Genomic DNA, 72,089 nt, shown 5'->3' with positions numbered 1-72,089 from the left:
TCTGTGTGTCTGTGTGTGTCTCTCTGTGTGTGTCTGTATGTATGTACCTGATAAATAAAACACAAATCAGCTTGTGGAGTGACATAATCCCAAAGGCAGACCCCCCCCCTTTATATTGCATGCTTCTGTGACCTGTGTGTGTGTGATAGGATGCTCTCAGGCCTTTTCTTTCCTGCTATATAAAAAAGGAACAAACCCAAACTGATAACCAGAGGATAGAAAAAAATTGAAGTCAGAAACTAATGAAATGTATAAATCAGATTAGCTCTTCAAAAAGATAAGCAAGATTTGCAAATCCTTAGTCAAATAACCAAAAAAGAGAGAATTTACAAACTGAATAAGGTAGGTACAAACACACACACACACACACACACACACATACACACACACACAGACACACACACTCAAATGAGACATTACAACAGCTCCCAACAAAATTTAGAAGATCATTAGGGCATACTTTTAATACATATGGTTCAGTGAATTGGAAAATCCAAAGAGAAAGATATATGCATATATACATAAGAACTATCAAAATTCAAGGCAGAGCATATAAACAACCTAAACACATTTGTAACAAGCAGTGAAATGGAAAAGGCAATTTTAAAACCTTCCCAAACAAATAAGCAGACAAACACAGGACTAGATGGACTTTATTGTTAATTTCTACCAGAACGTTAAAGAAGAACTAACATGACTTTCCTCAAATTATTTCATAAATATAAAGGGGTGGATTTCACCAGTTTGCCTTATGAAACCAGTATTGTGCAAAATAAAACTATACAAAGATTAATCAACAACAAAATAAGAGTGTAGGCTAATCTTTCTGATGAACAATGAAGCAAAAATACTCATAAAACACCTGCAATATAAATTTAAAAAACACATAAAAATTCATTCATGACCTGTCACCCCTTCCAGGCCCCTCCTATGCTGCATTCACTTCTTTACCCACTATATTTCCCACCTCCTTCTCCCAGTTCTAGATTTTAGAGTCTTCCTCATCTCCCCATCCACACTTCCTCCCAATCAACTGTATCTAACCTGGGTCTCATACCAAATATCCCTACATAGACTAACCTCTCCTGACTGTGCCACAAATGATCTCTCAATTTCTGCCAGGATGCTACCTACCTACCATTCAACCACAGACTTCTCCCATGCTATATACAACCTTTCCCTCACATCCAGGTTTGGATCACCAATCCACTTTGGACCAGGAAGCACATCCTGTACATCAGGCAAGCTCCTTCTGTCTACTTGACTTCATTACACTCAAAGCATTTTCAACCTCCATGGGCAGTTATATATTTTAAAAAATGCTTTTAAATAGTAGAAGATTATTAGCCTCAACTTTAAGCCCAGAACTAAGATAATCATTTATCCTATACTGTGTCGAGTATACATATAGACATTATAGGACTGCAAGTTACAGATAAACGGAACACCAGTGAGGATGCAGGCTACAGAGATGTTGGGAAATGGCAAAAATACTTCAAGACTGAACATGAGCAGTAGAAGGGTTGTGAATATCAAGTATCTTCTAGCATCTTAATAAGTTCTCAGCGTATCACCAAAGATAACACTAAGTAGCACTTGATATTTGCATTGGTAGTCTCAAAATAGATTTTGCTAAGAAGTCTTTGAACCAATAAGAATATTATGCATTTTAGACTTTTTAAAATTTAATACAGTAAATATCTTTTTCAATGCTAAGGATGACTCCCAGAGCATTGTATAAGTTAGACAAGTGTTTCTTTCCTTCTAAGCTCAAAGCCCAGCTCTTGTCTTTATGGGGCATGATCTCTGCTTTTGTAGCCCACTGGTTTGAACTGTTGATCTTCCTGCCTCTACTTCCTGAAGACTGGGATTACAAGTGTGACCACACCTGGTGTTGCATACAGTTTTAATGTTAAAAATACATTTGCCTATCCAGAGGGCCTTCGGAGTGGTGAGTTGATTCGGGTCCCCGCGGGCCCAGCGAGGGGGAGCTAGGACTCTCCCCGACCCCATAGACTCCCAGGTCAGCCTGCTCTGCTGGCTCCACCCTGCTAGCTTCCCCGCCAGCCATCCCAGCTTCTATCCAGAGGGCCTTCGGAGTGGTGAGTTGATTCGGGTCCCCGCGGGGCCAGCGAGGGGGAGCTAGGACTCTCCCTGACCCCATAGACTCCCAGGTCAGCCTGTTTGCTGGCTCCACCCTGCTAGCTTCCCCGCCAGCCATCCCAGCTTCCATCCAGAGGGCCTTCGGAGTGGTGAGTTGATTCGGGTCCCCGTGGGCCCAGCGAGGGGGAGCTAGGACTCTCCCCAACCCCCATAGACTCCCAGGTCAGCCTGCTCTGCTGGCTCCACCCTGCTAGCTTCCCCGCCAGCCATCCCAGCTTCTATCCAGAGGGCCTTCGGAGTGGTGAGTTGATTCGGGTCCCCGCGGGCCCAGCGAGGGGGAGCTAGGACTCTCCCCGACCCCATAGACTCCCAGGTCAGCCTGCTCTGCTGGCTCCACCCTGCTAGCTTCCCCGCCAGCCATCCCAGCTTCCATCCAGAGGGCCTTCGGAGTGGTGAGTTGATTCGGGCCCACGACAGGGGCCCAGCGAGGGGGAGCTAGGACTCTCCCCGACCCCATAGACTCCCAGGTCAGCCTGCAGTGCTGTTTCCACCCTGCTAGGCTCTCCCACTTGCCATCCCAGCTTCCATCCAGGTACAAATTTCTATATTTCTCCCCTCCCACTGAGCCCATAAAATTTCCCCAGCTCAGCTGCCTTGCACACTGGGCCTGCTCTATAGGGGCATCCCGGACAGAGGCAGTGCCTGTGGTTCAATACCCTGCTTGGGGAAAGGTAGGCATTCTATCAGTGAACTCCCTGCCCAACAAGGGAACCTGACCCGATACCAGAAGTTCCAATAGAGAGCATTTGATCGAAGAGATGGGCAGACGCCAAGGCAAGACCTCCTCCAACAATCTGAAAAACAACATGAAAATATCGGATCCCAATGACCCTACAACAGAAGGATTTGAACACTCTAACCCAGATGAAGTGGAAAAAAGTGCCATTATGAAAGCAATAGAGTCCCTTAAACAGGATATGAATAACTCCCTTAAGGAACTGGTCGAGAAGTATAACAAAAAGTTTGAAGAAATGAGTATAGAAATGGATGAGAAATATAACAAAAAGTTTGAAGAAATAAGTAAATCCGTGAGTGATACCCTGAGAAACCAAGAAAAAACAATCAAACAAGTAAAGGAAACAGTCCAAGAATTGAAAACTGAAATGGAGGCAATGAAGAAAACACAAAACGAGAACCGGCTGGATATGGAAAACCTAGGTAAACGAGCGGAGACTACAGAATCAAGCATAACCAATAGAATACAAGAGATAGAAGAACGAATCTCAGATTCTGAAGATACCATAGAGAAAATAAATGCTCTGGTCAGAGAAAACGGCAAATCCAACAAATTCTCTTCACAAAACATTCAGGAAATCTGGGACACAATAAAAAAACCAAATCTAAGAATAATAGGGATTGAAGAAGGAGAAGAACTGCAGATCAAAGGCCCAGAAAATATATTCAACAAAATTATAGAAGAAAACTTTCCCAATCTAAAGACCGATATTCCTATGAAGGTTCAAGAAGCATACAGAACACCGAATAGATTGGATCAGAAAAAAACATCCCCGCGCCATATAATAATCAAAACACAAAACATAAATATTAAAGAAAAAATTTTAAGAGCTGCAAAGGAAAAAGGTCAAGTAACTTATAAAGGTAAACCTATCAGGCTTACACCGGATTTCTCTATGGAAACCATGAAAGCCAGAAGATCCTGGATAGAGGTACTGCAGAAACTAAGAGACCATGGATGCAAACCCAGACTACTATACCCAGCCAAGCTATTGTGCACTATCAACGGAGAAAACAAAATATTCCAGGATAAAAACAAATTTAAACAATACGTAGCTACTAATCCAGCCTTACAGAGAATATTAGAAGGAAAATCACTACCGAAGGAATCCAACATTCCCAACACGATCTACAATAACTCGAACATCTAGCGACCATTCACAAGCACAAATCAAAGAAGAAAAACACATACACTCTACTACTTAAAAAAAAAAAAAATGACCGGAGTCAACAACCACTGGTCATTAATATCACTTAATATCAATGGACTCAATTCACCTATAAAGAGGCACAGACTTAGAGATTGGATACGAAAACAGGATCCAACATTCTGCTGTTTACAATAAACACACCTCAACCACAAAGACAGACACTTACTCAGAGTAAAGGGTTGGGAAAAGGTTTTCCAAGCAAATGGGCCTAAGAAACAAGCGGGCGTGGCCATTCTAATATCTAACAAAATCGACTTCAAACTAAAATCAATCAGAAGAAATGGAGATGGACATTTCATACTCATAACTGGAACAATTCATCAGGAGGAAGTCTCAATCCTGAATATCTATGCTCCTAATATAAAGGCACCCACATATGTAAAAGAAACTCTTCTAGAACTCAAGGCGGTCATCAAACCACACACACTAATAGTAGGAGACTTCAACACTCCTCTCTCACCAATGGACAGGTCAATCAGACAGAAACCAAACAGAGAATTGAGAGACCTATTGGAGGTATTGAATCAAATGGACTTAACAGACATCTATAGAACACTCCACCCAAATAGGAAAGAATATACCTTTTTCTCTGCAGCTCATGGAACCTTCTCGAAAATTGACCACATACTCGGTAACAAAGTAAACTTCCACAGATACAAAAAAATATTAGTAACTACCTGTGTCTTGTCAGATCACCATGGACTAAAATTAGAATTCAACAACAATGCTCCCCCCAGGAAGCCAACAAACTCATGGAAACTGAACAGTCAACTACTAAATCACCCCTGGGTCAAGGAAGAAATAAAGAAAGAAATTAATCTCTTCCTTGAATTTAATGAAAACAAAGACACAACATACTCAAACCTATGGGACACTATGAAAGCAGTGCTAAGAGGAAAGTTCATAGCACTAAGTGCCCAATTAAAGAAAACGGAGAAAGCACACATTGGAGACTTAACAGCACACTTGAAAGATCTAGAAAAAAAAGAAGCTGATTCACCCAGGAGGTCTAGAAGACTGGAAATAATCAAACTGAGGGCTGAAACCAACAAAATAGAAACAGAGAAAACAATCCAAAGAATCAATGAATCAAAAAGCTGGTTCTTGGAGAAAATCAACAAGATTGACAAACCCCTATCCAAGTTAATCAAACGACAGAGAGAGAACATGCAAATTAATAAGATCAGAAATGAAAAGGGGGACATAACCACAGACACAGAGGAAATTCAGAGAATCATTAGATCTTACTATGAACGTTTATATGCCACAAAGTTGGAAAATGTAAAAGAAATGGACATTTTTTTAGATAAATACCATATACCAAAGTTGAACCAAGAACAGGTGAACAATCTAAATAGACCTGTTAGTCGCGAAGAGTTAGAAGCTGTTATCAAAAATCTCCCTACCAAAAAAAGCCCAGGACCAGATGGTTTCAATGCAGAATTCTACCAGAACTTCCAGGAAGAGCTAATACCTATACTCCTTAACGTATTCCACAATATAGAAACAGAAGAGTCACTGCCTAACTCCTTTTATGAAGCTACAGTTACCCTAATACCAAAACCACACAAAGACACAACCAAGAAAGAGAATTACAGGCCAATCTCACTCATGAACATCGACGCGAAAATTCTCAATAAAATACTGGCAAACCGAATCCAAGAGCACATTAGAAAAATTATCCATTATGATCAAGTCGGCTTCATTCCAGAGATGCAGGGCTGGTTCAACATACGCAAATCTATCAATGTAATCCATCATATAAATAAACTGAAAGAAAAAAACCATATGATCATCTCACTAGATGCTGAAAAAGCATTTGACAAAATTCAACATCCATTTATGATAAAGGTGTTGGAGAGTCTGGGGATACAAGGATCATACCTAAATATAATAAAAGCAATATACACCAAGCCGACAGCTAACATCAAACTGAATGGAGAGAAACTCAAAGCCTTTCCACTAAAATCAGGAACGCGACAAGGCTGTCCACTCTCTCCATACCTCTTCAATATAGTGCTTGAAGTTCTAGCAATAGCAATAAGACAACATAAGGGGATCACGGGGATTCGAATTGGAAAGGATGAAGTTAAACTTTCGTTATTTGCTGACGATATGATAGTGTACATAAGCGACCCCAAAAACTCTACCAAAGAACTCCTACAGCTGATAAACACCTTTAGTAACGTGGCAGGATACAAGATCAACTCCCAAAAATCAGTGGCCCTCCTATACACAAAGGATAAAGAAGCAGAGAGGGAAATCAGAGAAGCATCACCTTTCATGATAGCCACAAATAGCATAAAATATCTTGGGGTTACTCTAACCAAGGAAGTGAAAGACCTATTTGACAAGAACTTTAAGTCTTTGAAGAAAGAAATTGAGGAGGATACCAGAAAGTGGAAAGACCTCCCCTGCTCTTGGATTGGGAGAATCAACATAGTAAAAATGGCAATTCTACCAAAAGCAATCTATAGATTCAATGCAATCCCCATCAAAATCCCATCAAACTTCTTCACAGACCTTGAGAGAACAATAATCAAGTTTATATGGCAAAACAAAAAACCCAGGATAGCCAAAACAATCTTATACAATAAAAGAACTTCTGGAGGCATTACCATCCCTGACTTCAAACTCTATTATAGAGCTACAGTATTGAAAACAGCTTGGTATTGGCATAAGAACAGAGAAGTCGACCTATGGAATCGAATAGAAGACCCAGATATTAACCCACAATCTTATGAACACCTAATTTTCGACAAGGGAGCTAAAGGTATACAATGGAAGAAGGAAAGCATCTTTAACAAATGGTGCTGGCATAAGTGGATGTCAATCTGTAAAAAAATGAAAGTAGATCCATATCTATCACCATGCACAAAACTCAAGTCCAAATGGATTAAAGACATCAACATTAATCCGTCCACTTTGAACCTGATAGAAGAGAAAGTGGGAAGTAGTCTACAAGATTTAGGCACAGGAGGCCTCTTCCTAAGTAGGACCCCAGCAGCACAGACAATTAAAGAAACAATGAATAAATGGGATCTACTGAAACTGGGAAGCTTCTGTAAAGCAAAGGACACTGTCAGTAGGACAAAAAGGCTGCCTTCTGACTGGGAGAAGATCTTCACCAACCCCTCATCAGACAAAGGTCTGATCTCCAAAATATACAAAGAACTCAAGAAACTAGGCACTAAAACTCTAATTAACCCAATTAAAAAATGGGGTACTGAACTTAACAGAGAATTCACAACAGATGAACTTCGAATGGCCAGAAGACACTTAAGGTCATGCTCAACCTCCTTAGCGATCAGGGAAATGCAAATTAAAACCACTTTGAGATACCATCTTACACCTGTCAGAATAGCTAAAGTCAAAAACACCAACGATAGCCTATGCTGGAGAGGATGTGGGGTGAGGGGAACACTCATCCATTGTTGGTGGGAATGCAAACTCGTGCAGCCACTGTGGAAATCAGTGTGGCGGTTTCTCAGGAAACTGGGAGTCAACCTCCCTCAGGACCCAGCAATACCACTCTTGGGAATATACCCTAAAGATTCCCTAACATACTACAAAAGCATTTGTTCAACTATGTTCATAGCTGCACTATTTGTAATAGCCAGAACATGGAAACAACCTAGGTGCCCCTCAATAGAAGAATGGTTAAAAAAGGTGTGGAACATATATACATTAGAGTTTTACTCGGCAGTTAAAAACAATGACATCTTGAATTTTGCATGCAAATGGATGGAAATAGAAAACGCTTTACTGAGTGAGGTAAGCCAGACCCAAAAAGAGGAACACGGAATGTATTCACTCATAAGTGGATTCTAACCATAATTAAAGGTCTTTGAGCCTATTATTTGTGATCCTAGAGAAGCTAAATAAGAAGATGAACCTGATGAAGATTATTTAGCTATCCTCCAGGAGGTAGGAAATAGACAAGAGTCCCAGGTAACCTCGGGTGCATGGGGGGGTGGGAGGGTCGATGGAGGGGGAGAGGGCTAGAGAGAAGGGAGTAGGGGAGGAACGGGGAAAGCTTGGTGGCCGGGGATGGGGGGGAGGGAGGTAGGATGAATATGGGATCAGGGAACAATATATTTCAACTAAGGGAGCCATTTTAGGGTTTACAGGAGACTTGATTATATATGGGATCCCAGGTCCAAAGAGAAATCCCCCAGATTGTTCTCTGGACAGAGGAGAGGGTGCCTGAATCGGCCGTGGCCCATGACCATACTGATGTATATTTTGCTTATCACCATAGATCCTTCGTCTGGCGAAGGACAGCTATGCAGTCGGAGGCCCACATTGGAGCAACGGATTGAGCCCCCCGAGGTCCGGAGGGGGAGCGGAAGGAGGAGGAACATGAAAGACGAAATCAGTACTGCGAGGGATGCTATCACCCACTGATACAAGGGAACGGATCTGATGAGAATTTACCAGGGCCAGTCGGACTGGGACTGAACGAGGACGTGATCTAGCCAGATTCTCGGAATTTGGCCGGATTCTCTGACTGTGGCTGGCCTGGGGTCTTTCTGAAATGCCATTGACTATGACACTGGGACCTGTTTCCTCTGCATATGCTGGATTTTGGGGATCCAGTCTGTTTGGACGCTCGCCTTCCTGGACCTGGAGGGATGGGGAGGGAGCTGCAGCTTCCCACAGGGCAGGAAACCCTGACTGCCCTGGGGGACAGAGGAGAAGGAGGGGGGGAGTGGGGGGAGTGGGAGGGTGTTGGGAGGGGGGGGCGGAAATGGAAACTTTTATAATTTAATAAAATTTACTAAAAAAAAAATTAAAAAAAAATAAAAATACATTTGCATCATCTAGAGAATGTACTCATGTGCAGGTATTAAACAATCTTTGTAGCAAGGCATGAGTTGGGCTGATGGTGCCTGGTCACCAAACCACTCACTGTAACTGTGTGGGCTCTGTGGGAATGACATGAAAAAGCCAGATCAGCTGTGTACTAGCAGCAGCAGTGGTACAGCAGAGTCTCAGTTTATATAGCAAGTGATTAAATGTGCCAAGTCCCACTGTGTCTCCTGGCACACCTCTAACCTGTGTGTCTCTGTTCTATTTTGCTCTGACAGCTTACCTGCAGCTCCCTGCAAGGATTGCCATCAGGCTGCTGAATCCCAGAGGTTCAGAGCCCACATCATCAGGAGTGGCCAGTAGCCCTGCCAGAGGGTACAGAAGTAGGAAGGCACTCCTCTGATGGGGATTGCCTGAGGCCTGAGGATGCTGACAAACGCCTTAACTATCAGACTGTTGCTGTAAGGCTGCCCAATGTCACCAGACTCTGTTCTTCTGTTCGTACATCCTCCTTTCTCATCACCTCTTCCGACATTCTCATGGGACTTTTCTGAAATCAATGACTTGTGGGCAGAGGCAGTATCCACTTTAGGTCCTCCCAAGGAACCTGACCTCAAACTAAAGGGAAACAGAATTCACAGCCAGAGAATAATTCACATTCATAATCAAAAGTTACCACTAAAGATAGCTTCTGCTCTGTTTTAGCTAATCCCAACTCTTTAGGGATGTGTCCAGTGTCCTATCCTTTCCTGGGAATCAAACAAGAGGTTAGGGAAGACCTCTGATGGAGATGACTGGGCGCGTAGCATTGTGGGCCACTGTGTCTTGAGCTCAGATGAACAGAAGCAGACTCCCATAAAGTCCTGACCACAGAATCTGCACTTCTGATCTGCAACTTGAGAGTTCTAGTATTTTTGACCTTTGTGGTCATTAGTCCTGAGGATAAAAGTTATAAATATGCTCATACATGTTTATGTGTCTTATGAACATGCATAACTTCAGTAGTGGCTTATCTATATCTCAACAAATCCAGAGTTAGGCAAAGAAGACTGTATGAGGACATTTAAACATTTGATTTCCCAACACTACAAAACCTTTTTGCAATGATAACATTTTAGTGGTAGAAATAAAGAGCAAATGATCTTTAGAAATTTGAAAGCTGTCTTTTTAATATTTTGCAATATGTAAATTTGATAGCATATTTTACATTGATGTTTTTGAAGTTTCAGTGGCTTACATGAGAAACAAGACTCATAGGTAAAGAATGTTATTTGCAAAACAGTACTGATGACGAATATTAATTGTATAATTTTTGTACCAACTTTTCATCTATACAAAGATCATTATTATTTGAAAAATTTAACCTTCCATTTAATAAACTGATTTATTTTTTTATTTGTAGCTGTGATTTTGTCTGCATGTATATTTGTGTACCACTTCTGGCCTGCAGAGGCCAGAAGAGGGTATTGGATCTCTCAGAACTGGAGTTACAGAGGCTTGTGAGCCTCCATGTAGGTGCTGGAGATTAATACTAGACCTCTGGAAGAAGCAGCCAGTTCTCTTAACCATTGAGCAGTCTCTGTAGTCCCTTCCAAGTTGTTTCTAGTGAATGATTTTTAGAGCTCACAGACTCTTTTGAAATATTTTTTTTCTAATTTGAAATGTGCACACGTGACAGCAACATTTATATGACAAAGATCCATCATTCTCACAATGGAGTTGCATGATAAAAATTCAAATATTCCTTTTCATACTGTTTTCTAAGTTATCTGTTTTCTCTATCACTGTCTCAGCACCAAATCAACCTAGAGCAAAGCTCTAGAGAACATGCTGGCTGACTGTTTCGTAAGTGTGCCTCCTCCATCGCACTTTCTGTTTTTTGGCAATCTCAGTTTAATTCACTTTTAACAGTAGTGCGAATTGAATGTAAGTCCCCTATATGTTCTAAACACTGAGTTACATCTTCAGCTATTTTTCAATTATTATTTAGTTTTTGTTATTGAGAAAGGGTATTGCTAAGTTAACTAGACTGACTATGGATTTCCATGAGCTTAAATTCTTCCTTCCTCAGCCTTTGTAGTAGCTGTACTTACAGTCCTGCACCATCAGGCATCAAAATATTTTTCTTTTTCTTGATAATCAAAGTCAATCAGTGCTAGAGAACTTACAGGAAAGCAGACTCCATTGTTCCTCTGGATACCTACGAGTCACTGACGCCCCTGTTCCTGTTCACATTTCAATAGAAACGCCATAGAGCACCAAGGGCCATTTACTGGGCGTGCTTCACTCCATACTACATCCTTTCCCTCCCTCTGTTTCTCAAGGCAGAAAGACGGAAAAGTTTACAATGCATAAGAGACTGAAATTTAACTGAAACAGGGTAAATTTCATTAAATTTAATTTTAAAAAAATGACCTTTTGATTCTGGAATAATATCAGAAAGTAACAAGAAAACTGAACAATTTTTGAACTTTAATCAAAGAAGAAGAAATAGGACCTTGTGCTGGAACTATGTGTGCATGAAATATATTAGACAGAAATAGAGTAATCACCTCTTAAGAACATATAAAAACCCCTTGTTAAATGCTGTTTTCCCTCTCAGTCATCATATCTTTATATGACAAATATTTTCAAAAACAGTATGTCTGAATTAAATACCTACAGTTTTGTTTGCTTTGTTTTACTCTTTTTTGAACTTCATTTTTTCTCTTTCTTTTTTTTTATTCTTCTCTCATACAATACATATTAACCACAGCCTCCCTTCCCACCACTCCTCCCAGTCCTACCCCACCTCTCTCCCAGATCCACTGTTCCTCCATTTCCCTTCAGAAAAAGCAGATTTCCCAGGGATATGGATGAAACATGGCATAAGAAGATGCAATAAGACTAGGCACAAACCCTTATATCAAGTTTGGACAGAAAAACCCAGAAGAGGAAAAGGGTCCCAGGAGCAGGCAAAGGAGTTAGAGACTTTCTGTTGTTGCTATTTCCCAAGAATATGCTTTACTATATGATATACTATGAGCTATGAGTCCACTAAGTGGACTCAGTAGATTGTGTGCAACACACACACACAACACACACACATAACAATAATGATTAAAGAAGTGATTAATTTGAGAGGAAATAAAAAGAGACATGGGAAGAGTTGTTGGGGAAAAAGGGGGATGAAATTTTTTACTTATGTTGCTCATATATGAACGTCTGAAAAAAGTTAAATAACAAAAAATGGCAAAATAAAGTATGCTAGCATGTGTATACAGATTATGTTCAGATGCTCCACTCTCTACACAGTGGCTTGAGTATATGGTCTGTGGTCAGTGGGGGAGAGGGTGGGAGCAGAAGTGGTTTTGTATCTATCTTTTGTGCAAGTCAAGAGATATCTGTATTCTGTTCACAATAGAGAACATTGTTGATTTTTCCTTCCACACCTGGGGGCTGAGTGCTTAATCTTTCCCTCACAACAGTCCTTTAATGCAAAACTATCATGGTTCTGAACATTGAATTCTGACAGCTACTGTTCTGGGTAGTCAGGGATAGCCTTAGTCCTGTGGCAGATTCTAGCTATTGCTCATATTATATCATCATATAGCCTAACTTATCGTATCCTCATATTAGTCAGCTGACAGAGCCTACAGCTGTCTTTTGCCCTTTGTTTCACAGGCTATTCTCTGGTACCCAAACTCCTAAGATTCTTCTTCCTTTGAGTTCACCTGGCATCTTATATCCAAGTTCTTAAAACTTGGCTTGTAAAGAATACAGTAGAGAGAGCAGTCGTGCAAGTCAGTCCACGATCTGCTTCAGTCCAATGCTGGCCTCTGGATTCGTGCCCCTCTACAGATGAACAAATTGATGAAGTGCTCATGACTTTTCTCCCAGTTATTAACTTCACATTGCAACTGGCACTTGGTTTATTCTATTTCTAACTTGGCCTGAAGATTTTATATTTTATTTGGGGACAGATTTCCAAGCAGTAAAAACATTTATGCAAAACACATCTCTCTCTCTCTCTCTCTCTGGGGTACAATGGATATAGGAGTGGATTGAGAAATAAGAGAACACAACATCTAGCAACAATTACTGCAAGTAGGTACCAGAGACCAGATATACACCTCATTCTAGGACTCTGGAACACCTGGGAGAGAAGACATTGATGTCCTACAACAATGCAGAGTTTATTCTGGGGGAAAGTGTTAAATCCATTAGTTCTTCTACTCCTAACTTCAAACACGCTCTAAAGTTACTTTAACTTTGCATGCTTGAACTAATGGTAGTTCATCAGCCAACTTCCCTCTTGCCTCCATTCTCCCCTCTAATGGTCACATGTCATTTTTCTTTTCTTTTCTTTTCTTTTATCTTTTTTTGGGGGGGGGGGACGGTTTCTCTGTGCAACAACTCTAGCTGTCCTGCAACTTGTTTTATAGACCAGGTTATCCTCGAATTCACAGAGATCCATTTGCCTCCCCAGGTGCTAGGATTACAGTTGTGGCCACTGCTACCCAGCTCATCACATGTCATTTAGTTTTTCCAGTGAGATTAGGAAGTTGACCCTAAGGAGCCAGATACAGGCATATAGCCCAAGATAGTTGAGAAAATGAGGCAAGAGGAGGATTTAAGACCTTGTGTTCATGGACAAACTAGGCAGTATAATAGGACCATATCCAAAAAGGAGGAGATGGAGGAGGGGAGAGAGGAGGAAAGAAAGATTAGAGGAAGAAATTCCCTCCTGTGTGTGACTATTTACTAACCACAGCAGATCTTTCTCCAGTTCTGAAGATCCTCAAAATTTATTTTTGTCACCTTCAATGACATTTCGATGACATTTAATGTGTCATTGTCACAGTTCTTTTAGCACCATCAACCAGCTATCTGCGTAAATAATTGTAGCAATCATACTACAAACTCTTTTAAATCGAAAGGTGAATCTTATCTCTGTGCCTTCTTGAATGACTTTTTAGCATGGGTCAGTGTGGAGGGCACTTCAGAAGCTCAATAACACTGGTCAAGGGAGATATTTAATCTCTCTTGGGAGAATAGAAAACAATTCTGTTGATAAGCATCTCCTTACATAGTGTCAAAGATATCTCTGGCACCAACCTCTCCTGATACAAAGAGCAGGAGACAGGTGCCTCCATGATTTAGCAATCTGTGTCTATCTCTAGGCTGAGCAGGTGTAGCCTTGAATTTATTCCTTCTTCACAATGCCTTTGACGGCTTTTACATGAGACTGTGAAGACTTAATCTTGCCCACTGTCATCTAGCAAACAAAGATAAATGTCCCAACTATAGCTACAAGACCCCAATGTCTTTGCCTTCAATCCTCTTTATAGTGTACGGCAGTTTTAAATGATCTGGCATCTTTGCTTCCCATTCTTTTATTCTGTGCCTGGAAATGGGTAGCTGATGCCTTACTTAAACACACATGTTATCTGAGTAACGATATATCCACACAATCACCATGTTCATCACCCGTTAAGGTATGGCTCATGGGTGTCCTGTGGAGTCATGTCAAGCCTCAGAAACATTGTGCTAAGGACTAGAAAAGTATCTTATGTGGCACAAACTGGGCATCATTCCTTGTTGAAGATTTTCTTGATGTGCAACTCATTCTTAAACCTCTGGTAGTTGCTGATCTCATCCACATAAACCAAATGGCTTCCAGTTACCCTCACATGTAACTGTCTATATAACAGCAGGCAATAGGCAATGGCCAGTAGAGGCAGAAAGGGGCAGAATGTCAAGAATCCATCACTCAGTGACCAACAGGGATGCTAAGTGAAGATGCTGCTTGCTTGTTAGTTTTCTTGTTTTCCCCCAGCTCTTGGGATAGGGATGATGTTTATTCAATCACCCTTTGAATGAGATGTGCTGTGGTTACTTGGTAGTGAATCCAAGGAGAAAAGATATGAAGCATCTCAGGTCAGACTGAAGATTATTGCCTGCACTTCCTGTGGTTTTGCCTCACACTCAATGAGCACATGAGCCTAATTGTTTGGGGGCCAGAGTGGGTCACCTCAACTACAATTGCAGGGGAATTGGAGCCTTCCTCTGGCCTCCAAAGGCACTATGTATGCATGTGATACACAGACATACATGGAGGCAAAACACTCATACACATAAAAAAATTTAAAGATTTTTTAAAATATTTTTTTAAAACCCTGAGGCAGTTTCCAGGGTGCCAGTGCTAGGTGCTCTCTGACTTGGAAATGAGCTTAAGGTGAGTTTATGGCCATGAAGTTCAGTGGGCCTCTGAAGATGTTACCACTCCAATGGGCAAATGGCTGTGTATAAAGCCTTGAGCAACAAGGAAGCCATGTTTGGTTATGTCAGCATCTCGTCATCACTCTGTAAAGAGAGACGCTGCACAAAGACAGCAGATGACGGAGTAGTGGCCATTTCTGAAGAACCAAACTCAGTAGTGAGATCTGGAGGGGGAAATGTGGTCAGGATGTATTGTATGAGAGAAGCATCCATTTTCAATAATATTTTTTTAAAGATCAAGTTCGCAGACTCTACCCTTCCCAGTCTGTCTTACAACGTTTTGCCATAAGCTCAGAAGGGAATAATAGCATTTTTGATACCCATGTAGAAGTATGTTGATGCCACTAAGCAAGTCTGAGGTAAAATATATTGAAATTCACTAGACTTGGTAACTTATATGGATGTTTTATAGATTTTAAAGTATTCACCTAAAATCTCAAGTTACGAGGATCTCAATTTCTGGCCTTGGAAGATGCTTGTATTCACAGGTCCACTGGATGGCAGTCTCCTCACGCTTATCAAAAACTGAAGCTTGAGGTCCAGGTAGGTTCTTAGTGTACTGCTTGCTGGATGATGTCCTTGTTCAGTGAGGAGCTGATGGTGACAACTACTCCCATTTTATAAGTTTTTCTTTAAAGTCACATGGCAAAGCCTTATTTTATTGAACTCGTTCATTTCTCCAAAAGTTCAGTGCAAAGCAGTGTTGACCTAACACAGCTTTGCTTTTGTGCCCTCTTTCTAGTGATCTGAGGTGAAGTGGGTTTGTTGATATAATAAAAAATAAGTTAGCTGGGAGGCAGATTAGGAATGAAAATTAAGATAAATCAAACCTCAAGGTTAACGCACAAAATATAAGTTAAGTTCAGTCATCTATCTATCTGTGGGGAATTGGAAGATTTAAAAGGCAAACATGCTCAGGTGGATAATCTGGAGATCTTACACTCCCTTAAGTCATAGAGAACAAGACTATTGAACAAGACTATTAAACATGATGATTCATAACATCACTAAAGAAAAGTAAAAGAAATAAAGAATGTAACCTTAACCCAAGGAGGTGACTTGAGTAAATCAGGAGAATTTGAGATGACCTCCTAGCTGTTCAATCCTGTGAGCGTGTGTGTCTTCACACACTCAACAGGGCTTCTTTAACACAAAAATGACAAAAACGTAAAGTTCTTTCATTTTTTAATGACATTCAAAATTCCAAAGAAATAACATACTGTTAACCATGACTAAAGATTATCACATGCACCGGAGGCATAGGACTTCCAGAAGGCCTCTACTCTCTTGGTATCTTCATAGTTACGCCCAAACAGGTAGGTACAGACACAGCAAAGGCCAGGCACTCACTCTTGTGTCTGGACAACATCAGCCCACATATCCCTGTTCCGTTACCATGACATCACATGGATGTACTGAAGGAATCTGCCGCATGTGATGGAGTTTCAATCTAAAATGTTCCTCTGAGGGTTTGCACTTTGTCTGGATCTTCATTGGGAGGTGGATCAGGAAAGAACTGCAGGTTTGACTTCTTTGGCTCTATTAAATGGCAGGATTGAAAGTTTCACTTACAAGGGACAAGAAGAAAGCTCCTCAGAAGCCGCTGGCTTTCAGTCCATCTGTAGAGACTCAGTTACTATGGATTGTGCTTTCGCAGAGCAAAGTTACAGGTCCCACCTTTGATTGAGGGAAGGGATAAAGGATCTCTGAGGTCATGTTTCCTGCATAAGGCCATGTAGATTCATTCAGCAAACCAGACAGAAACCCTGCAGAAGCAACATCTCCTGTGGGTTTTTGAAGAAATGCACTTCTCTGCCTTGAGTTTCCCTCACTTCCTTAGCAAACATTGGGTCTTATTCTATGTACTAAAACTTAGAACTCAGACTCCCTTCACAATACCCTACTTCATGGGGACTTGAGATGAGCAATGCCTAACTTAGAAAATCTAAGTGTCATGGAACATGTAACTCTAAATGGTATCAACTCATTATAATCAATAAATTGGCAGATACAGAGAAAACGTTTTTACTCAGACTAAGTTACATAGTGTATAATGTGCTTACCTTAACTTTAGTATAAATCAAGTGGGAATAGTAAGTCTTCTCTCTGTCCACACTGCTACAATGAGTGTCTACAACTGACTCGCAGTAGTGACAGCAGGGAGCTACCACTCCCACCCATATCCCATCTTTGAGCAGCCAGAATCTTACCTGCAGGGCATCTTTGGTGCTCTTAGAATCTGCCACATGCCTCTACATGGACCAGCAGGATAAGCTCTACTTGACATAGTCTACTCTTTTTCCCAGGGCTACTTTGTTTCATATATGCATGGGTCTGCCTCCTACACATCACACACTTGACCCTTCATCCACATGTGCAGCACCAAATGGGACTCCAAGCATCAGGCTTTTTGTGGGTTAGAAGATGAAACCCATCATACCTGCACCTCTCTTCATTTTGTGTAAAGCAGACCCTAAACTCCTGAGCAGAGTTATACACACAGGTAGAGCCTGGAGCTCCATTAATCAAGCTGGAAATTATTACCTTTAAGATCTGGCATCTTCTTCAAAATAAAGAACAAACATGGATATTAATCAAAGACATTGAGCATATCTGAAATAGTTCTCACCTTGGGATGGTTTGAAGCATGTGTTCTAGCCCTTCTATGGATCTTCCCCTAAATCAATATTGAAAAACACTACTAGCAGTCTTGTTTGAAGTGGGGTTATTTCTGGTGGGATGTTAGTAGGAAATGGTTATAAAATACATTCAAAAGTAACTAAAGAAATTGTTTTTCTCTAGCATTATTGATTATACAGTAAATTTTAAATGCAACATTTCAAAATCATTGATTTTAGTTTTAACATGATTGATCTGAGCTCATTCTCTTCGACAATATTAGACAGAGAGATGAAAATCTGGTTAATATCACTCTTTATGACAATAAATCTTAAGACTTCAGGAAAGACACTTATTTGGTTTCTACTGAAGAAAATACACAATCATGGAATTTACTAGGAGTCTCAGTTTTGAAAGATCAGATAACATATATGATACGTGCATATGATATATATGATACATGTTTTACATACACACACACACACACACACACACACACACACACACATGACAAGACCTCTCTTTTATGCCACTAAACTTTTTAGTCAAATAAAGTTGGGGAGAGCTCCCACTGACTATGACCTCAAAGACTGCTGCTCTTAGCTACAGATTTTTCTGGAAACATAATGCCTGGACACTTTTACTTCTCAGGCTTATTCACAATTGGTGCCTAACCACCATGACTTGGAAAGGGACCAAACCTGACACAATCGCCCATTAGATGAGGTCATTTCCTCTTCAGGATAGTTATCAAGTGCAGCAGAGGTCCACATTTGAAATCTATGTCTAAACATGTTTCCTCCCTGAGGAAACTATCTGCTTTAACCTGGTATCTAAGGGAGTGGTGTGAGGCTCGGTAGGCCAGTATGAGAAGTACTTAGTCCTGGGAGTCTAGCATATGAAGTAAGAAGGTTGTAGGTGTTGGGATGTAAAAATCATATATGGAGTTCATCCGGATAAAAGAATGTACATGAGGTAAATAAATATAGATAGCATGCTAAACATGAGACCTACCTGTCAGAGAATGCTCAAAATGAGGCAGAGCAGGAATATGCTGGGTGCCCTGGCATTTTACATAATTTTTCTTTAACTTTTCAAATTTAAGTAGTACTATAAAAGACAACTCATTTGCATCTTAGCAAGATGATCTTGGACTGCATAATGCCTCAGCCAGTTGCTCTGGGAACATGGAAACATGAAAAGGAAGCCTGCTGGTACAATTTGAATATAAACTCTGTGTCTACTGGCCTCTCAGTAGAGTCGTGCAAAATCCCATGTGCAGTGTTTCCAGCTCTATTCAAATTATGATCTGGAAGACAAGATTACTTCTCAAATTTAGTCACTTTTTATGGCATCTGGAACAAACTCCTGCTACCTTGACTTTCCCCAAGATTACTTAACTCCATTCTAGACCATCACAAGTGCCCCATTACACTCCACTAGGAACACCAAGATTCTCAGAGCCAGTGTCTTCCTGCCTGTGGAAGGTGACAATCCTGATTTTAAGTTCAAGTATGTCCCTTTTGTAACTGTCTGAGGACTGTGACAACAGCAAGCTTACATTGACACTCTGGGGCCTTGGATAGAATGTGGCTCCCAGGAAAAATGGCCCACAGTATTGGTCCAGTATGGAGACTGTGGAAACATCCTCAGGCTGTAAGGGTCAGTAAGAAGATGGTTGGTATATTGTAACATCTGCCATAAAATAAGAAAGTCTACCCTTTAACCTCTTCCTCATGTTCTCCAACTTAAAAATGTACCTATTCTCCTGGGACTTAAAAAGTTATTTACCAAGTGAATGAGCCAGTGAATAAACAGAATGTGTTCTGGGAACTGTACTTGCTGCAGTTAATAGAACTAAAGTGTAACCTCCAGCCATACACCTCCTTCCTCCAGAGGGGTCACCTTTGATTGGTCTGCACTAGTAGCTGGATGGGTGTTTAAAGCTCCAAGTAACCCTTCTTCAAGGCCAATACTATATCATAATGTGTAATTTCCCCAAAGGCAGTGCTAGGCAATAAAACCAAATCATGCATCTATGGAGAAATACAGAGGGATACATCACTTTCTGCAAGGTGATAGGACCTAACATGAAAGTGTTAAAATATGGCCCTCTCTGTTACTAAGAAAAAAAGTGTACTGGAACTAAGTTTCCATGGGGTTTCTTAACATTTTTCTAAAACATTACAGCACCATTTTTATTAGTGTATTTGTATGTGTAGTACTTGCTGGGAGAATGGGAGTGAGAGGAAGACTCATCTACTCTACAGTTGGTGGAAATGTGATGAAGGTAGTGGTGGCTGCAGTTTTTAAAAGTTGGAAAGGAAACCTTACTCAGAAATTCCACTCCTGTGAGTCCATACCTTAGAAATGACACTATCAGATAAGAGAACTATTGTGTCTTAAGGATGGGGTTTTATTGCAAGTTTTATTACTTAGTGGTAAAATATCCCAATGGAAACTAGGCATGGTGGCACACGCCTATAATCCTGTCACTCAGAAGGCAATGCTGTGGAATAATCTTTTTTGATGGAGGAGGGTCTTCTGTCTATGTGTTACTTTCATTGTTTAATAAAGAGACTGCCTTGGCCTTTTTGATAGGCCAGTCCTTAGGTGGGTGGAGTAGACAGGATAGAAGACTGGGAGGAAGAAGGCAGTGAGTCAGTCGCCATGACTCTCCTCTCCGAGACAGATGCAGGTTAGAATCCTCCTGGTGAGCCACCACCTTGTGGTGCTACACAGATTATTAGAAATGGGTTAGATCAATATGTAAGAGTTAGCCAATAAGAGGCTACAGATAATGGGCCAGGCAGTGTTTAAAAGAATACAGTTTCCATGTAATTACTTCGGGTAAAGCTAGCTGGGCGGGTGGCGGGAAGCGGCCCGCCATTCCTTTTACACTTTTTGTACACTGTGAAGATGTGTCTTTGCTAAGGCACCTTCCAATTGCTTTAGTAAAAAGCAGAGTGGTCAATAGCTAGACAGGATAGGTGGGACTTCTGGGCAGAGGGAGGAACTCTGGGAAGGAATCAGAGATGTGACGATTTGACAGTGAGACATGAAGACATTTGATGTATGGTACTGAAGAGAGCTACAAAACCACATGGCAGAATATAAATTAATATAAATGTGTTAATTTAAGTTTTAAGAGCTAGTTGTGAGCAAGCCTATGTGAAGGCCAAGATTTTACACTTAATGAAGTTTCTGTGTCATTATTTGGGAACTGGCAGGCCAAAGAAAGGCCCACAATCTTTGTCATCTATGTAGAGGCACATGAGCACGTGTGTGTGTGTGTGTGTGTGTGTGTGTGTGTGTGTGTGTGTACCCAAGCATACGGGCTTTAAGCAGCTAACATAGTACCTGGAGGAAGACTAGATAGAAACACCTGCTGTAACACAGACTCAACAATTTCCCAAAGCTGAGGCAAGTAAGCATGGATGGCATGAGACTTGCCATTCATGTACCTGAGGTTGGGTAGGGCCAGCAATAGTACCATGTGCTAAACAGAGATGTAGAAGGATTCTGAAGATGCACAGAAGGACTATGCAACATTTTTCTGGAGCCACTGTGTGCAGTTGCTGCGGTTTTTCTGGCAAGCTTGTAAATGCTCACTTTATGTATGACCACCCCTTCCTATCAGAACAGTCATATTAGGTAGCCCAGCTCTTTAAGGCTTGGGTCCTATTGTCAGGGAGTCATGCAAAATGTCAGTTCCAGACTGAGAAAACCTCTGACCAGTTACAGTATGCTTGAAAATGTGCTTAGATGCAGGAAAAAAATATATATATACACAGTCATATAAAATGGTTTAAAAATAATAAAATCTTTAGAGAGACTAAATAATATAAAAAGAATAAGCCACATGAGGATGAGAAATATTATAAAACATGGTGTTTGGAACCTATATAATACTTTATTAACTTTAAATTTTTAAAATGCTAATGAACAAAAAATAACAACTACTGAGAGACATTGGATTGTGGGAAAACTGCTAAATTAAATCATCCTATGTATCTTAAGGATGTCTTAGTTTTAGAATGAAATTCAGGAAATATGTTGTATCGAGGAAGAGATATCATGTATATTGTAGCACTGGTGTGTGGGTTCACATAAGTCCATGAAGAGAAGACTTAGAGACACTTTGAAAATGAATTTAGCCTTTTGGCCACAGGGGGCTCAACCTCTGGGGACTCAAGTGCTTTTCCTTTGCCTCTTGGTAATTTTATTTTTTCCCATGTTTACACTTTAGATAGTAGATTTCCATATCTCAAAACAAAGTGAATGAAGCTTCCAAAAATACAATGCGAAGTGCAAATATCTGATTCATGAGGTACCACAATTTTCTGGGTTTCCTTTTACCAGGTTTTGCATATACTTTGTATCCATGGGAAACTCCCAGACAAGATTCTCATAGGACAACAAAAGGTATCTGTAACACAAAGAATGGATTAGTGACTGAGTGTTAATTCCAGAGTTAAGCCAGGTATGGCCCAGTGGGGGTTTATGACTGGCAGGGATTGCTTACTATCCTTCTGGTGCCAGACCAGCAGGAATTTCTACTACAGAAGAGATCATGGTTTTGTTTCCACAGGGGTAGAATAGCTATGGATACTGTCAAGATGGAAAATAGATAAGATTTGAACAGGAGAGACCTCCTGAATGAGGGAAATCAATAGTTCATCAAATATCTTTGTCATCCAACCCAAACTAACTTATCAAGCCAACCAATGCATTTTATTTGATCACATATGGAAATAAAAGGAAATCCCCAAAGTTAGGGTTGGGACAGGGCTTCATTTTTTATCTTTTCTGGAGAATAAAAGCATCCAACTAAAGGAATACAGAGACTACTCTACAAATGAGACATCCAAAGAAGGGCAAATCACCAAGAAAATAAAAGTCCCAAGAAAAGGAGTAAATTAGCCTAACACACCTTCAAAAAAGTAAAATTTCATAAATCTTCCTAAATGTTTGTTTTTGCTTCAGCAAATGTCACTCTGGTACCATCACACCATAATCTATCTGTATCAGATTGCTTACAGGTACCCACATTCAATCAGTTTAGAGTAAAAAGGGCATGATTTAAGACACTAAGTAGTGACTGAGGATATAATTCTTCCATTTTTTATCTTTTGAAGTTGTGTTTTCAAGAAGCTTTACAATTCTTTGTCCTTGAGGATTATAAAGACTATCTGGTTTATGTTCAATATTCCATTAGGAACAAAATAGCTGAAATGCTTTACTAACATATCTGGACCTATCATCATCTCTATAACTTTTGGGATTATCATTTTTAAAAAACACTTTAAGTACTGCGCTATCATATGCTTATTGGCTTCTCCAGTCTGTGCAGAGGCCGTTAAGAAGCCTGAATATGTATCCATTGTCACATGCACATATCTTAATTTGCCAAATTCTGCAGTATGAGTAGCATCCACTTGCCATGAATGATTAGAAAGCAAGCCTCGAGGATTTATTCCCTAATGAGATACAGGTAAATATTGTGGGCATATATCACATTCCTTAACAATCTGATGAGCAATTTCTCTTGTTAACCCAATTGTTAATCCAAATTGTTTTCTTAAACTTTTACTATTTTGATGATGTAAAGCATGTGATCACTGAGCAAGCTCAAGTTGGGATAAAGCGATCAATTGAGTAAATTTATCAGCAAAAGCATTACCTTTAGCCAATGAACCAGAAAGACTGGAACGTGCTCTAACATAACCCACATAGTATGGCAATTTTCTTTCTTGAACTTGACAGAACAGCATTTTAACTTGTTCACCATTGACCAATAATCATTATTTTGAAACAACCAATCAATCTGTTGCTTAAGAACATAGATCACATTAAGTTCCCCACCAAAAATATCACCGAGATCCCATCTGACTGTTTTATAACTTTTGGAAAACAACGTTTGTAAGCAGTCTCTCTAATACAAGTTCAAAGTCTCATTAGCTGACAGGGAGTAATTTGCTAATTTGCCTTTTAATGAGGAGGGGAGGGGCAGAGCCAGAGCTCTGCCATTCTGCTGGGAGGCCCCTGGGACAGGGTGCAGGCACATCTTTTGCACTCAGGGGTCCCACCAGAGGCCAGCATTGGTAGCAGCTGACAAGCTTCGCTGCCGCTCAGGTTCCCAGGATCCAGCCATTACAGTGGCCCCGAGACCATCCGCAAGCTTGGCTGCCTGGAAACTTAGGCAGGCACAGCCACGCTGTCTTCATTACTCCTGGTTTCCTATCCTAAATCTTGTAATCACAAAATTAGGACAATTTCTGCATCCTCTCTTCTGCTAAAAAGCTATTGATCTACTCCTATAGGCTTTGTGGCTCATGGGTCATGTAACTTCTAGTCAGACTATGTTACAAATGCTAGCTTTATTAAAGTACAGCCTCTAGGAGACTTTTTTCTACTCTTTAGCCTAGATTCCCTCATATTTTCTTGGGATCAGCTCTGGGCATTGGCTGCAGGAGGCATAGCCCTGCAAACTTTCCTGTCTCCTGTGTTTCCCAGCTCTGTGGTGCTACATAGGCCAGACCAAAACAATGAGTCGTGTAGAAGGCATAGATGCCCAAGGAGGCAAGGTGGCTACCATCTTGGTGTTATCAGCCTACAATCATTGCTGGGATACGTGTCCCATACTCCCTTCACTCCTCTGCCCCCTCAGCAGCACCAGCGGCTGCAGTTCAGAGACCATAGCCCCAGGAGCTTGCTGGGAGTAAAGGTGGGGCAGCACTTTGGCTTCTCCAAGTCCTGGAGTGGCAGCAACTGAGCCTCTACTGTGGGTGAGGGAGGGGAATATTTACACTATCTATGAGCACTAAAAATTTCTGCATTTGTTTCTGCTCCACTCCAGCTAGCTCATCTGGCTAACAAAATATATCCAAACAAATGCATAGACAATTGTCTATTCTTTTCTTGTCCCATATCTAAAATTGCTATTTACAAATCTTTTCCTCCCAATATTTTCTCACTGCCTTTCCACATTAATTATCTATTCAAGTGCTCACCTTTTATTTTTACAAGTGCAGTGTCTCACTCATTTGCAGTATCCATCATGTAACCTCTTGTATACTGCTCACATGTCCGGGTGCCATCTGTCAGGGTTTATCTGTCATAAGCCCCACCTTGTGGTGCCATCTATCATGCTGAAAAAATGGGGTTGGGGTAAAAAGAAAGAAAATGGAGAATAGAGGAATGATAGGATAAAAGAGTAGATTATTGAAGCTACTAAAAAACAACTACTAGTCTCAAATATTTTACCTTGGTATGGATTTTTATATATTGATTCAAATTTAATGTTATTTTTTCTATAATATAATGTACATATGTTTCTACTTCTGTTGAAGGTATGTATACCTATGCAGCTCATTTTAAAATATAATATAAAATTCTACTCCTTGAAAACTGCTATTATAAACTGTTTAGGATAATTAAAAATTATAAGTTAGTAATTAGTCATCTATAACAATATAACTTAAACTCAACTTAGGTATGTTTTTAATGTATAACAGAGATATCTTTTAGACAGAAAGGCTGTTTTCAAGCATTTTGGAGATCTGAAGAATATGGCATTTATGATGCTTTAATAACATAGTAATTTTCATGACAGTGAACTATATCTGCTCCTTGCAGCACCAATCTACTTCAGTGATGATGATGTACATCAAAGAATCTCCATATGGAGTTCACTTTAAATGTGGCAAAGCTAGCCACTGGACAAGAAACTGCCTTTGCCTTAATTGCTGGCAGTATGCCATCCAAACTAGATAAGCAGGACACGAAGGAAGTGAACTTCTGAATTCTGCCAAGACAATGTGGGTCAGTCTTTCAAAATTTCTGCTTCATCGAAACGTCTTTGAGATATTCTAGTCCTGTAAGCCAAAGATGGATTCTTGCAGAGGAGCCTTGGATGACTGTCATGGAAGTCAACTCTCTCTGTCATTTCTATACTTTTGAAAGTCACTTTCTCTGCAATTCCTTTTTACTCAGGTAATACTTTATCCTTCTCAGATCTTGATGGGGTTGGAGACTAGAGAATAATAGTTTTATTGTTTTCCTTGTTGCCAAATTCAGAGAAGAGACTTATTAAAGAGATGTGAAGTTTTAAAAGCTTAAGAAACATAAAAGTTTAAATTGTTTATCTAAGAAGATTTTGCAGTCTAAAAAGATATTTTTAGGTTGCTAATATAAGATATGATAGAAAGTGATTAGTTACAGAACTTTGGACTCATCAGTAAAAGATAAATAATAGAGTACTTTCTCCAAATTTGCCAAATACAAATGTACTAGACATTGTGAATATAACTCGTACCTGATAATTGTTCTTATTGTATATAATGTTACATGTTAGAGTTCAAACCTTTCCTTTTTATTTAGACAAAAAGGGGGAAATGTTGTGGGTTAATAATTTTGTATACTGTGAAGATGTTTCTTTGCAACACACCCTCTGATTGGTTTAATAAAGAGCTAAACAACTAACTGCTAGGCAGGAGAGGATAGGCATAACTTCCAGGCAGAGATAAGAACTTTGGGAAGGAATCAGAGAGGTAGATATTCACCAATGAGACTCAGAGCATATCACATGCATAGTACTGAGGAGAGGTAATGAGCCATGTGGCAGAATATAGATTAATATAAATGGATTAATGTAAGTTTTAAGAGCAATTTGGGGAAAAGTCTATGCTAAGGCCAAGCTTTTACGTTTAATAAGAAGTCTCCAAATCATTGTTTGGGAGCCAACAGTTCAAAGAAAAATCTGCTACAAGGCAGAGGTAGGAGGATCTCAAGTTTGAGGTCAGCTGGGGCTGGATAGTGAGCTCCTGTTTCCCTTGATCTCAAATCAAGGACTTGAGATGCAGTTCAGTAGTTGAGTGCATGGAAGCTGTGAACAATCTCCAGCACCCATAATACACACACACTTTGTAAACAAAATACTATAGCAATCGTACTGATGTCAAGGATAAGTTTGTGAATAAATCATGAATTGCCCATACCACAAAACTTTAGAGTCACTTAGATGAAACAACAAGCACAAAGTTATTTCATGCACATAAAACAGTCACAAAAGATGGCTGTCTATGGGAGACACAGTATCAAGAAACTGTCTATACGGGGGTAGCTTCACTGTGGTTAGGCAGAGGCAAGCCAAGATCATACTCCTTAGCAGCTAACTATATGTGGAGGATTTATGACATTTTATAAGTAGGATAAAATTTCTCACACCCTTGGAGAAATCAACAAGAGCCATGTGGGACTGAGAAATGAAAAGAGGAAATATGAGGGAATCTAGGCTAAACAGTAAGGAAAAAAAAAGGTCCCTTAAAGGATGTGCTTTAATAAAGCTAGCATTTGTAGCATAATCTGTTTCTATAGATTCACTTGTATGTAGATATATTACCACAGCCACTTAGGGAAACTTTAAATTTGTTCTTCTTTATGAAGGTTTGATCATTTTAATCCATAAGATAACATGACAATGTACAGATAACAGGAAAAAACATACAGATTTTATGATGTGTGTTAGCTTGGGGACTGGGACACTTATAGAACATGAGGCCTGAACAGATGAAAAGCTGATCATTGTACAGGGTTTAACATAGGGTGAAAAAGACTTGGGTGTCTAGAGAAGGGATATGTCCTATGCTGTGAAAAGCTAAAAAGGTTACATAGCAAGCATAGGTGATATGTATACAGATGATGTCCCCTTAGTAATAGTCATTATTATGCCCAAATCCGCGAAGTCCCCACAAAAGCCAACAAGGAGACCGAGTCCCATATGTAAAAACAAAGAACCTTTATTTTAATCAAGTTTGCAAACTCGGTTTCTCAACATGTCCAACATATTGAAATAAACGGAGAGCCCCAACCTCGGTTAGAATTGGGTTTTTATAGTAGTAAAGGTGGGGGTGAGGGGTTTCTGAGATTTAGGACCCTTTATTGGCTGACATTTGTCTAGGGATGTGCTGGTGAGTGTGTACTGGCAGGGCGTTCTATCTACAGCAGTTGGAATGCCAGGCATTTCCTTTACATCATGGTCTGTTTTTGGGTGGTGCTAGGAAATCTCAGTTTGTGGGTCTTTGTGCATCCAGGTATTGCCTAAGGGTAAACTACTAAGACTCAGGCCTCTTATTAAATTTATCAATGGCCAAGTTCTACTCTGGCAGGTGATAATGGTTGGAAGTAAAGATCTTCCTTTGGGTGACCTGCCCACACTTAGCTTATTATGGCTGGCCCCCACAGACATATATTGTCATCAGATGAGAAGGTCTGTTTCTTCATCTACTGTTTACTAATAAAGATACATACATAAAAGATATTGATTAAGAGGTTGTTTTCAGGGCCATTTCTGGGTGTACAGAGATCTTCCATGTCATGGTTCTTTAGAAAACTAAGCATGGAACTATTTATGGTCTAGTAATATTACTTTTGAGTATGTATAGAAAGGATTTGAGTGCAGAGGCAGATATTCATGTACCATTCCCTACAAGCATCATTCAGAACATATGGAATTGTCTCCAGTGTTCCCTAATGGATGAATGGATTGATAAAATGTACATCCATCACTCTGAGCTGCAAAAGAATGGGATTCTTCTGTTACATGCTTCAGTGTGAAGAAATCTTGAAGTTAAGATGAGATAAGTCACATAAGAAGACACAAATAACATAGAAGTAGTGATTATGGCTAGAACTAAGAAATTATTTATTTGACCAGAATTTCTAAATTCTAAAATTTTAATGGAAAATTATAACTTGGAAGGAATCACATTTATGATCGTGTTATTACAGACAAGTTCCTGTCATTATAATAACTACACAAGATTTATCACAATTTTCTTATGGGATGATGCTATTTTTATTTCATACGAATTTTAAGGACCTGCCTATGTTTTGCACCATGATCTCTTATGCTTATACCTCCATGCACAAATATTGGCTGATATAAAATATTGATATTTTAATCAAAATGTTGATAGCTATGAATTGAGCAAGAAAAGTTTAAGGCTGTGCCTTGTATGATGTTAAAAGGGAGAGAATAATAAGCAAAATCCAGAAATTTTCTTAGGGTTACTGGCAGTGTATGCCCTTCACACCCCAGTTGCACATCTTCTCTGGGGCCCAACAGGGTCCAGATAGAGAACCACACACATATAATACAATAAGAGGAGTTCCTGGTATCTGGTAGCTGGTAGCTGGTAGAGAGAGCACTGCCTGAGGTAAGGAGTGAAAGTACCCTCTGACAAAAGGACTTGGAATGTTCTGAGGGGTTCATTAATGTGATTGAGGTTTATTGTAAATTTGAGATGAACCCTGAGATGAATTCACTTGACTGTGAATTATCCAGAAATGATGAACACCCGTCACATCCACAGATGAGTCCTCCTAACTGTTCACTCACGTATGACTTATGATGATCACCCTTCACATTCACAGAAACAGGCAGGTAGAGTCTACCAGTTAAATTGGCTATTGCTTTTTTTTTTTCATTTCTGCGTGTGGCATGGAGGCCAGATGCTTCTAATTTAGTATTTACTGTAGGCTTTATAGTTTCTGAGACTTTTTCTATTTTTGCAAGAGTTTAAAATTATTTTTCTGTTTTACAGTTTTTCTCATTTTGATCTAAACGTTCAAAAATATTACAACAATAAGAGGAAGTTCTATTGTCTGTCTCACCAAGGCTCACCAGCTCTTTACGTTGTTCCACTCACTTCACCGCCCTCTCAGAAGACAAGCAGACACGTATTTTAGATTTACATATCTTGTGAAAGATGGATTTACTTTTATGTATGAGATGTAAATATTTACATATTCATGCATACACACATAGGAGACGTGAATTTGTATTTATATCTCTGGAAGATGCAGATAAACATGACAAATACATGTTTTCTTGTATATCTGTACCTATCACATTTTATCATATATATATATTCACATTTATGTTATATGCATATAAAAATACGTCTGTTCTTATGTGTTTTCCCCCGGAATCATTTGGACCATGAGGTAGAGACGACTTAGTGCCCATTTCCCTGTGCCGACTTCTGAGTCGACTTCATTCTACAAATGAAGGTTTTCCCTTTAAGTACGGTACAGTCATCAAAACTGTAAAATCTAATATTGGTGCAACGCTCTCATCCAGAGCTCTTGTGTATATCTTGCCAGCTGCCATTAGCAGCTGCAATAGTTTCCTGGTGTCAGTTGTACTGTTTAAAGCAGCATAAACTTAGCTTGCAATGGGGGTGCCTAGTCCCAGGTTTCTCTGGCTGTCAGAACCAGATTCTTCATCCAGGCTCAGGAGAATCTTGTCAGCTCCAGGCATTTCCATGTATCCTAGTTTCTGTCCTAGGCCTCAGAACACAGAAGCCTCTGTTCTCCTGATCCCAGCCCCTATCTCTCACCTTCAGCCCCAATCCTCCTTTTGACAAGGATTCCCATCATTACAGCTATAGTTCTCCTAAACAGCCACACAGAATACCCCATCTCATGAGCATTCACTTAATCATATCTGCAAAACCCCCTTGCCTTTGAAAATGCCATATCCACATATTCTTGGAAGAGGATGTAATGTTTATAAGGCCATTATTCAGATAGTCACAATATCCTCTTTGACGCCCCCCCCCATTTTGCAGTGTTGACTGTCACACCCAGGATCTCTAGATGTAAGACAAGTTAAAAGAATTTTCCCTTATCAGTCCAGATCACAGGCTAGGATCCTGCACTGCGTGGAGTCAGTATTTCTCTTTGGTCTGTGTTAATCTTGAACTGTATCTTCTCTTAGTTTTTCTGTCTTCCAATCTTAAAATTTATTGCAGGAAATTTCACTTTTAGGATACATGAACCAGATCAAAGTGCCCTGACACTGCAGGGTGAAAAAAATGTCCCAGGATAACAGAATATAATCTGTTAGGGAACTGCTGACAGAAGTGTACTACTAAGTGGAAGGAAGATCAGCTGAACTGCCACAATCTGGACCATAAAGAATGATCTTATGGTTTAAATATGCAATGTCCTCCACAGACTCGTGTGTTTTTTAATATTTGGTCACTATTTTGGGAAGTTGTGAAAATTTAAGAGGTCCTTGAACCTAGTTAGAAGGAGATCACAAGGTGAGCCTTGGGGATTATGACCCAAGCCCACTTCTGACTACTTCCTGATCTCTAAAGATGGGAGAAGAAGCAGTTGCAAGCTCCTAATGTTATGGGCAAACCCACTGCATGCATCATACTCTTCTTGTCGTGATGAGCAGTACCCTCTGCACTATAAGTGAGAATGAATATTTGCTCCCTTCAGTTATTTCTTTCAGGTATTCCATCATAGCAACAAAGAGACCATATCTATGATGTAGAAGAAAAGTATTTTCACCTTGGCTGGAATTAACTTGGGTTTGCATTTATAGCAGGCCCTGACTCATCCCAGGATCCTAGATCTAGCTATGTAAAGCTCTTCTTGGGTTTTTTGTTTCCATGGCTCATTAGGAAAACGGTAAGATCATTCTGGGGCCATCAAGGCTATTAGAATGAAAAGTGGCTGCCATTGTATCAAGGTAATGCATATGTGTTTGAAGAGTTCGGAGCAGCAATTTTATACATTTCCTATTTTATACATCTGAATTTGAGGAGAAAGTCTGCTAATGTATGTGTTCATCTTAAGGTTGCCTAACCTCCAAAGATGAAATCCATTAGGATAGAGAATAGATAGATCCGTTTACTCTTGTGCAATGATTATTTTATTTATGCAAATAAATGAAAGTGTTTTGCTGGTATGTGTGGCGGATTGTAAATGGCTGCAGAATCTCCTCGGAGTTTAGCAGTTCCTCTCACTGAGAGATAGAATCTATGGGGCTAGAGGGATGACTCGGTGCCTAAGAACATTTCTCATTCTTCCAAGGTACTCAAGTATAGTTCTTAGCACCCAAGACAGATGGCTCACGACCCCTTGTAACTCCAGTTCCATTGGATTAATGTTCTTTTCTGGTCTGGGTTGGGGGGAGAGCTACACACATGTGGAACACAGACACGTGCACACGCGCACATACACAAAAATAAAATGAGCTTTTCCTGAAAAATAAAAAGTTATTTATTTCTCTTCTCCGTTTGTATTGGCCATAATGCAAATGTTAGGGCTCTGGAAGGAAGGATACCCTGACTGTCAGAAGTCAGGCTATACCTGCAGATGTGAGGGGAAGGTATCCTGGAGGCCTACAGCTGTGAGGAGAAAGGTATCCTGACTGTCAGGAAGCCAGGCTATCCTTGAAGCTGTGTTCTAGCGGGGTCTCCCTGCAGGATGTGGCAATCCTGCTCCTCTCTGAGCCATTACAGTTTAGCTCTGCACCAGCCATTCGGCTAAGAGAGCTTCCCAGCAGATATGTCTGTTTCTTCTCAGCTTCAGCCCAAGTTGTTACTTCCCTGCAACACTCTGCTAAAAGGGAAAGCCCTGCAGAAATGTAGCAGTCTGTGCCAGTTCCAGCAAAAGTTGTTACTTCTGCTCAGCTCCCCTAAGGGAGTTTCCCAGCCGAGGTGTTCCTTGCTTCTCTGTTGCACTCCGCTAGGAAATTTCCCAGTAGAGATTCTGCTCCACCCTGGCAAAAGAAGGTCTTCACCCAAAACTATTTCAAGAGATTTATTTGGTTAGAAAGGAATCCAGGAGATGAACCCTCTGCCAGGGTGGAAAACAGCAGCTGCCAACTGAACAGGTACAGGTTTTACATAAGGTTTCTTAGGGGTGGAGCTTTTTCCAGGGAGAAGATTTTCAGGGTAGGAAATTAGTCAGATTTCAGTCCCTGAGCTTGAATAAGCTCAGACATTGTCTGGATTTCGTTGATTTGGTTGCTTGGAGGTTGGTTTGTTTCCTGCTCCGGGATTGGTTGGTTTCGCACTGACGTGATCAGGGGTAGAGTGTGTTTCATTGGCTCTGGTTTCCAAAGTGTGTTTCTTTCACTGGCCCTTCTTTAACCATTTGCCTCTAGTTGCAGGGTCAGGGTGTTTTTTTGTTCTTCCACTGGCTCTTGTTCCAAGGCCAAAGTGTGCTTCTTTGGATCTGGTTTCAGGGTCAGAGTGCGTTAATTTGGTCCTGGTTTCAGGGTCAAGGTATGTTTCTTTCATTGGTTCTGGTTTCAGGGACAAGGTGTCTTTCTTTCACTGCCTCTGGCTCCAGAGCCAAAGTGTGTTTCTTTGTCTCTGATTTCAGGGTCAGGGTTTCTCTGAATGGTCCCTTTACTCTATGCATGTGACTTGTTTTGGATAATGAGACATTAGCAAATGTGATGTCTGCAGCTTACAGTGTGTCACAGAGGAAGGTCTCATTTTTAAATAATTAATGCTGTTAGTTTCGTAAATCTAGAGTTTGTGTAGTTTTATTGCACTGTATTTGTTTTTATACTTAAAAATAAAAATCTCAAAATTATATATCAACCCAGCCTTTCTCTTTCCATCTAGGAACCTACTCACACATCCCCTCCTACCTCAGCTCTGTCACCTGTCCACTCACCTACAATTCCTTCCTTCCTGCTCAGCTTCCCTATTCCTTTCCCATATCTATTCATCTACCTATTTCTCAATCTTCCCTCCTTCCTTGTGTACACCCTGTCTTCTCTCTTCTTATTTGTTCCTGCCCTATCTTCTTGAATTCATCTATATACACTCATCAGTTCATTTATTAATCCTCTCCCCTTCACACTTCTCTCTCTTCCTCCATCCAGTCCTGTTTCTCTCCTTCCTTTTGTTTACCTGCCCATCCATCACTTCTAATCGCTTCTTTATTCACTTCTATGTCCATTCACTCATCTGCCGTCCAGCCCACCTTTCTTTCTATAGATCTTGGTTATTATTGTATTGACTCTCCATATGCCAGTAAAAGCAAGAGACATTTTAAGATAAACGTAAAGAAGCTCATAGAAACAAACAGGCTGATGAAGCTAGACCAGAGTATTGAAATCTCAGCATTACTGTTTATCAGCTCTGTCTGTGACTTAGGAAAAGCCACATACCCAAATTGCCTCAGTGCTCACAATTTTCATTAAGAAATAATTATAATGCATTCTCCATAAATATTGTTTTCAATATAGTAAAGCCTAATAACTGTGAACACACAAGGTATCCTGCACATAAAAATAGGATAATGTTTTCTAGAACACTAATTGAAAACCCCATTGAGAGCTGTTGAGATGGCTCAGTAGAATGAAGACGTTTGCTCTCTAAGCCCAGTGATCTGAATACCACCCTGGAACCCACATCACAGTAAAAGAGAATTGACCCCACAAAGCTGTTCTCTGACCTACACATATATGCCGAGACATGCACCTACACACAGAGTTTTCAAATATCCACATACGCAATACTAATAAATAATTTTCAATCCTCTCTTTAGACGTACACAGTTATGGCACAGTGACAACCAGCCCACCTCGAGATCACCTGCCTTTCTTCAGCTTCTCACACGCTGCTGATTCATTATTCCCTGTCCGTGGATGCACTGATGGACTTGTGACTTGTCGGAGGAAGAACACAGTCTAGACTGACTCATCTTCTCCAGCATCTGCAGGCGGAACTCTCTGGGGACTCCAAAGCATCTGAAAGTCTGATGTTACTAGTCAGGATCTAATTTCTGAGTCATGTGTGATAAGGACCCAGCAGCCTTTTTCCTGGTGTTCTGGCTCTGCTGGCTCTGTGAACTGTTCAGTGGGGCTCAGTTTAAGCAAAATGGAGCTTTCTGTGTGACTTTCTAGTCTTACCAGACATCAATATGACACTTCTCACTCAAGAATTTGACTATTAATGCACTCATCTTTAGAGTCCTTTCTTCTCTTAAAGTGGAGAGTAACCAGAGGCATGGTTTCTTAAAGGGATTTTTTTATATTTCCTGAGAAAATGTAAGAGTCTGCACTTTTCAATGGATACCCACGCCCGACCCAGGCTGCACGCTTCCTGAACTCGGGCCCACGAGAAGGGATGATTGTCCTGAGGGTTGAAAAAGAGACACACACAAAAGAAACCTTTGCTCATTCACAAGAGTAAATGGCCACTTTATTAATCTCAAGTCACGTATTTATACCAGTGGGCAACCAGGATCAAAAAGGCAAGGCCTCCTCCCATCCAGGAGCAAGAGGAGAAGATTAAAGCCTCCCCGGCGCCTCAGGCAGGGTCAGCTAGGGGAGGCAGGCTATCAGCCCACTGCTAAGACCTTGAATACAAGTGGAATCACCATAACAAAGAGAACCAGGTTCTAGCTAGGTTATCCCCTCAAGCCAGAGCTAGTGCAGAGTCTCCAGGAAGCCGGAGGTCACACGGCCCTGCGAATCGCCAGGAGAGAAGGGAAGAAACTTTGGTAGCTACAGGAAAATAAGGATCAGATGGAAGATTATCATGTAAAAACCCTGGCATATGATAATAAGTGTTTGTGTGCAGATACGAGGAGATGTTCTACAGTGTTTTGAGGGAGACATTTAAATGGGGTGGGGACTAGACTTTGTGGGTTTTGCGAAGCTTAATTGTGATAGCCAACCTGGGTTATGGATATGGCTCCATTTCTAAACCACAGATGTCCCTAGGATACCACCAATCCAACTGTCTCTTTTTCTTATTTTAAAAATTTTTTTTATAAATATAGCAGTTTTACCTGGATGGGTCAGAAGAGGGTATCAAATCCAGTGAGATCAGAATTACAGAACGTTATGTTATATCATTTGGATGTTAGGAATTAAACTCCGGTCCTCTGGAAGGGCAGCCTGTGTTCTTAACTGCAGAGCCACCTCTCCAGCTGCCCCATCAACTGATTTTCAATATCATGCTCTTGAGATGTAATTTCTACACAGTAACTATCTCCCTTTCTGGTTTGCGATTCTGAGTCCTGATGCATGTGCATTATCCTCTGTCTACCACACCTAGATGTAGAGCACTCCATCTCCCTGAGAACTATCTTTTACCCCATGTATCCAGCTTGTCTTCCCACACCCACCCAAGCTGGTGGTCATGGATTTGAGTTCATACCTGAGGCTTTACCTTTTTCAGGATTCCGTATGTGTAGACCTTAGGTTCTATAAATAAAATGGACCAATAAATGGTACATGGTGTTGGTCACTGCTTTCTTAATTAAAATGTCTGATGAAGCGATATTATGGACTTCTTAGCTGCTGCCTTTATAAGCTGATCCTGAAAAAACTATCCTGTGCTTCTTCTGAGCAGACTTAACAAGTCCAAATAGTAGGACGCAGTCATCTTTGGGCATTTACTTCTGCTCCTAACAACTTGATTCCTAATCTGTAAAGCGGAGTGAGACCATGTATTTTTGGAAATGAGGAAGGAAACAGAAAACTAAAGCAGATGGCAATAACAGCATGCATTATCCTATGAATTCGAGAGCATAAATGCTGTGGAGTTTGTTTCAACTTCTCTGGTTGACAGCTGAGGTCTTCAGTAACCTCAGGCAGACGACTTGAATTCTTGTGCCTCAAATTTTTTTGTATGAATTTGGGAGACAATGTATATATGTCTCTTACAGGATTATAATCATTGGATCCAATGAAACATACTGAATATAATGTCCTCTGAACAACCCTAAGTGCTTGTAAATCAAAACAATGCAATGTGTCAAATTTAAACTTTGCATTTTACCTGTGATATTTACTTAGGAATGGTCCGTAGTCATATTGTTGAGTTATGACAGTCCACTTTTGTAATTTTCTAAATTAATTTTTATTCATTTATTATTTGTTTAAATGATCTTTATTTCACATTTTTAAAATTAATCTTTTAAAGTATATGGCAATGGGTTTTAATATACTCTAAGACTTGTGCTCACAAGTGACATGAGGAGGAAAATGGCAGCAATGAGGAGGGAGGTTTAAGTTGGGAGATGAATGGGTGGAGCAGTGGAGGTGATGAGGGAAAGAAAATTAATGCTTAAGGACATTTGAAAATTCTTATGAAACCAACTATGTAATGAACTTCCTAGATATATTTCCATGTAAAAGAGTTTAATTGGAGTTACCTACACGTAGGATCATGCACTTCCTAGAAGCCAGTGGCTCTAATACAATATCCCACCCAGAGGCTTTAATGTATTATCTCACAGTAGCTTTGAATTGTATGTACCCAGTGATAGATAATGTTGCACGTCTTTCCCCAGGTGCTTATTGCTTGCTTGCATATATTCCCTGCGGAAACATCTATGTAAATTCTTTGTTACCTTTTAACTTGGATTATGCATTGTTTTTGATTGCATACAAGCCTCTTTGGTTAGTTTGCATGCAAGCCTCTTAAGGGACAGGGCTTGCATATTTCTGTCGGCTACATTTTCACTTTCCTCATGGAATGCCAAGAAGTACATACATTTTGAAAAGGCACAACTCACCTGACTGTCCTTTCCCTGCTTGTGGTTCTGTCTCATAGATCAGGAAGTGCAGATTCATCCCAGTTTATGGGAACCAAGAGTTCCTTCTGTTTTCTTTTAATATCTTTAGAGCTTTGAGGTATATGTCTAACTTTTTAACTACTTTGAATTTCATTAGAAATGGGATCTCTTGAATGTGGTCTCCCAGTCATCAAACTAAAAATGCAATTTATTTTCCCAGTTAGATAGTTGCTGCACCTTAGTTAAGAATTAAATAATTGTAAAGGGTTCACTTCCTGCTGTAAATTTCATTTTATTGATCTTATATATCTGGGTTATGCCAGCACCATACTTTGTTGATTCCTCTGCAGTGAGTCTAGAAATTAAAAAGTCAGTAGGACACCTTTCTTCTCCAGCATTGTTATTATATTCATTATAGCACGTGTGTATTAAAGCCTTTTAGCTGGTGTGTCCTTGGGAGTTGCCGGCTTTGGGGTACTGGGTGGGACAGAAACCTCAACAAGCCAGCCCACATGTTACACTATCATCTTTGGGATGGGTTGGAATTTCCATCTTTATAACGTGTCCAGCTTTATCTCTGGTGACAGTTTCTGGCTTAAAGTGAATTTTATATATAAGCGTAAGTTTCCCAGAATTCCATTAGTTGCTGCTTAGCTGATGAATCTTGCTCCTTTCTTTCCACACAATGTGTTCATTTGAAGTTAAAGTGCATCTCCTACAGACAACTGGCAGTTGAATCATTCAAGATTTTCATTTCTATTTTTCGTCTCAGCTTTTGCATTAAAAAATTTAATCATTCTTATTTAATTGAAAGTGACTGTTGATAAGGTGAGCTTTGCACTTGCTATTTTGCAGTCTGTCCTCTACATGCCTCCTGTCCTTTTGATCTTTTACAAATATATTGCTGACATATTTTGAATTAAATAAATATTGTTGTGTACAATTTTAATTGTCTTGTCAGGTTACTGTGAATTGATTCCTTAATGATTCTCTCAAGGACTACTATTAACATCTAATTTTATAACAATGTAGCTAAATTAATACCACTTTATTGTCATAATCATCATCATTATTATTAAACTAAGGCTCCAGGCATGCTAGGCATGTTCTCTATCACTCAAGCATACTATTAACTGGATTTTAAATATATTAAGACTTCACTCATTTATTTTTTGTAGGGCTGCAGATTGAACCAGTACATTATACAAACTAGGCAAGCTCTCTGCCACCAAGCTGCATTTCCAACCACAACTTTGCCCAAACATAGCCCCATTATTTTGTATTTTGTGTTCTCTCTCCTATGTTGTTCTATTACTGAGAAGCATCATTATATGCTACAAGCTTTTTACCACAGTTATGTGATAACTATCATATATATTTATATTTTAAATCCAGCATGAAAATGTTTCATAAGCAAAGTTACTTTTATAATGTCATATTAAGCCTATTTAGTCAGGAGCTGTGTGTTGCTTTTCTTCATATGGTTTTTAGTTACTGATTTAACTTCAGCATAAGGATTATTGCTTGTTTGTTTACATTTTTATAAGATATACTTCTTTTTAAAAAATATCTGGGCATACCAGCTTCTCACTCATTTTTAAAGGACAGTTTTTATAGATGTAGAATTCACGGTGGACACAATTGTATTTTCTGTATTCTGAGCACCTTGAAAATGTTATTTAACTGGTGTGCAGCCTCCATGGTTTCTGTTCTGAATTCAGTTCTGAATCTTACCCAGGGTACCTGTCCATGGTGATTCATTTTATCTTTTGCTTTCAAGTTTCTCTGGCTTTGAACAGCGTGAGGTTTTTTTTTTCCTTCCATGCTCTCCTAGGACAAGAGTCTGGGGTTTCCTATCCTTTTTCGAGAAATGTAGTCCTTGTGTTCTATTTACATACACTGCATAGTGGCCTCCAGTTCCTAAGTTTCTTGTGTTTGGGACAAAAGTAGAGGGATAGTTATGGCACCATTTAAATTAAAATGAAATCAAAGAACAACGGTATAATTTGCTTCTATTTGTTTATATCATCCAAGCAGTAAATCAGGAAAATCTATTTGTCGCCCTGCTTTTAGAACAGGACACATATTACTTTAGTGATAAAAACCAATCCTTGAGTTATTAAAGGGGTAAATAAAGGGCTAAGTTGGTAAAATACTGGTCATAGCAGCAGAAAAACCTTATTTTACCTCCCAGAACCCATGTTAGAAAAAAAAAAGCCTGAAACACTTTGCCAGGTATGTTGGCATGTATTTGTAATCCCAGAGCTGATGGCATGGAGACAGATAGATTCTTGCATTTCCTTAACCAGGAAGCAAGACTTATTTGCTGAGCTCTAAAAAATAAGGAGATCTTGTCTGGAAAAATAAAGGCAGAGAGCAACTGAGGAAAGGCATAAGAAAATCCTTGTCCTCCAATCCTCGAAAGGTGTGTGCGCATGCATATATCTACGCTTATATACAGATTTACATACACTTACAGAGAGAGAGAGAGAGAGAGAGAGAGAGAGAGAGAGAGAACAAAAAAAACCCAAAGAAAAGCAATTGGGATGATTTGGTAAGTCAGGGTACTTGCTGCCAAGCCTGACCACCTGGTTGCGATCCCTAGAACCCATTTTGTAAAAGGATAGAATTCACTTCTGCAAGATGTCCTCTAACCTCCATGTTCCTGCCATATACACAGAGACAAACAAACACACACATACACACACCTACACAAATGTACAAAGAACGTAACTGAAGAGGTAAAGAGAAATATTTTTGTCAATAAAGGATGATAATTATGTATTGGTCAAGACACGTACCTGCAAACTTCCTGGCACAGTTGAATCTTAGGAGAAGGGACTATGGGACACAAATGTATCTACATGTGATCTGCATCTCCAAGAGCTATAGAGTAACTGGTTTATGTTGATAAAAATAATTATCCACCAGACACGTGTTAAAAGTGACAGTGTTGTTTATTTTCCTTCATGAGGGCTCTTTCATTTTTCTCAGGTTCTTTAACAAGCATTCTCTAAGGAAAAATGGATCCTTTAGTTCAGGGCCTATTTCTATTTGTACCTAAAATGCTGTTGCACTTAAAAGAATTGCATAGGCACACATCAGTCAGTAGAAGGAATCATAGTTTGGTATCATGCAGAATGCACCAATGGAGGCTTATCCCCATATGGGGCCTAATTTGCTGTATAGCTTCCAGTGATCATTGATAATTTTGGGCTCTAAGTGTCCATCCCATTTGCTTCTATCAGTATGAGACATATCATATCAATATGAGACATATCATAACCTGACATTTTTCAAAAGATGCCTTTAGGTTTAAGGGAGTCTCTTAGTTACTGTGGCTTTGTGACTTATAACCAGGACATATTGTGCAAAGAAACTGTATCAAAGCTGTAGTGTTTCTACAGAGGTAAAATTATGGAGCCAGTAACACAGCAGTACTGTTTCACACCAACACATGTCCAAGCTTCTCAGATTTTTGTGGCCATCAGAATCCCTCGGAGGCTTCTCAGCTTGATGCCTTCATCAGAGTACGGAAGGGCCCTAAATGTTCACTTTTCATCAATTCTGGGAGATGCTGCTTGTCCAGCCACACATTTTGACAGTTAGTACACCACATGCTGTTTCTTCACTGAACAACTTTGGAAGCCCCTTCTGCCATTGACTCATTCCTCAGTCTGAATTTGCATGGGAACACAGCTTAGCTCCAAACCCCTGTCTTATCCATGGATTTGCTCTGCAAATTGTCCTTTCTGTCAGGAAATGGTCATGAATCTCCAGCTAGAGGAATCATATTCTTGGATGTGCCTATAAGCAGCCCATCAGATGTCGTCAAGCAGGCAGATGGGGTTATATTCACCCACTGTGAATTGTTCCTGAACTTTATCTTCCAGAAGACACTTTTGCGTCTGTCAAAGGAGCCAGTAGCTAATCAGTCCCTCACCTTGAACTTGCATTTCTCTAAGATTACAACATGTAAATGGAGTCATTGAGGTGTGAGAGTGATTTCCATGGACTACCAAACTGATATATAGATGAATAAAAATGTGTTTTCATGTGATCTGCCTCTCCAAGAGCTGTAGAGCAACTGCGTTAAGCTAATAAAAAAGTTATTCACCAGACACTTGTGAAGAATGACAAAAAGTGTGTTGCTGTCTATTTTTCTGAGAATAATGCAATAGGGGAAAGTGGCTGAACACAACACTGGATAGAACAGAGACTTGTGGAAATTTATATCAAGGAACAGAATGGATCAAGATGGAAATTGCTCAGGTGCTAATGTTGGCAGATTCTTGCTCCTGGCTTTGCAAGTCAAAAGAATTAAATATCAATGGTGGACAGTGAGGAACTTGATCAGATATCAAAGGGTTAGAGATTCTGAATTAAATAACAATAACTTAAGAGGCTCCTTTGCCAAAGCAGAATTGAGACTTAGGTTTTATTCAGAATCCAAGAGGCATAAGGATTCTTCACAAGGATTAAAAAAAAAAAAACTGAGAATTTACATATTTTGACAAATGAGGAACCTTACCAGTAACTTTCAGTCCCAAGTTAGGAAACTATGGAAAATGCTAAATTATCAAAAGGAATATTATAAAAAAATTTAGATCAAGATTAAATCTAATTTGCCTGCAATAAAAAACATGAAAACTATATTTGTCTAGATAAATCTTTTGAGATTGATGACAGATATAGTTAAATCAGCTCAGTGACAGCTTATTAAAATTCTGAGAAAAGTTTGAAACTAGCAAGTAACAATGTGGCTTGAATTGTACTGAGTACTCCCAAGTGGAGATTAACCCTTTGAGCCACTATAGCACATTAGATTGGCTCCCGGGCATTTTCTGTGCAGCTATAACTATTTATATGAATGGTCTGAACAGTAAAGTAGAAATTGCCTTATGAAATTTTAGAGAGAAGCAATTTGGTCATGATGGCTGGTCCTTTGGAGAATGGGAGCTGGCTTTTACAAGGCCCTGGAGAGGGAGTCATGCAAGGTATCAATGAAAAGAAATGACATGTAATGTGCTAAGCATGAAGCTTTCCCCATGGGAGACAACAATAAAACTACAAATAATATTTTGCAAGCAAGGAGTCATCTGTACCTAAAAGAAAAGATCTGTTGATCAAAGCAGATCACAAACGCTTCTGAAATCTGGAGTTGTCAGAACGCCCCCATATGATGATACAGACGAGTTTGGCTTAGGGTACTGTGGAGAGGAGAAGTGAAGGGGAATTTTATCTACTCACACTTAAATTTCCCTGGGTCTGTTTTGTCAGTCCCTTCAGCACCAACACAGACCTGGTTCAGCACCAGGTCTATATTCTGCCTGCCCTTGTCCTGCACAGGGATGTCAACATTGTCTCTGTCTCTATTGCAGCAATGAAGGAATGCCGAGACTGAGTCACATGGAGGGATGAGAAGGAAACTGGACTGGCAGAAGTAGAAATGGAATCTGAAGCCACAGATCCTTCAGAGGCCCACCAGACTGGGTTAAACAGCCTGCGCTTATACACTCCTGAATCGCTGAGTCCTTGTAGTGTCAACATCTTCATACCTGCCCACTACTAAGCCTTTGGGTATAAGCTGTGAGCAAGCTTGGCTTTCTCTACAGAGTCTGGCTCCCTACAGTGGGTAGTAGCCTCCATTGATGTCTCTCTGGCAATATATATCAGTGCCAACACTACCATTCCAATTCTTCAACTTCCAAAGTCAAATTGAGCTCCCAGCACTTGTAACTCCTTAGCTTAGGCATATTCCAACGTAGCTCTTACATCTTAAATTAATCCATTTCTATTAATCTGTGTGTCACAATGAAGCCGTGGGCTACCAATCAAGTTCTAGCATCCTTCTCCTTCAGAAGCTACATGGTGTCTCTTTTACTCTGCCTCTCTCTCTCTCTCTCTCTCTCTCTCTCTCTCTCTCTCTCTCTCTCTCCAATCTGGCTATATTCTGCCCTGCCATAGGCCAAAGTAGCTTTATTCATTAACCAATAAGAGCAACACATATACAGAATGACATCCCACCTCATTGTTATGCCCTGGGCAGCTCAGTTTGTTGCCAGTTATCTCTGATTTACTTATTCTTTTTTCTCAATTTCTCCTTACTAGACTATCTGCCCTCCGAGTGTGTGTGTGTGTGTGTGTGTGTGTGTGTGTGTGTGTGTGTGTGTAGGCCAGAGGTCAATCTCAGGTATCGGAACTCAGGTACTGCCAACCTAGTTATTTTTTTTAAGACCAACTCTCTCGCTTGGCCTCTAATTCACCAATTAGGCTTACTGGAGAGTGAGTCCCAAGAAGCTTCCTATTTCCATCTCCCCTACACTAAAATTACAACATGTGTTACCACATCTGCTTTTCATGGGTGGTAGGGATAGAAGAGTGATATCAAGTTCTCACTCTTGCAAGGCAAGCCATTGATCAGCTGACCTCTGTCCCTATCCCTCTCATAGCCTATCCACCTTCTAAGAACTGAGCTGTGTTTTCATCTGTGCTTCTATCCATCAATGTAGTGCTAGATAGCATAATGTTTACTCCATTAAAAATTTAAAATTTACCCTGGCATCTACTTCTCCATCCCCATTCCCCAACCCAGCGTTAGTGAAGGTGAAACATCATTAGAGCTGACCAGATGGCCAGGTAATGGATGTGACAGATGTCCCTATGAAACAGGTGGCTCGGCTCAGCAGAGAAATAGATGGCTGCTGAAATAATGCTGGCTTCTCCTGAGATTTCTTGCTCTGGAGAGCATTTTATCAGCATCTGTGAGAGGCCTGCATAACAGGGAGGAAGAGGTGATTAATAAGTCACATGAAGCCGAAACAATGAACACTGATTGCAGGCCTGTCTTGTCTCCAGATGTGAGGAAGACGAAGCTCTCCAAGTTGTCTCCATCAGTGTGCTCTTCAGCACATGCCTTATAGAGTCATGTTATGACAGGTGCTGATGGGCTACCCAGCTGGGGTCTTCAGATAGGTTCTCAGACAAGTAATTTCTCTTTCCAGGGCCAAAAAAATAAATCTTGCAGATGCCTTTGTGCTACACTGAAAGGAGTCTGGGTGCCTACTTTTCATTTTTTCATATAGCTTTGAGGTTTGGAAATATTTGAATTCTCAGTAACTTATGGATTCCTATAAATTAGGATGAGAATGGCAGATTCCTACATTTCCTCTCTGAGATGTGCTCTGCCCGAGGACTACTTCATGCTTCTCATGACGCTTGTCCCTGTGGGGTTCAAGGATCTCAATGTTCTGTGACTACTCTCTTTTGTACTGGCTGAGGGCTATTGTTGTACATATTAATACTCCACAGCTCTGTCAATGTTGTCCTTTTCTTATTTTTAACTACATTAGACAAGTCCAGAGAACTTAATGCTTGCAGCTGCAGTATGACCTCAAGTACCCATTCTGGACAGTCCCTTTCTTTCCAATGGATATAGCAAACCTGGTTTAAATGAGTAGCCCCTGTCTTGCCTCTACCTTCTCTCTACTACCAAGTACGTACATCTGCACACATAAAGCTTCTCATTTGCACACAACAAAAGATGATCTTCATGACATGGAGAATGCATAAATTCCTTTGCTTATGGGTTTTTGGTCCATGCTGATGGGGCTCAGGGGAGACCCAGGGAATTTTTTTCATTGTTCATTACTGGTGATGGGCAGGTTTCTTATAAGCAATACTGTCCTGTATGGTTGCAAGAACCAGTACCTAACTGCCATCAATTCTCACCAGCCTTTCTATTCCCTGACTGAAAGGGACAAGTTAAATATCCATGAGGCACTCATGATTCAAAAGTTGCTAGCTTGTGACCCATTCAATTAAAGAAAACTCGCTGCCATTTGGCATCTATTAAACAAAACTTTCTGTTAATGAAGTCTTCTGCTTAGCAACCAAGGAAGGATAATTGATATTTAAATGATAACCCAGAGGGCTAGGGAACTCTGAAGAGCCTTCTAAATTATCACAGAGAGATTAATATTCCTATAGTGTCTCTCAAAGCATTTTTGTAGAGCAGTACAAAGAACAGAGAATAAAAATAAGTGTAAAGAAATGCTTAGGAAACAAAGATGATATTAATTATTAGATTTAAAGCTCTAGAGATGGAGTAAGAACTTAGAAAGAAATCTATAGAATTTCAGAGAAGAGAAAGTGACTCATCATTTACACAGAAAATAAAACCAAGTTAAGAGCCCTGGTTTTCATTTCTTCTTGACTAGTGACCATTAGTATCTTCAGATTCACTCTTCAGGGGAAACATAGAGACAGGACAATTGGCCTATGGCATAGCTTGAGTTATCTTCTTCATTACAATTACATTTTCTGTCAGCTGTCATGCTACTGTGATTAAAACTATAACTGTAGATCCATGATACCATGGTGTTTGTAACACAGAAGACAGTGGTGGAGGGCACAGGTCCTGGGTCCAGGTTCTCAGCTCTCTATCTGTGGGAAGTGGAGTACATTTATGGATTTCACTGGATCTTACGGGTTCTTGGAAGCATGAGCTGCTGGATCTTTGTAAAGTGACTAAGACAGGACTTAGCCTAGGGAATATTTGGTCAGTATGCCACATGGCTGTGTTAGCTTGTGAATAAGCCTTCACTGGAGTTCTCTGTCCAACTGGTGTAGAGGTCATGAGGAGGTTTAGTCAGGCAGAAGTATTCTCCTTCCTGCAGCCCTTAATCTATCTGAGGAGATTGCATAGCTGTCCTCCCCTGGGCCCGTGCTTCACTTCTCATCCTGCCTCAAGTCCTAAGGCATGGGACTCGGGCCCCAGTTCTGTGAACGAACTCCATGTTTCCTAAGAGGATAACCTTAAATTATTATTTGAAGATAGACATAGAAAATTTTATTCAAAAGGAGAAAAATTTTAGAAGAGGACCTTCAAGGATTGTGCAGTCAGCCAGTTCTTCAGAGCTTAAGTCAGGCTCCTTTCTTCCTTTGACAGTTTCGTTAAGCTGTGATGCTATATCAGCATGCCACACATCCTTCCAGGACCCAGTGAGCTGGGCCCCTCTGTGTAAGGAAAACTGTGTCTCCAACATGCAGATGGATGTCAGCCACAGTTCACCATCCTCTGCAAACCAAGACTCTGAAACTTATCAAATATTTAGGGTTTTGTGTCATAATACCATTATTTTTATTTTTTACATTATTGCACATTTTATAACAAGTTATCTCAAAGTCTTGTAACTTGGTGAACCGCTTAATCATCTACTCAGTGAGGAACAGAACAAGTAAATTTCAGGAAAAGACAGAGAAATGGCAGCTCTTGAGACACCTTTAAGAACAGCAATTCCATTGTGCCGTCTCTTTGTCTGACAGAAATGCCTCATTTTTACTCTGGCTCTGAAAAAAAAACCCTGTTCTTTCAAAGTATGTCTTCATCTAAAGATTTTCCCCATTTAGTTTTATTAATTAGTAATGATAAATTTGCTTGATGTTGCACTGTTGGTGCTCTTTTGTACAGTAAACATAGGTAGAAAAATCCAATAAGCAATAAACAATCAAAATGGGTTTTCTGAGTGTTCAGTGAACTTTCAAATCACACTAGCTCTGGACTCTCGCCAGTGGAGAGATTGTTCTATTTTTTATAAATATAACCTAGCCCACAAGCCTGTGAATATCATATCGATGACACTGAATTTCTCTGCTCCTTTGTTCCACTCTTTCCCATCTCTGTATACTAGTGAAATGTACTCTCTATGATTCAGACTGAAAATGTAACCCTCAAGGGCCTAGATTTATAGAATTTGTTCCCCCCCCAAAAAAAATCACCACAATCCTGCACGGGTGTTGACGATTCCAATTATCAATCAATGGTATTTAAGGAAAGGGTTAATTGGAATAAAGTTCACTTTGCCAAGGTTCTGGTGAAGACTGAGTTTGGCTCACAGGGAGAACTGGCTGGCTGGAAACTCCTTAGATAAAGGTACTGGGGCAGCAGACTAATGGGATGCTGAGTATCAGTGAGCCAGTCAGTGCAGGGTTTCTTGTCTTCAGTCCCTACCTGCTGGACACTCACTCGTGTAGTCACTCGGAGCCATGTTTCTGCTCCAGTTACAGAAAAAATGATGGTGTGATTTTGTATCTTATATGGTATTCTTCCTGCTCTAACTTAGCTAGCTACTTTCTTCCTAGTCAGAGCTATCAAGCTAACAAAAGAAATGAATCATTCCACTCTTGGGTGGCAAAGCTCATTATCAAGTAAGACAGGGAGCAGACAGTCTGGCCTGCAGAGCCGTGCTGCTTGAGAAGCCTCATTCCTTAGCCCCACTTAGCTCCCAGTACATACTAGACTCTTAGCTGGTCCTACTAGTTCACTGCTCTGTAGAGCACATGTGAACATTGCAGATATCATTGCACTTCCCTGAATGAAGTCTTTAAGGGCTCTCCACTATTCCAAGAGGACAGTTTAAACCCTTTCCTAGAGACAGCTATTCAAAGCTTCACAGGCGCAGTTAGACTTGTTTCCCCATTTTCACCAGGTACAATTTTGCACCAACATTGGACCTCCAACCACCCCTCTGAGGATATAAAATCCAAAGTATTCTACTTCTTCTCTACTGGAACGTGTTGAAGACTCTCTGCAGATTTCTAGAGTCTGGTATTTTGTTTTGATTTTTACAATTTATGTTATCAGATTTATTTGTTGCCCTTACCTTTTTGTTCTGCATAGTAATTACCACTCCTACTCTTCCCCTTGCTTCCTGTCTTTGTACTGAGGATGCGCGTTCAGTGCTCGGGAGTGGTTCACACAGTCTGCTTGTTAGGTAGTGAGCATGAACGGCTGCGTGTCCTTAGCTACTACCTGCTAGTTGTTGGCCCTAAATCACACTTAATGGCCCTTTGTTCCTCAGTGCTGAACTTGAATATTTGTCCATTTTGTAGATATCACTGAGAACTTAATACATTCATCAGTCACAGTGCTCCATGCTGAAGTCAGCAGCACAATTTCCAGAGCTTGGATTTCTGATGTATTTCACTTAGGTCTGAAGCTGCTATGTTCTGTGAGTCACAATTCCTTTCTCATACATGGGGAAAATAATGTCACCTTGCAATATTTTATAGAAGTATACGGGTTGGCTAGGGCGATTTTCAAAAGACTTATGCTTTTATTTATGTGTCTATGTGAATGTATGTGGGTTCATGTGGGTACAAACGGGAGGCCAGAAGAAGGTGTTGATTCCTCTGAGGCTTGAGTTACAGGGACCCTGTTGAGAGCTACCCTGTGTGGGTACTGGAGATCAAATTCTAATCAGTATAAGATCTGCAAGCTCTCATGGCCACTTAAGCTAATTTCCCAGTCCCTACAGTAATTTCTGACTAACTGTTAGTTTCACATCTCAGTTAAGTCTATTCTTTCTCACATTTTCCAGCATTAATCTGTTTTCATCTTTAAAATATTCATCCCATCCTTTACCACCCATACATCACCAACTTACTGTCACTCATTTAACAAAGCATCCCTCCACTCACCCATCTGTCATCTCTACAAGCTGTTCATGTACCCATCTATTCACTTATTCATCCAAGTTAGATCCTTGCAAGTGCATGAGGCACTAAAAGACAGAAGAACAACTGAGGATAAGTAAAGTGAAGTCTGAATCTCTGAAGTAAACAGAAAGGAAAATATGGAAGAGAAACTGGTGAGCAGGCCTATTGTCTATGCTAAGGAGAGCGGGCATCATCTTTAAGACAAGCAGAAGACCCCTGATATTACATTGACTTCACTGTTGATGCTCATAGACAAGGTATTTGTGAAATGGTGACCGTCTAATTATCAGACAGGCAACGGAGAACCCATTTAACAGATTGTATCAAAACAGATGCCTGACATCAAAGAAAATGCAAACAGGAAGAGAGGCATCTTGAATCATACTGATAGAGATTGGTACTACTGGAAGAAAGGAACCTGAGTGGGAATAGTGAGGTGAAGTCACGGTATTTGATACAAGAACAGAGAGATGGAAATGTCCATACAGAAGCTGTACGAGAGATCAGGTGTGAGTGGGTTGGCTGTATTCCTGTCAATCTGTGACTGCCTGAATGACACCTGGGCAGTCACTCAAACTCACTGTGTATTCACCACCCATCTTGTAGTAAGCTGTCTCTATGTGTGTGGCTGGTACTTTTTATGCCTTCTGTAGAGTTGACCAAATTAATGACAGCCATCACTTAATGATAGTAATACATTCTGGAAAATGCATTATTTACTGAGTCTGCAGCTCTGTAAACAACACACAATGCATTTAAGACGAGATGCTACAATGATTCTAGACTATAATATGGGAACATCGTTGCATATGTGTCCATCACCAAGTTGTCTTTATTCAATCCATAAATTTCTCTAACTAATTCTCTTTCTATAAATGAGAAAGAAGCCTATAGGATATAATGAGTAAAATAACAAGGGAGCCTGCAGGATAGAGGTGTTTTAGGGATGTGAGATGTGAGCACAGAGATGCACGTGGTGAAACACAGGTACAATTCTAGCACTTGAAATTCTAAAGCGGGGGCGGGGGGTTGTTAGTCTGAGGCAAACTAGATTACATGATGAAACACTATCTCTAAGAAAGAAATAAGTTGAGGCATCAGATCTGCCTGAATGTGGCCTCCATACCAGACTGACCAGTCATGAAATTGATTTACTCAAAATCGGAACTGTTACCTGCAAGTTCCAGCGAGGAGTGTGGAGTGGCACACCAGTAAACACTCATTGATTAGCAGATAATACTGCCCACATATTGCTCATTTCTGTTCATAATTGAGCTTTCCTTCCTGAAGTGAATTTCCCATTATTCTGCACTGTTTAGTTTCGACACCCGTTGTAGGTCTTTATTTGTCCGGTTAGTTTTTAAGCTCTGAGGATAACCTAGCACATGCTAGAAAAGCACCCTACTTTCTTTTAAAACCAAAATTCGGACTGACTTTTAGAATCTTCTTTATGAAATGTAAACATTGAAGAAGGATAGATTTTAAAATGCACTGCCTGACTTAGTTTTGCAATTTGTTCTATAATTTTGTGAGGGTGTCACCTTTAGAGATGTCAGATAATTCTGGGCATTCTAGACCTTCCACAGATTTGCATAAATGTGGAAATTTAGTGTAGCAGATGAAATGGTGCTGATGAGAATGACTAAAAATAGAAATAACATTGCGGGTGAATCATGAATCCAAAGGTCTGGGGAATTGTATAAAGCAGTTTTATTTTCCTAAGTATTGAACTATTCGGTACAAAGGAATAAATAAAACTTTGGAGAATTCACGTCCAGGAGCAGAAATGTCATGAGAAATAAAGAATGAGGTAAGGAAATGTACATAGTAGGTCAGCATTGCTCTGACTTCCATGATTTTGTTTTGTTTTGTTTTCAAAGATAGGGTTTCTCTGTGGCACCAGACCAGCTGTCCTGGAACTCATTTTTTAAACCAGGCTGGCCTTGAAGTCACAGAGATCCACCTACCTCTGCCTCCCGAGTGCTGGGATTAAAAGTATGCACCACCACCAACCACCTGACTTGACTTCCATGTTTTTTTAAATTAATCTACATTATTACTTCGTTATAAGCCCTCACAAAAAGATTAAGGAGTAGATAATTAAGAGATTAATGAATAAATAGACAGAAAACAGAGGAACTAGAGGAAAGTCAGAAGGAAGAAAAGAGGAAAGGAAAGAGGGAGGGAAGGAAGGAGGGAGGGATGGGAAAAGGAAAGAGAGAGAGAGAGAAAAGAATGAATAAAAGAGAGAGGAAACCAAAGAGGGATGTTAGCCAGTTTTAAGCATCTAAGGTTTATTGCTTCAGTGATAGTGGATAAAACAAGAACTCTGGAATAATCAAGAACCATCCTTTGTATGACTGAGGAGCTAGCTATAAAGAAAACTTGGAGTTTAGAGACCACCTGGATATTATGCTCAGGTTTAGATATATGACTGAATTCTAAACCAAATCTGATCTGGTATGGGATAAAGACAAAAGTGAGGGGGGCTTAGACACTAAAATTAAAATTAAGTGAATGTCTTCTTCCTTGCTCCTATATCTGCCCTTCCTCCATCTCCACCCTCCCACTCCCCCAAGCTGTTGCCAATCCTTCTCTTCTCCCTTCCCTCTCCCACGCTCCCCTTTCCCCCAACCTCACCCTCATCCCAACCCCTGCCCCACCCACATGCTCACAACTTTTGCCCTGCAATCTTGTTTACTTCCAATTTCCAGGAGCATCTATATATGTTTTTCTTTAGGTTCACCTTGTTATTTGACTTCTTTGCGCTTGTGAACTATAGGCTTAATGACCTTGGTTTATGGCTAAAGTCAACAAATGAGTGAGTACATACCATATTCATCATTTTGGGTCTGGGTAATCTCACTCAGGATAATGTTTTCTATTTCTATCCATTTGCACGCATAGGAGCAGGGAAGAAGATACCTACATTAAGGGATCCATTTTAGGGTTGGTAAGAGACCTGGCTCTAGAGGGAATCCCAGGTTTCCCCGTGGATGTCCCCAGCTAGGTGCTTGGATAGCAGAACAGAGGGTGCCTGAACTGTCCTTGCCCCACTATCACGCTGATGTTTATCTCGAATATCACCATAGAATCGTCCGGCGATGGATGGAGATAGAGACAGAGAGCCTCATCAGAGCAACGGACTGAGCTACCAAGGCCCATTTGAAAGGCAGGAGGAGGGAGAAGATGAGCAAGGAAGTCTGGATCGCGAGGGGTTGGTCCACCAACTGAGGCAGTGTGCCTGTTCTAATAGGAGCTCACCAAATCCAGCTGGACCGGGTCTGAGTGAGCATGTGATCAAACAGGACTCTCTGATTGTGGCTGACAATGGGGGCTGACTGAGAAGCCATTGATAAAGGCACTGGGACTTGTTTTTACGGCATGTTCTGGCTTTTTGGGACCCTAGTCTATTTGGATACACAGCGCCCTAGACCTGGATGTAGAGGGGAGGGCCTTGGACTTCCCACAGTGTAGGGTTCCCTGCCCGCTCTCAAAGCAGGGTAGGAGAGGAAGGGATGTGGGGGAGCAGAAGGGGATTGGGAGGAGGGAAGGAAGTGTAAATAATTGAATGGAAAAATGAAAAAAATAATTAAAAAGTAAAAATAAAATAAATAAAAAATAAAATAAAATAAAGTGGATGGATGGATGGATGGATGGATGGATGGATAAGTGGGTATGTAAGTGGATGGATGGGTGGGGGAAGGGAGTGATATATGGGATAGATGGATAGAAGGATGGGTAGATAGGTGATTACACCTACTAAATGTATGTTGTGCCATAACTGGTACTTGTGCTCATTATATTATTTATTACACAGTCTATTGTGTAAAGTCACTCTAAAGTTGGTATTTTGTTATCACCCTATGGAGAAACAGGCACAGGGAGGTAGTGTTAGTAAATTTGCACTGGGATAATCAACAAAACTTATCTGAATTTCAACAGTATTTCACATGTCCATTTGAGCATATGCAGGTTAGATTATAGTTCTTTGTAAATTAACAACATATGTAAATATCACAGCAATCAAGACTCTTTACTTTGTCATTAGTAGACAGCTCCCTGTGGTTACTCCAGATAACCACGCCATCTCTTCCCAGTCCATCCCTATCCTAATCTCTGTGAACCTCCTATGTATGATTTAAGCTCCAGAGTAATATTATTTATTAAATATTACATAAATGAAACCATGTCTCATTGCAATTTTCAAGTTAACATTTTTCCCTCAAGTATCATTTCTGCAACACTCATTCCAAGTTTACATGCATAAACTGCCTATACTTTCATTCATTTTCCCTAGTATAACACATTGACTTATTAAGACCTTTATTGCCCCTCATAGCAGCATTTAAAGTTTTCTAAAGCCCCAAATACATTTGACTTGAGCTAAAACTCCGAAGTTCCTAAGGTGTGAAAGCGACCAGTCAGAATTGTGCGTGTGGTTTCATTTTCACAATGCTTGTTTCTCACTTAGGTACCCAGACCAGATGAGGACACACTCACTGACAGTGACAAAATGAGTCTGAGTTTCAGAGTTCTTATTACACATGTTACAGAATGGGGAGCCTGTCCCTATATTTTAGAGTGCGTGAATAAAGTCAGCTGCGTGTCTGGGAACAGCATCATCCGTGCCAGTCACGAATAGAAGCCTTTGTGTTTGGTTTCCAGACCTTTTGGATATCAGAGTACCCTTGCAAACTATCAGAACAAACAACAAAATCAAAGCTGAAATCAAATAGTCAGGACATCAGCTGAAAGAGAAAGGACAGTCTATGAAATTAGAGGGCATAGTCTTGACTCAAAAGATGGCTGACAAATGTTAACAAGGCTACTGTGAGTAGTCATGCTTGTCATGGGCACCATGACTCCAAGGGACTGTGTGGAGACCCCAGTGTGGATTATACAGGCTACAGTGTCAACAGTTGTTCTGAGTAAGGCAGAAGCCTGGCATCAGAGTCCCTTTAAAAGAGGATTAATTTTACAAGTTTTCTGTTAGTTAAAAGAAAGACAAAGCTAAAAAGCCAATGGAGGATGTCAGCTGGCATCAAACAGGAAAGAACTGTTGAGTAAGGGAAACTCTGGACTAATCAGGGTGCACCAGTTTAAGGGTGAATTGGAGTTTGGCAGTTCTTTGGTTATCCCCTAGTTTAGGATGTGATGGATTCTAATTTAATCTGGTGCAGGAGACAGAAAAGGAGAGCTATTGAAGCCTGTAAATTAAAACCCTGCCTGAATCTACTAGTGGGACTTGTTGTAGAACATGACATTGCCCTTGCTTTTTTTAGGGAAAGCTGCAATAAGAGAAGGGATATCTGTCTGGTCTTGTAACTAATCCTCAAAGGCATCTGAAAGGTCTGGAATCTCAGTATCACATCACTAATTTCCGTGTGGCATCAAACGGTTGGTCATATACACATAGACACACTACAAACAAACATTTCAATGGTAAAGTAGGTTTAGGGACTAAGTTTCCTTAATGGGTCAAGATGTGTCTTCTATAGGAAATTAGTAAAGAGATCTTTATAACTATGAGTACATTTGGATATTACAAAACATTTGAAAATTTCAAAGCAGCTTTATCATAACTAAAACAAACAAAGGCTGAACCCTTCCTTTCTAGTCCTCACATCCCCAAGTTTATAATCATCCACTCCTCTGTTGTCTTTTCTTGTGATTGTGAGAGGTGGTGGGAGAGATGCTGAGAAATTTAAAACAAATGCCAATAAAATTCAAAGGCATTTTTTCTTATTTTCCAGCATTGGATTCTGGTCATAACTGAATTATAGTCAGTTGTCATGTCTTCACAGATCATTGTACCCGTTTTGTGCAACTCAGTAGATCCAAAACTCCTGCTCTAGGGAAATCCAGCTGGGATCTTGGATTCCACCATCCACGTTAGTAGCCAGAGGAGCATGTTTGTCTAGGTGTGTCTTCATTTTGCAGTGCCTGTGTGTGCACAAGTCACGAGGAACAGTATGGAAATTATAACGTTTTCGGCCAAGTCCCTGTACTGGGTCCCCATGAAGCAAGCTAAAAACTATAATGAAGTCATCCATAGAAAAGTTCACATCAACAAGCTTAAACTGGGTAATCTATTGGCCTTTAGAGAGAAAAGGAGAAAATGTCAACTTTCCTAAACAGACAACTTTTGAAAGCTTGATGCTGAGGTTCCTGTTTTCATCCTGTAACCTGAAGGAGCCTGGGAAAGCACTGTTATTTTCCCAGTGCTCTTTCTATTATGACCTTAAGAGGAAAGTTCCTTGAAAGGGGTGAGCCTCTGTGCCTGTTTCCATCCAGGACTTCCTATCTGTAAAGCCAACTTCCTGGCTCTGCCAAGGGAAAAGTGTCCTGCATTGTGAAACAGAGTGATTCTAGATTCTAGAAGTATAAAAGTAGCTAATTAAGGTTTCAGGCTAATGTAGTGGCATTTCATATTCATTTTAATAAATAAAGCTTGAGTGAAAATCTGAAAAGTAAAACAGCCACACTGGCCAGTCTTACAGACTAGACAGCAATGACACACACCTTTAATCCCAGTCACCACACTAGCTTGCCATAGAAACCAAGCAGTAGTGGTGCACGTTCTTAATCCCAGAACTAGAGAGGATTATAAAATGGAAGGAGATAGCTCTCAGTCTCAGTCTCATTCAGAGGTTTTCTGGAGGCAGGATCACCATTTCGGAGTGAGGTCGAGGTAAGAGCCAGAGGCTGGCTGTTTTACTTTTCTAGTCTTCCGATTGAACCCCAATATCTGTCACTGAGCTTTTATTAATCATGCTTCAAACAAAATTTGTTGCGATTTTGTCTTTTCCTGGAAAAAAATACTTTGTGAAATGACAGTAAAGTAAGATTTGTCTATTTCTTTGTGAATCTGGGACTTAAACCCAGGTCCTCACAGGTGCAAGGTGAGTTGAATTAATCTTGTCTTTTGTTAAGCTAACAAAGAAAACAAAGACATTTGTAACATGAGGGCCTGCTTGTTGGGGTTTCTGTCCTTCCCCAGTTCCACAGCCATTTAGCCCCAAAGTAAATTACACAGAGATCTCCATAAGATTATAAATTGATTGGCCCATTAGCTCAGGCTTCGTAATAGCTCTTATAGCTTATATTAGCCCATCATTCTTATCTATGTTGGCCACATGGCTCAGTACCTTTTTCAGCGGGGCAGGTCACATCCTGCTTCTTCGGTAATCTGGGCAGGACTGGGAAGAGAGCTTCCTTCTTTCCAGAATACTCTTGTTCTCATTGTCCCACCTCTACTTCCTATCTGGTTTTCCTGACTATACTTCCTGCCTGTCTATCAGCCAATCAGCGTTTATTTAAAATATAATTGACAGAATATAGATGATTGTCCCGCACCAGACATTGGTAGTGTTGCAGTTGTTAGGTAAAATGTAGGTCTCAACGAAGTTTAGTAGCCACTTCACAGCAAGGATATTTTAAGCCAGGCCTAGAAATTGAGGCCCTTGGCCCCTCTTTTTTGTTTTGTTTTGTTTTATTTTTACTTATTTATCTGTTTATTAAAAATTTCCACCTCCTCCCCACCTCCCTTTTTCCTCCCCCTCCCCACTTTCCCCTCCCTCTCTAGTCCTAAGAGCAGTCAGGGTTCCCTGCCTTGTGGGAAGTTCAAGGTTCTCCCCCCTTCCATCCAGGTCTATAAAGGTGAGCATCCAAATAAACCAGGCTCCCACAAAGTCAGTCCATGCAGTGGAATCAAAACATAGTGCCATTGTCTTTGGCTTCTCAGTCAGCCTTCATTGCTAGTCACATTCAGAGTGTCCAGTTTGATCACATAATCCATCACTCCCAGTCCGGCTGGCCTTGGTGAGTTCCCATTAGATCAGTCCCACTGTCTCAGTGGATGGGTGCACCCCTCATGGTCCTGACTTCCTTGTTCATGTTCTCCCTCCTTCTGTTCCTCATTTGGACTTTGGGAGCTCAGTCCAATGCTCCAATGTGGGTCTCTGTCTCTATCTCCATCCATCGCCAGATGAAGGTTCTATGGTGATATGCAAGATATTCATCAGTGTGGCTATGGGACAAGGCCAGTTCAGGCACCCTCTCCTCTGTTGCCCAAGGAACAATCTGGGGACCTCTCCTTGGACCTGGAAACCCCTCTAGAGACAAGTCTCTTGCAAACCTTAAAATGGCTCCGTTAATTAAGATATTTACTTTCCTGCACCCATATCCACCCTTCCTCCATCCCACCCATCCCATTCCCCCAAGCTCTCCTGAGTCCTCCCCTTCTCCCTTCTCTCTACCCATCTCCCCTTACATCTTTGAGATATCATCTTACACCTGTCAGAATAGCTAAACTCAAAAACACCAATGATAGCCTATGCTGGAGAAGATGTGGAGTAAGGGGAACACTCATTCATTGTTGGTGAGAATGCAAACTTGAGCAGCCACTTTGGAAATCAGTATGGCAGTTTCTCAGGAAAGTGGGAGTCAACCTACATCTGGACCCAGCAATTCCACTCTTGTCCCCTCTTTTTAGTCACCATGTCCTAAACAGTGTTGGTACACAACATGTCCTAAACCAGACTCATCCGTATCCCCACAGTTATGGGCAGCTCCTGGTCTTCATCACCTGGACTCCAGCACCGACACTGTCACCAGCGCAGCCCACTCTCTGACACTCACATGGCTTTCAGGAGACACCGCTCAGACACCTTGGTGTAGGCCCTTTATCAGATCAGTCTTTTAGTACTGTGTTATTCCGGGTGCATTTTAAACTTGGGAGCAAAGGAATGGAAGCACCTGTTTCTGCCACTTCTCCATCCCTGTGACAGTCCCCTTCCTTACCAGCATTGCCAAACTCCAGTCACCCAAAACAGAGAGCTGCTGTAATTCTCCCCTTCAGTCCACTTCTCCTTTTCCTCCCAGAGTTCTTCCCAGTGATCATTGTGCTAACCTTCAAGAACTTTACTCCAGAATATTCTTTCAGGACTAGAAGATCAAATTTATCCTTGGTCTCTTTCCAGTCTTCCCAGCATAGCCTTTATTATAAAGCATCCTCCCAGCACAGACAGACTCAGTCAGGGAAGTAAGTCTGCTTCCCCAGCTAGAAGGAATACCTGAGGACATAAAGCAGGACCCACACACAACTGCCTCTGAGAGCCCAACCCTCACCTGGAAATACGTGCCCTGAATACACATCTGTCTGTGAAGCTGATGAACACATGGATCCTCTGGAGGAAATGTGCTCTTAAGGTTTCAGTGATCTGCTCAGTGTCAGGTCAGGGAGAGGTTTTCTGCTAAGCCTGAGGTTCTTCAGAAAACCTGAAGCAGCACAGTCAAGGGCCAAGCTCAGAGCGAGGAAGTCATTAAAGCAGACAGAAGCCTCTGCCTTTCCACTTTCCCAGGTGAATTAATTGAGAAACAAAATTCTGATGGAGGAAAACAAAGGAATAAAGCAACAATTATCTTACTCTCCTGCTTTCAAGCAAACATTCCAAATTCTCCATTGTACATAACTTCTAATTCACTGCTCCTGCTTCCAGATGTGGAGAATCTGAGGGGTTTGCTGTATTTAGTCATAATGAAGTGACAGCGACGGTTGGACTATTACAAAGAATCCAAAATGTCCCTATGGAAACATCTCTGGTGCATGGGATACAGCTCCAAGCCTGGGATTCTTTCAAAGTGGATCAGAATACCACGGTCAGAAAGTTGTATTTCCTGAAACCCCTATATGTATTAAAAGAGATTTAAACTCTTAGCACTCGGGTTCTGATATTCAGTTATCCATGCTTCTTGCTGCTTGAAAGTGTCCCTTGTCTTTCCCCTACCTCCAGCAGGTATTTGTTGGTCTCTCCCAGGATCACACAAGTTCTTCAATCACTGGCCTAAAGTGTCCAAAGTGGGTGAATTATATGCTGTGAACTGTGGGGCCTGTTGGCTTGACTTCCTTGAAGTAGTTGGACTGTTCCATCATTCTACAGAATACCAACCCAAGATGCTTCCCAACATGATGGTGTCAGAGGTGTAAGACAGTGACAGTGGGAGCTTCCCAGACCCTCCAGAGCCTCCACCTTACTATTTTCATTATGCTGTATAAAACCTAGGAAACTCAAAGCTCAAAGATAGGGAAAGATGGCTCACCTCTTGCATAAGAAAGGTCAATATCAGGTTGCCGAGTGGGAGAGATCCATGGGGACCTGTAGTGGATAATCTATCATAGCACATCTGCTGGAGTCTGAGACAGAATTAGAGATATCCATGAAGCCACACTTACAGGAGTGGTAGCCTCCATGGTTTCAGTATGGTTTGTTCTGCTGCACACATGACTAAGTTTAATTTTTCCAAGGCTATATATTAATTTAAATGAGAGTGTAGTACAAATTCTAATTAGTCTTATTATTATAAATCCGGAGTTAGATATCAAAGGTTCAGGCTGAAAGATCAGAGTAGCAGAGCAGCAGCCACTAGTTTTTACCTCTACAAAATCCCCAGATTGGAAGGGGTATCCTGTCTTTACAATTCCTCAGACTGCATATCGTGCTCTCTTGTCTCCTCCCACCTTATGTTCTTCTCTCCACCCAACCATATCACTTCATTTCCCATCTCTGCCTCCGTCGTGCTGGGAATAAAGATGCCAACCACCACCACTTGGCTCTGCTTCTCTTTTAGATTGATTCACTCTCACGTAGCCCAGGGTGGCCTTGAACCCACAGAGATCCATCTGCCTCTGTCTCCCAAGTTCTGGAATTAAAAGGGCATGCCACCACTGCATGACCTCTATGGCTAAAAAGTGTGACTATCTCTACACTCTGATCTTCAGGCAAGCTTTATTTGTTAAGGCACAAACAAAATATCACCATGAGAGAGTTCAAACTTAAATCCATTGTGGTACTCTGGTATGGGGGAGAGTTGAAAAGTGATAAGGATTATGTCTTCAAGTGGAAACCCATGATTGCATCCTGGTAGTTCTGTGAGAAGCACAGTGAAAATACACACACACACACACACACGCACACACACACACACACACACACACACACACCTATCGCTTGTCATATGGTTGTATGTGCTACTTCATAACTTTGCCAGTGAAAAGGCCATCACCATCCACAGTTGTCATGAAGGAGACAGAACTTCTCTGCCTATCAATGCCTGGGCCACTGAACAGGAGACAAGGCACCTGTCCGGTGTTCTTCTGTCATGTCTATTCATGACATTATATATTTTGTAATAAGGGGTAGGAGAAAGAGGCAGGGGGTAATGTCTTCCATGAAATAGGACACAATGAAAGACCCACTTGCAAATGACTGTGGTGATTTCATACAACATGCATGAATCTCAAGAAAATATCATCTGAAATGAAAGAAGTCAGATGTAAGAGAATGCATACTGTGTGGCTCTACTTTACACAAAGTGCTAACATGCAGACCTGGATTATAGGACTGAACAAGATACTTAGTGATCCAGAGCTGGAGATATGAACATCATCTCCAAAAAACAGCAGGTGTGTGTGTGTGTGTGTGTGTGAGAGAGAGAGAGAGAGAGAGAGAGAGAGAGAGAGAGAGAGAAAGAGAGAGAGAGAGGTTAGAAACTTGGAACTCAGTCCACGTGTGTATTAAAACCCATGAAATTCTGTCCTTAAAATGGACACATGTGGTTGGATGTATATCTTGCCTCAATAAAGTTGAGTTTTAAAGCTCCCTAAAATGTGGTTGAAAAATAAGTCTCGTTAAGCAACCTATGAAGCCACTGGGGCCCCCGTGCTGCAAAGCTCCTATTGATCGGTAAGAGCAAAGGGTGTTGCTCTGCCGCTCCGTCTCCACTTTTCTTAATTAGGCATGGAGGTTCTCGCTGCCTCTACTTCACCTTGGCTTCCCGCTCCTCTCAGGCAGAAAGCACTTTACTAATGGGATTAGGTCTTCTCTGTTAGATGTCAGTGCGATCAAATCATTCCCCCTGTGATTAAATCAACCCAGTCTCATCCTGAGTTGAAATATTGATTGTTGCCCAGTTCATTTCTGCTCAGTCCCCAGAAGGCACTGTTCCTAACAAGAAAATACCACTGGCATTTCTTTTCTCTCTGTCAACCCAAAGACAGGGACACTTTTCCCCAAAGCTACTAGAAACAGTGTCATTTATGGGGCGGTTTTAGAGATTAGTCACAGATACAGTAATTCTGGGCTGGAGCAGTCTGTCAGCCATATCAGTGGGGCTGAACTTGCTAAACAATGATTTTGAAAATGGTAAGTGGTTCCCCAGTGCTCTCTCGGTCATGAATAAAGACAAAAGCCTGTCTTCTTTATTGCTTCATCTAAGAAAGTCTAAGGAAGAAGGGTTGGGAAGATGAAATGGACACTTTGGGTCATGATGAAGTGAAATTACACAGTGTCATGGGGAAAAGAACCCCCCCCAAGAAAGTTTATATTCTGCACCTTAAAAGGGACTTCAGCGGTAGCTCCTGTAATGAAGTCATTTCGTCCTATAAATAGCAGCCTATTAACTTCCGTCTCCAGTGGACCCATTCTGACTGGGGAAAGTCACATCTCTGGAGAGGCAAAGCAGCCTGCCTCTTCCACTCACACCACCTCTTCCCAGGTAGCCCATTTTTAATCCTTCAGGATGAAAGAAAGCCCAGGCTCCTATCACAGTGAGGACTTTTCGAAACAGATGGTGTGTTTTGTCCCTATTTGATTCCGGTGACAAGTGGCACTGAGATGTCAATTTCCAGGTGCAGAAATCGAGTTGCCCCAGCAGGCATTTCTTGTGAAAGCACCAATCAATAAGACGGAAAGAAGGCCCTGTGGCTAGCAGGTGGGAGCTGCAAACTCTCATTGCCCTGGACCTCGGTCCCCCTCTTGGGCCGTGTCAGAAAAAGGCAAGTGGCAGCAGTCTACATTTCCATTAGAAGAAGTCCTAAGGTTCAGGAGTTTTGATTATTCCTCCCCAAGCTGGAAAACAAAAATACCAGCCAGCCAGTATCCTGCTTGAATTTTTTCTCCTCAGACATAGACTAGCAAGTTGTGTGCCGACAGGTGAGGAGTGTGTCTCACTTGCAGGGATGGATACTCCGCCCCACACCTGCCTCATTCACTGACACTTCAGCTTCTTGTAGAAGACAAAGTGTAGGAAGAGGAACTTGAGTTCATTCATCCCAAATTTCTATAGTGTTTAAAGTGCAGACATCAAACTAGATGCGTAGCTGACCCCACTGACCTGATTGATTGGTCCTGACCAGGGTACCTCTAAGTTTGCGATAGGCTAAGGTTTTGTGCCAGGTTCATCTTTTATGACAGAAAACACAATCTTTCTATGTAGTTAGTTCTGGTAAGATCACAATTTAGATGGGCCCAGGAGGAAGGTCAATGAACATCCAATAAGATAGCTTGTTACAAAGGTGCCCACAGTAATGGTGGTCCAGGAAACCAACCAGAGGCCTGCTTTCAGAGTGGATGGATGCAGCACAGAGAGATGAAAAAGGAAGCAGAAGTAGAGAAAGGGGAATTAGGTAAAAAGCAAGGGAGTGCAGGTAGGGGTGGTTCTGGACCAGCCCATGCCACCCACTGTTTAAAACTTCATTTTAAAGAAATCCTTTTAGGCTCTCAAAAGGGAGAGAACCAGACTGCCACTATATGATGATACCGTTGTTTATGGGGAAAAAAAGTCAAGAATTATACAGGCAAGTTACAAGAAACATGACCTAACACTACTCAACACAAGGTCTTTAGAGTGACATTTATGGCCTCCCTCTCATACTTGACCAGCAATTAGGAAAGGTTCATGAAGTGTCTTATTTAAAACAGCTCACAAACACAAGAATCACAGGAATAAAGCTTTAACAACAAAATCTTAATGTAAACGTGTATGATATTTTATTGACAATTACTATCAATAGAGATAAGTAGAGAGACACACTATTATTGTGAACAGAAACATCCACTAGAAGTGTTGACAGTCTCCATACTGATTACTCACCTTAGGAGAAATTTAACAAAGACTTAACCAGGGTTCTTCATGGTCTTGCTATTTGTTGTGTAAGAGATGGGGAGAGAGATTTCTCTCTGGTTCTTCTCAGTAAAGGCAAACCTCAACCACCAGAAGGCCTTTCGTAGGCATCCTGATGTAAAACACCCCGTGTCTCATATTATTAACCCCAGAGGTATTGCAGCATATCCACGGCTGCAAGGAAGCATGACTTCCAGTTCAGTTACACTGGGCACGTGTGCCAGATACTGATCCTCCTCCAGACCACTCCCCGGGCCACAGGGCTTTGCTTCTAGGGACGACACTGCTTTGGCCTAGCAGATTGACCTCCTCTGTGCTCAGCTTAGGCAGAACATTCTCTAAGACCTGAGAGGTCAAGAGATCCTTTATGCTCGCCTTGCTCCAGCTGTACCACTGTGAGTGTGGGCCACAGATGAGCTCTTGGGGCTTAGCTCCTCCTGCTCGGTGCCACATTGGTTTGCTGTGAGATGAACCGAAGTATGAAAACCCAGTGGGAGCTACGGGTCACAGTATGGTTTCCCTTGACTTTCCCACAGGCCTTTCCTCACCACATGGCCTATTTACCTGATGCCCACCAAAGAGAAGTCTGTGGAGTCTACCTTACAGACATGTGCTGAGACATCTAGGAAAGTTATTGGGCCTGCCCAACCTAGAGCTAACCCGTCTGTTTGGAAAGATTCTGTCCTTCATAGGCCCCTGTCTGACTTCCTGGTGCTAATTGAGGCTGCACACTTGTTGAGACTCCACCTGCTTTGCTTGGACGTAAGGGAAAACGGACACTCAAATAGCCAATGGGTCAGGTGGAGGTATTTCTGTGACACAGATCATTTGTTCTCCTTAGTATGTACCTTAGAGATCAACTGATTCTACAGCAGAGGTATCTGATTCTGCCATCAGGAAAGCAGCTTCCAGCTTTCACCTGTGGTGACCAAGCCTAAGAATACATCCTGTATTAATACATTAATACATTAAATGTGCTGACATTTGATAGTGGCCCCAGAGACAAGGCAGCAAGGCTGGGCATTGTTTCTTGGACTGTGTACTTTCCTTCTGTTTATTCTTCAGGGTTTCAGTAGAATCTCCTGCTCTCAGAAATCTTTTCTAGGGTTCAGTTGCCATTTATGGGTGTTCAGTAGGAATCCGAAATCCCTGTCCACCGAGAAGCTCCATGGCTGCCTCTTGTTAATCAGAGTGACAGGTTTTCAGTCCACGAGACCAACAGATTTGGTGGTAGAATAACAGCCAGCAAATTGCCAGACTTGCTCACACGAGACCCTGAAGGTCAGCCTAATTAAAGTGTGGGCAAAGATGGATGGAGGAAAGGAAGAGGGCTGTCACGGAGAAGGATGTTGGGGAGTGAGTCAAACAGCTTGGAGACAGCCTTGCAGGAACATATGACTCATATATGACTTGATATTCCACCCTGGCCCAGCGGGAGCTCAAGAGGAGTGCAGAAGGGATGCTGAGGGAGCCAGGGCACAGAACAAAGCTGCTGAGGCAAAGAAAGGGGGAGGAAAAAAAGAGTAGAGAAACATAAGGGGGAAGGAGAAAACAGAAGAGAGACACAGAGAGAAAGAGAATATGCTTCCTCCTCACCCTCAGAGTCACCCAAGTCTGCACATGTGCCTAGATCCCTCCCCGTATAAGAACAGTGTATTGACTTGTTTCATGCCAACTTAACACAAGCTAGAGTTATCTGAAAGGAGGGAACCTCGCTTGAGAAAATGCCTCCATAAAATCTCCTCGGAGGCCTTTTCTCAATTAGTGATTTATGGCAAGACCCCAGCCCATTGTGGGTGGTGCCATCCTCAACCTGGTGGTCCTGGGTTCTCTATGAAAGCAATCTGACCAACCAAAGACTAGTCTAATTTGAAGTGTACACCATGAGAGTGAGTCAATGCCCAACATTGCCTGGATGACTAGGAACTGGAGGTTGGAACAGCACACAGACCTAGGATAGGGGGAAAAAAATCAATGAAATGATTCCTAATGATATTTTGTTATACTGAAAGAGCGATGCTAGCCCAACTGCCGTCAGAGAGGACAGCTGATGGGAGCAGATACAGAGACCCACAGCCAAACATTAGGCAGAGTAAGAGCTTAAATTGAAGAGATCCGCCAGGTCCATTCTGTTGAAGCTCAGGGAAGCCCATGGAAGTGGGGCAGGAAGGAAGAATTGCAGGAGTCAAATGGTTGAGGACACCAGGAAGACACAACCCACAAACTCAACTAAGCAGGGCTTATGAGAGCTCTTGGAGACAGAAACAGCAAGCAAGGAACCTGAATGGGTCTGAGCCAGGTCCTCTGTGTATATGTCATGTTTGTTAACTTGGTGTTTTTGTGGGGCTCCTAAAAGTGGGAATGGGGGAGTCTCTTACTCTTTTGCCTTCTCTTCAAAACATTTTCCTCCTACTGGTTTGCCTTGCCCAGCCTTGACATGAGGGTTTGTGCCTAGTCTGACTGTATTTTCTTGTGCCTTGCTCTGTTGGCATGCCTAAGCACCCTGCTGTTTTCTGAAGGGAAAGGGGAGGGGTGGATCTGGGGGAGAGGGAAGGTGGAGACAAGAACTGGGAGGAGTGGAGGGAGAGGAAACTGTAGTTGAAATGTAACATATGAGAGAATACAATTTTAAAAATAATAAATAAATGATAGTTTAAAATTATTTTAAGAAACCTTTAAAAAGAAGAAAAATGAGCCAGTAGAAGTCACGTGAAGCAGGGCAGTAAGCAGTACCTCCAAGGCCTATGAATCAGTTCCTACCTCCAGGTTTCTGCCATGTTTACCCGGACTTATTTTTATGATGAACAATGATATGGAAGTGTAAGTCAAATTTTCTCTTCAAATTGTTTTTTGGCCATGGTGTTTCATTACAGTCAAAGAAACCCTAACTAAGACAAGGAGGAAGTACATTCTGGCCTGCCTGTCAGAATTTAAACCCTGGCCATCTGCGAAGGGAGGATCCTCTTTTCTGCTTTCAATCAATCAGCCTGGTACCAGGGTTTCACTTGGAGAGACCAGGAGGCTGACATCACAGCACAGTACCAGGAAGTCACAACTAGGAGGGCTGAGTCCTAGTTCAGTCTCCGTGATAACTTGCTGTCTAGTTTTATTCAAGTACTCACTTTATTACTAAAACTCTACTAAGTGGTCTGAAAAGCAATTGCATGAAACAAACCAATAGAAAAACCAATGGCTCAAGTTCTCTCTTCACTGTGGAATAAAGACAGTGACTCAAAGCTGAGTAAGCCTGGGCAGGAGACAGCCCTTCTCTCCCAGGATGGGGGCAGGTCTCCAAGGGTGTGATAGATACCATCTATTAAAGATTTTCTTCCTTTAGACTCTAGGCTGGAATATTACAAACTGAACTTGTTTATTGAAGTCTTTGGGTTGACACTGTATAGGTTGATTATCCCTAATCCAAAATGTTCTGAAATCTGGAACTTTCTGAGTACCAATATGATGCCACAAGTGAAAAGTTCCATGTCATGAAGCTGTTTTATTCATAAAATTACTTAAAATATTATGTAAAATTACATTCAGACTGTGAGTATCAGTCAAATATGAATCTCAAATTATTTCCAATGTTGAGAACTGGCTCCACCATGACATCTCATTATATATATGTAAATATTCCTAAATCTTTTTAAAAAAACAAAACAAAATACTACTGATTCAAAGCTTTTCAGATAAGTTACTTCTAGATTTCCTAGTTAAGTCTCAGAATATAGTAGTAAATCCCAGACTAGCAACAGGACTGATATCTCGCTGGAAGGGACATTTTCACGCTGCTCCCATGGAGGCTCTGGTGGTTCTTATGTCACTCAAACTGAAGAGACACATGAGCCAGTAGTGTGACGCAGGCAATGAAAGCTTTGCTGTCTGATACTTCACTTGTTCAGAAGCCTCAAGCCCACATGACAGGGAGGAAGGGAATAGTCCAAGGATACTACTAATAGTTTAGGCCTAAAGTGTTCCCCCAAAGCTGAGTATTGAATGTTTGGTCTCCTGGAATGAAACTCTCCTACAGACTCTAGCAAAAATCAGAGTGGAGACTCTTGAAACAGACTCTTTGGTGTAGTTGGTTGTTTTTACTTTTTACTCTTTTTTGGAGGGAGCCACCCAGCTTCCTATTAAATATACATAGTAACTTACTATTATTTATAAATGCCTGGACTTTTAGCTTGGCTTTTTTCTTGCCAGCTTTTGCTATTTAAATTATTCTATCTATGTTTTGCCTCTGGAATTTTACCTTTCCCCATTTCTATATATCTTTCTTTCCTTCTTATTCCATGTCTGTCTGTGTGACTGGGTGGCTGGTCCCATCTTTTCTCATTTTTTGATATTCTCCTCCAAGATCTCGCCTCCTATTTATTCTCTCTGCCTGCTAGCCCTACCTATCCTTTCTCCTGCCTTGCTATTGTCCATTCAACTCTTTATTAGACCAATCAGGTGTTTTAGACAGGCAAATTAACATAGTTTCAGAGTTAAGCAAATGCCACACATCTTTGCATCATTAAACAAATGTTCACAGCATAAACAAATGTAACAAATCTTAGAATAATATTCTACAGCACTTTGGAATCATTTTCACAATCATGAATTCTAAAGCTCAGAAAAACTTTTGCAACTTTCTCAAATGCATTGTGTTAAGTGAAAATCTGACTCAAGGGAACCTGGTTTGGCTTCCAGTCTGTGCAACTGTTTCCTCTATGCCGGTGGTTTTACAAAGGGTTTGAAATCAACTTGGTCTTCTGCCAGCCTCACATTTTATCCTAATGTGAATAAGCTGTATGACTGAGGATCATGTGTTGAATTACTGCAAATCCTAGACTTGGAATGTGATCGAACCTCTAGAGGCTTACCATCTTAGCCGCCAATAAAGGACGAACACTGAAATACTTCATTTGTGTCATAGTCAAGGTAAAAAGCATTAATTTCTTAAAAACTTTAACTTTTTATTTCCTGAAACAAGACAGGGGGCATTTCAGTGCTCCAAAGCCACGATTGATTTCTTTGATGTCAGAGAGCGCTTAGATAAAAGGCGGAAACTGAGCTGTTACAGCTGTCTACATTTAGCAAACTCAATTTGCTGCTGCAGTTTAGGATTGCTTCAGGTAGCCTTGGGGAGAAGCAAAAAGGCGTACACCCTCTGTCTTCACCCCCAGCCCTTCCCCACCACTGCAATATGACCAGAAGTGTCCCCCAAAGGCCCCTGTGTTGAGGGTTTGGCCTCCAGCCCGTGGAACAATTGGGAACTCACCAAGGCCAGCTGGTCCGGGACTGATGGAGCTTGTGATCAAACCAGACTCTCGGAATGTGGCTGACTAGGAGGGCTGACTGGGAAGCCAAGGACAACAGTACTGGGTTTTGATTTTACTGCATGTACTGGCTTTGTGAGAACCTAGTCTGTTTGGATGCACACCTTCCTACACCTTGATGGAGGGGGGAGGACCTTGGACTTCTCACAGGGCAGGGAGCCCTGACTGCTCTTTGGACTGGAGAGGGAGGGGGAGGGAAATGGGAGGAGGTGGAAATTTTTAATAATAATAATAAAAATAAAAGTTAAAAAACAAAAAAAAAACAATTGAGAAGTAATGGAATCTTTAGGGGGTAAAGTCTCATGTAGAAAGTTAGGTCAGTGAGAGAAGGCCCTTGAAAGAGTACCAAGAGTCTGCCCCATTCTTGGTCTGTTTTTGCTTCCTGCTTGCCATGAAGTAAGCAGAATTTACCCCATCGTGTGTTCCCTGCCATGATGTTTTGTCTCTGCACAGGCCCAGACACAACGGTGCTACAGAACCAGGGTTAGAAACCATGAACCAAAATAAGATTTTTATCCTTAGTTGTTTCAGCAAATGTCTAACACTGATGCGAAGCTAACTAAAGCATACCCACTGCCGAATCCTTGCCCCTATCTGCATGTTCACATGTGTATATACATGCATGCCACATCTCCACTGGCCACCTTCCCACCCTTCTGTTGGAATGAGACAAAATACCATCGTAAGAAAGGTCAGAATAGAATTTAAGATTTTATTTTTCTAATATAATCTTTCCATCTGTGGCAAAGTTATGTGGTTCACCCAAATAATACCTCATGAGTAGCATCCATATATGTGACCTGTGTTGGGGCCATAAGACTCTTCTTAATTTGAATATCGGATGAAGTGAGACTATGCAACAGAGTTCTGTGGTGATGAGACATCCCACAGGCATGGAAGGAAGGCTGTATTCATAAAATTATATATGTATATATCTATCTATATATACATACATATATATGATTATATATTATATATTTTAGGCATATACATATGTGTATATATTCCTTTTTCTATGCTTCTGAGAGTCTATAGTTCAATTCTTATGGATTGCCTGTTCCATGAACATATATAGAGAAGTTTGGTTCTTTTTATATAGCCTTAATTCCTCTCCATTTCTCTCTCTCCGGCTGGAATCTTTCTCATCAAATGCCCCTCCTATGTTTATACCTTCTTTTGATTTCTGGTCCAATGTGTCTAGCTAAAGTTTGTTGATCAAGCATAGGATGCTATTCAGTGGAGGAAGTACTACTTATCAGTTGGTACACTACTGAAGAAAATGACACCCCTCTCTCAACAAGAGTTAACTACCAGTATTCCCTCTGGGGCAGGGGGTTGGGGTCTGAGACTTCCTCACCTATCCATGCTGAAAGGTCAAAGGCCAATGTTGCACTGCTCTTTGGACCAGTGTTCTAATTTTTTGACAATTTCATTCACACATAAAATATATTTTGATCACATTCATCCCTTCTGCTCCTCCTTCTAATTTATCCTAGATCAATTCCCACTCTCTGACCATTTCTCAACTTCATGTCCTCTTTTTTACTTTTTTTGTCCTTTTTTACTTTTGTAACTACCTGACTGCAATGTTTTCTGCCATAAACACTCGCGAGTGTGGGGCCATCCACTAGGTGTGGTGACTTACCAGAAGACATTCCCTTACATGAAATTGACTTCCTTGGCAACTCTCATCAGCAGCTCCTCGACTTTCATCAATAGCTCCTCAGCTAGGTAAGGGGGTTTGTGAGACCCTCCCTTCCCCATGCTAGAATATGCACTGACTTGATCATGTCAGGTTTATGCTGGCTACCTCAGCTGCTACAAGTTTCATGAGTGCAGCCCTCATATCTGGAAGACATTGCTTTGCTCTGATTTTTCTAAACCTGGCTTCTAAAGACCTTCCCACACTGTCATCTATCATGTTGCCCTAAGCCTTGGGGGCTGTAATACAGAAGGCCCATTTATGGCTGAGCACTCCACAGACACTCAATCTTTGCAGTTTAACCAGTTGTGAGTTCCTGTGCTAATCTCTCACCACTGTACAAAGCAACTTGTCTAATGAGGAGTGAGAGCTGGGTGCAGAAACACAAACTTGAAGGTCAGCTTGATATTAAATCAAGTTAAAAAGATAATAGTAGTGGCTTTTTCCCTTGACCTATAAGCTTCCAACCATTGATTTTTGATAGATTTATTGTACCAAGTAAGCATTCTCTTCTGTGGATCAGTTCTTAGGTCAAATTATTAGAAAGCATTTGATTACCACATAGCACTCACTTTATTATTGCACCAATGTGTAAATCTTGTCAATTGGTCATTATTTTAGCTCAAAGGGTTTACAGTTACAGTTTATAACTATTCTTCCCAAGTTACTTGTATAATACTTTCTGGTACTTTGAAACTTAGTCAGCAAGGAGGAAGCTCCCTGCTTGATTTCTCCATATTCTGTAACCAAAGTGTGTAGTGTCTTCAGCAATAAGATCTTATCATCAGATTCCAGTAGAAAACTAAGAGCAATGGTGATAGCCTTTATTTAGGAAGGAATCTTCAGAACATCCTTGAAGGGAGGTATCCAACAGCTAGCACTGGGCTTTGTTGTTTTGCTGTTGTTGTTGACCTGTGGTTCCTGGGAGGAACATTATCTTCTATATATGGTAACAGCAATTACACTCCTGTATATGTGTGTGTGTGTGTATGTGTATGCGCGCACGTGCGTTTAGCAAGTTTATAAAATAGTACTTTTCCATACCGTTTTTCAAATAGCCTTAGTTAGTTATCCTTCCTCCCTTGTCATTATTATTATTTTTTTTTTACCACTAGACAATGTGGGACCTTGTCACCATTTTTTTATTTCAAGACATGGAGCTGGCTCGAAGTATGCTTCTTTCAACCGTGGTTCTGAGTTTGGGTTCTGCTTCAGTCGACATTTTATGCCCTTGGTCTCTATTGTGTGGTTTTCATGATGCTTTCAGTTATGAAAGTGCCGGATAGATTTTAATTCTAGCAGCATCAAAATCCTATGGTTGTTTCAAAAACGAGGATAAGAAATGAGCACTCACTGCTAGGGACCCCTATGTGCAGGGCGGTTAGCAGATGAACAACCACTTCTAGTCTCCTTCCACAGCTTCCTACCAGGGGTTCTCAGGACAAAACAGAACAAAAGAATAGAGATTAGTTTGGGGTCCCAGGTCTGCTCTTACTTTTGCCATTCACTACTTAGTGCTGTAGCCTTAGGGACAGAATTTAATTCTTCTGATTTGCTTTCTTATGAAAGAAAGAGAGGACAGAAGGGAGGGAAGGTACAGAGAGATTTTGCCTTTAAAAATTCCTTTCAGGATTCAACTGAAGATGCCACAAATAGCTAAAGGGGGGGGGGCTAGATATCTGAGGGGTGAGAAATCTACTCACAACAGGAATTGTCCATCCATATTTTTTATTCTTCTTCCTTCTCTTTTTTCTCATTTCTATCAATTCTCCCTTGCTTTCTCTTGCTCTTTCTTCTACTTCATACTACATTGTCCCTCATTCTACCCATTACAAATGTTCCCAGCCATATACATCCTTAAAACCAGCAATTCCCCAGCCCTAGCAGGTTCCAGGGCCAGAATTCCTTTGCCCCATAGAAATCAGATAAGGATTTTCACAAGCACACACAGATCAACAGGAGTGGCTAGTACACATCCAGTGAACCCCTGTTAAGAAAGGGAATTAAATCATCAGGGAATTCTAGAGGGGAAGGTTAGTGTGCTTTGCTTCATTTTTAGGTGGTTAGTAAAGAGCTAAAAAGTTTATTTTTAGTAAAATTATGAATAGGGCACAGAATGTTTAAATCAGCACACCACATCTTTTCTCCCAGTATGCATAGAGGCTACAAGGTAACCAGGCAACCTAGGAGACGCTGATGGTTCTTGAACAGATATCACATACATCAGACACTCTAGTTTCTATAGGCCTAGGTCTGGAGTTAGATTTACTGTTCTAAGCGAAGAAGAGACCCTGGCGTCTAAATTACCAGTTCTGGGCTATGCTGTTATCAACCATTCTGGCTGTGGGGTAAAACCAGAGAAGCATCTTGGACAGGAGCAACTCTATATCCTTGGAGATCTGTGAATATCTTAGAAGGGATGCTCTTTGCCTGGACCCTAAACTCTGACCA

General features: G+C 40.9%; 1 long non-coding RNA gene across 1 annotated transcript; it reads left to right on the top strand.

Moving 5' to 3' along the window:
- Positions 1-32,311: 32,311 nt before the first annotated feature.
- LOC146892698 (uncharacterized) lies at positions 32,312-35,867 on the top strand. The gene is made up of 2 exons (XR_015003983.2): positions 32,312-32,499; positions 34,173-35,867. It is a non-coding gene; the product is annotated as an uncharacterized LOC146892698 (long non-coding RNA).
- The last annotated feature ends 36,222 nt before the right edge of the window (positions 35,868-72,089 follow it).

Source organism: Myodes glareolus, chromosome 10, assembly GCF_982192425.1.
Source record: "Myodes glareolus chromosome 10, mMyoGla1.1, whole genome shotgun sequence".
In the NCBI taxonomy this organism is placed as follows: Eukaryota; Metazoa; Chordata; class Mammalia; order Rodentia; family Cricetidae; genus Myodes; species Myodes glareolus.
This window is presented reverse-complemented; position numbering and strand designations above follow the sequence as displayed.